Here is a 72,089-nt window from a genome sequence, read left to right as displayed (position 1 = left end):
AAAGTTTTTTAAATGAGTCAAAAAAAATTTTTTTAATGTCTAGTAAGATTGAGTTCCATATTTTTACTCCACTATACTGTACTTGATGCTTCGTTGAAGTCTTGTAGTAGCATACAGAGGAACAAAGTAATTATCATTTTTGATTGAACATCTAGTTGAGCGATTATGAACGTTTGATGTTTTTTTGAAGTAATTCGAAAAAGTACAGGGTAAAGAATTATGGTTATATTTAAACATTAATTTAGCAATCTCTAGTTAGGTTGTTCAGTGTACTCCATGCTATGCGGCTGGAGTGCGTGAAGTCGATTGATTCAACAGCTTCTGTCCAGCAATCCTTCCTCTTTGAGTCCAGCCTTGCCAGCAGAGCTGTGGCTGAGCTGTTGGTGTCATTGCCCTGAGGGGCGTGGAGGAGGTCGGAGTAGAGGCTTTCGCACTCCTTATCCCAGCACGGTATGTAGGTCTTTCGTCGGCCGCGGGGGATGGATTGTTTTGCCGCTGATGTTATTGCATCACAAAAGTCCTGGTAGGCTTCTTCCACGTTGTTGGTGTGAGGGGATGGGAGATACTGTGTGGCTTCATTGGTGAGGAGGCTATAGTACTCCCAGTTAGCCATTCTGAAGTTCCATCGATTAACAGGCTTGCTCGGGACAGGCATTATGAGCGCTGGAGCCGTGATAATCGAGGGTCGATGTTGAGACCTGGGGAACTTTTCTAGCACACGTCTGTCCGGTTGGCAATTATCGGGATCATCCCTTGCGAAAGCATCACTTAAAATTGCATGAATACAACACGATAACCGATGCCATAACATCCGCAACTTTTACAACAACCGAAAATATAAAGACATTGAAACAGTGCAACTGCAGTGGTTTCGTTCGTGAGTGGTAAAATTGAAATTAAACAGTTTGTAGCAGTGAGAAAATATGACGTCACACATAGCGCATTGTGATGAGTATATTTTTGACAGGATACGTAGTTTGGCGTTGCCTTGCGAGTCGGAGTTTCCAAGCAAAAACTTCAAAAGTTGTGCAACAAACTAAAAACATGAAAATAAAACACAAAAGTAAAAAATATATTAAAAATAATTTTTTTATCTCTACATTAGTGGGAGGTAATTTTGCATTAGTTAACCCCCATTCCGATTGGTGGGGGGTAATCATCCCCGCGGCCCTCCCTCTAACGGAGCCCATGAGCACAATCAATTACTGTCACATGAAATTATTTTTTAGGAAAACGCCGACGTGTGCGACGGTCCAAAGTGGGAGAACTTGCCAGATGAGAACTTTAATGAAGTGAGGTTGGAAAATAACGTACTCTCCCGTGAGAAAACGAAGAGGTTAGGAAAAGCAGCAATGTTTACGAACCCGCTTGATTTATTGAGCGTTTACATAAAACTTTCAAGCTGCAGGTTTGATGGCGTCGATGCTCTGGTAAACTTTTATAAAGTTTTTATGAAATCTTGTTGCTTCAAGGATTTAAGAATGATGAGAACATTTCATGTCTAGAGATGATGCCTGGAGTGACGTAACAGATTGTCATGCAGCGAGCCGTACCCCAAGCGTGAACAAGATTTGACTTTCCCCTAATTTGCGGCAGATATTGCCTCGAGCGAGTTTGTCATTCGCAATTCATCAAGCGTATCGAGCCCAAAGGACAGGTACAGAAGACACTCAGGTTACTCGACTTGTTTGGTGCATGAGCAGCATCGAAGGCTACGCTTGAGGTGTTGACGGCCATGTTTGAGGTTTGTCTTATTTCGATATCAAAGCATTGTTGTTATTTTATGCCGAACGATTTAAGCCCAAAGGCATTGAATGCCGTCAATGTTAGACCAGGTTTGGTTGAAACGGGCATGCCAAACGTTTTCAAAGGAATTTAAGATTCAATTGCAATCAGTGTGCTGGCTGGTGGAAACTGTGTTTGATGAAGTGCAAAACATAAGTCAGCGTTTTGAGTGACTCAAAAACGGACGGTATTCTGCACGTTCTTGCTTGTCAGGAAGGGCAAAAATTAATTAGCCCACTTTCGCAAGTGTTGCCATATAAGAGTGTTAGAATTATTAAGTAGCCTTGATTCCTAAAACATTGCAAATGAGCTTATCAAAGTGAGGCAGCAACAAGATCCAAAGTTCATTTATGTTGTGTAGAGTTGAGGAGAGAAACAAAATAGCGTAATGATGCTGTTTGTTCAGCCAAGGTCTTTCTCTTCGGTGTGCCATGCTCAACTGCTCATAGCATGCAATAGCAACAAAGCGAGGATAGCCTGTAATTCTTTTAATACCAAGAGTCAGTGAACTTCAATGCCTTTGATATGAGAGCTGAGAAGGGTTGACAGGCGGTACGTTCAGTAGTGTTAAGACTAGGTTGACAAATATACGTTGGTAAGCCGTGAGCTAGTAGGAGCTACTTCAGTTTGACGAAAACAAATATCGCATGCTGATTGTTTATATAATGTGTAATAATAGTCCATTCGGCTAAGCTACTTGAAGCAAAATATGTCTTTGTGTTTCGACGCGAATTTCTTTTGTTTTTTTAAAGAATTATGTTGTTTAATTCGAAAAGATTGCAAGGTTTTTCGCCAAGAGTTACGTTTCATTTTATTTAAAATTTTGTTTTCAATTTCGTTTTCACGCAAACTGTATGGAAGAAATTTCGCTTAAAGGTGCACTGCAACGAAAATACATAGCTTTTGTATTTGTAGATCTTTCTGAAATAAAACGTTTTTCAACGATTTTTTTATTTTTTGTGTTACCATTAATTAAAAAACCTAAAAAAACGTTTTTTGAATTGAATGATTCTGATTGGTCAAAATTTTTGATGACGTCATTGGCTGGCAAAGCGGCATCCAAGGTCTATTGTTTTGCGTACAAACACAAGGAACAAATCGCGTAGGCTACCGAAACAGCGAACAATTTTGTGCTAAGGGAGTTTTTACACCCTTTAAATGGTGGCTACTTGTATGGCTCCCGGTTGCACTAACCGGGAAATCGTCAAATCTTTCATCGTTTACCTCTGAATAATGACGACAAGCTGAAGAAATGGATCTCAGCGATGAAACTCAAAAACCCACCTGTAAACAAGTACTGCCGTGTGTGCACCAATCATTTTCTGGCCAACGATTACCAACGCGATCTACAGGCAGAGCTACAAGGCACCAAGTCCAAACACCTGCTCAGTGCTCATCCCTGAAACTGTTCCTTTTGTCTTTGATTTTTCAAGATATGTGAAAGCCACTGTCAATACAGTACAGTACCCACAAAACTCGATCGACCTAGGTACAGGTCTGTGAGTACGATCGGGCGTTTGGATCGAATAGCAAAGCGAGAAAACAACAAGACTTTGAAACAGGTCAGTAGGACAGTAAAACATTGGCAGGGTAGGCAAAGGCATATTAGGCAACTCTGAATACATAGGCTACTTTTAGTTGATATAAACCACTTGGTTCAAGCAAATTATTTTCCTGCATTTTTTTCAATGCAAATTTTCCATCCGACTGCTGTCTGAACTGGTGTTGTCAGAGCACGAATCAGAATGATGTTCTTCGCTGTCAAGTCGCCGTCTTTTTGGTTCAAAGAGAAATCCTTGTCTTGTTTCAGACATCTTGTTTATGCTCAATATACAATGACCTATGCGACGTTTCTAAGGCAAATGCATGAAGCTGTTTACTTGGTTGCCAGCCGATGACGTCACAAGACACATAGCGCCATCAGGTGGCCGATTTTCATTTGGTTATATCTCCCAAACAAAAAGACATATCAAAAAAAAATTTTGAAAAATATAATACTTAAACACTAAAGAATCACCAAAAAAATTTTAATTTTTCATTTCAGGTCCCCTTTAAACAATAAAATCTTGCTAACTATGCTACTACTGACGTAAAATAAACATGTATTAGAAATATCACAGTTACGGATAATTTTTGATTTCATTGACAAAATACCAAAAGAAAAATAAAACGAGAAAACATATTCTGACTCAATTGATGTTGGTTGGAATTGATTGAATTATCCAGACCTATCGCAGCTTAGCATCTTTTCAAATTTCAATGTTCACATTTGCTTTCAAATATATTGGGATTGAAGACAGAATCAAAGAAAATAATTTACGTTTTAACCTGGACTCATACTTAATTCTAAGGAATCTTTATCATTGCTCATTGTCTTAGAATACAGTTACGTAATGCCTTGTGGGATGAAAACTATGAAATTGGAAACTAAAGCAAAAGCCGCTTTTCTGGTTACCTCGCTCTTGGTTATGCTTGCTATCAGTGGCGGCTCGTGCCATGGGCCGCAGTGCTGCAGCCCCACCTGAAAGAAAGAGAAGAGGGAAAATATGTTTTCCTCTGTGTTTGTCCGGCCCGGTAATTTTTTTCACTTAAAAATTGCGGATTGAAAATTAAAAAATTAAAAGTTTCATTTGGCAACACCGATTTTGGGCAGCCCGACATTCTGGATTTCAAGCTCTCTGATTCGCTAAAAATTATCCTTGAAGCTCCACCTCTTTTGGTATTTTACAGCAATTTTTTAATCTGTTGGGGGCTGCATGGAAAACAGCCCCGAATAACATTACAGACTTTTTAAAGTTAATTTTTATTTCGCAGAGTAGCAATGCGCCATGAATGTAGAAGTGTTCGCTGTAGAGTTAGGGTATTCAACAGGTTATGGAAAGTGCTAGTCCAGCCTAGAGCTTCTCAAAATCACTCGAACCTTGTATGCAACGGCTAGGCTAGTCAAGACTAAGCTCAATACTAGTAAATTTGTCTCCAAAGCTTAGTTTTTTTAAATACAACTTAGGAATACATCAACTTTTCAACAAAGTTTGAATGCATGTTTTCAAAATTTGTGGTAAAAACATGTTCAGAACGCACCAAATTCATTGTAATTTTTCTGGGGGGAGACCCCCAGCGAAATCGTTCGCCTTCGGCGAGCTCAATGACGGGCTTCGCCCCCCCCCCCCCGGACTATATTTATTGCAGCCCCACTGCTCAGAAACTCCACCAGTCGCCACTGCTTGCTATGCATCACAGTTTCGTTTAGGCTACTCCAAAATCTTTTTTTTGGTGAAATTGAGAAGAAGCGATTCCAATCAAGTTGCATCATTTCAAGTAGTGTCTTCCCTGAATTGTTACATAAACTGCACAGAACCAGGTTAATTTTGTATCTTAAAGCGGTTGAGTGCCCATTATTGTATTTTGGTTCAATCGGATCGTTTGTAAATGGCGGGTCTTCACAATAGCCGGCCACTTGTACATTGGCGCAACGTCGTCAGATGTTGAATCAGTGATGAAGAAAGCTGATTTGTTGTTTATCTTTTGTGATGCCTAGGCCTAGCATTATTATTTTTATTTTGCGCCCATTCCAACATACAATTCACGGCAAGTGCAGGACATAACAACCAGTAGGATAGATAAAGCAGCGAATGGACATGTAGTCATCAAGTCAGCTGCTCCGTGTAAGTGGAACCTATCTCATTTTATTGTTTCTCTTTGCGAAACCGCCATTTCTCCAGTTTCTTTCAAAAGCATTTCTGGTGATACATTTCCTCAATTGCAAGTTTTGTTAAAACACGAATGAGAAGATTTCTACAGGGTGTTTATTTCGAAACTAGGTTCTTCATGTCTTTACCCAAGAGAAAATTTCTCATTGCAACGTTTTTTATTCATCAATGGATATTTGCTTTTTAAATCAACTGTTTTGCATAGTTTGTACTATTTTGATCATGGATTGCTGTTTCTCGTAGAGCTGATAACCCAAAAAACATTTGCTATCATTGCTTCTAAGAACCTTGTGCACACTGGCTTTTATATTGTAGCAAGAGAAATAACGCGGTTTGTCATATTGAGGTCAAACCAAACAATGGGAAACTAGACGATGCTCCTCTCTGCTCGCGCATATCGATGCACGAAGCGATTATGAGCTTATGGCTTGTTATCGCAATGTAATCCATTTCACGCTTTGCTGGAAGTTAGCTAGAAACAACAAAAATTCACCAAAATCTTGAATTTCCAAGAAAACTACACAACTTAATGCATGGCGTTACTGTGCTTTTAGTAATTAACGGAAATATGAGGGAGAGCCAGATCTGGCCCCTCTTTGAGGAACAAACTGTTAATTGATTTGGTTGTTTTATTGTGCGAGTTTTTGTCCTCGGACTGTGAAAGCTTATTTTAGTGTTAATCTTGGCGGTGCCTAGTATCCCACTTGTAGAGGCTTTGAACCACTGACGCAGGAAGGTTACCGAGTTAGACAGAGTGAAGTTTTCGATTGTTGAAGTGATGTTGTCTGTAAAATATTCCATCCACCACTAGTAGCCAGTAAATGGAGAACTGTCCTTCAAATGCGTCACACCTCGAGAGTCGAACCAGCGTCGCTTGATCTTGCAGTTTTTTTGTTTCTAAGGTCTGGCGCCAACTGAGCTATCCCGACGGTATGAATCTTTATCTTGGGATTAAGAAAACCTCTGGAAGGTTGCCCTTAGCAGTGTCGTATACTTGTAGAGACCTTGAACCACTGACGCAGGTCGAACGACTGGCTTATTCAGTTGTTGAGTTAAAAAGTCATTTTGGATTCATATTGTGTAGTTTTCAATGTTTTTGACCAGTTTTGACAAAGAAACACCACTTTTCAACTACCGTAACTATAAGCTATTGTAAATTGTGGAGTGAATCGATTTCTGGTATCTCCAACTCATCTTTCCCTGAACAGGTGGTTTCCCACAGTCTTTTCAGGAGATGTTATGCCTGTATCAGGCCTGAGTTTTCATTCATATGTAGTTTTATTGAATTCAGAATTTAACTATATATTTACAAATAATTGGTTGTAAAATTAAATACGTTTTGCTGGCAGTAAAGCCCAACAAAAGTTAACTTCTTCATTCGTATATTCTATAAAAATTGTTCATTTCTTTTGTTTTGGTGATAAATTGATTGCATTCTGTAAAAAAGCACATTTTTGTTCTACTTGGGTTGTTTTTTGTTTGTTTGAATGTTTTGCTTCAACATACAATGGTCCGAACGATGCGCCGTTGAATCAATCGATCGCAGAATAAATAAGTTTGTGGAACCGTGTCCAGCTCGCATAGTTTTTAAAAGTAGGCCTATATCTAGGAAAAAATCTGCCGCTAAATCCAAACAAAAAGAAGACAAAAGATTTCACTTAATATTTATTCTTAGATGGCTTGACCGTGAGAAAATCAACGGAACAGGATCAAAAACGGAAAAAGAAAAGCAACAGCGTGCAAAGCCTTTCTCGGGACTGCTTAGTTATTTCGACCCGGAGCCCTACCGACTTGCATCCATGGCGAAACGTTCGGTGATTGTGAGTTCTTTTGTTACCACTTCCAAGGAAAGCTTCATCGACAAAGAAATTCGAGAAACAGCGGAACGAGAAGAAATGTGGAAAAATGAAAAGCTAAAAAAAGGTGATAATATTTCTAAAGGCAATTAAAAAAAGGAGCTTTGTTTTTTCTTATTCTCTATCAATGTCAAATTAGCAAAAAGTGCTTACCACATTTTCAAAGATGCAATGAGGAGAAGAAACCCACACAAATTTGTAACCTAACTTTAGACTGGTTGCTTACTTCACAATGTAGATATTAACGACTTGATTTACAGTAGCCTGATGCTGCTGGTTCGATGTGGTAATAGCAAATTAGTCATGTGCTAGGACGGATGGTGTTGTAGTCAGTGAGTCGGTGTTTAATGCGGCTCTTTTGTTTGGCTTGAGGCTGCTGGCTGTTGAGTGAGTCTCTGTGCTGCTAGGCGTTATTGCTGTGAGGTTTTGTTGAATCAGTTGATTAATAGATTAGGTGACGCAATTCTTCCCTTTTGGCACGGTTGTTGATTTTTTGATTTTTCTCTGAAAGAAAACGATGCGGTACAATTGCGCTTCACAGAAGCCATTTTCATAAGCAGACAGAGTTCAAAAATCAACAACCGTTAGACACCATTTTTGATGAAAATAAATAAGTTAGTCTGGAGAAATAAAATAGCCTACAACTTACAAAATACAACAAAAAGATAACCAGGTATTCCTTTTCCTCTTCTACTAGCAAGAAAGACATTTGATAAAACCATCACTGGATAAAACACCTTTCCATGAAATTTTATTTGACAACACTTGAGTTTGAGTTTTTGGTTGTTGTAGTTGTACTACCTGTCGTGCTCATAATGTGGCATTAAAATATTGCAGAGGAAAACAATAAAGCAGGGATTGGAAAAACTCCTTTCCTTGCACAAGATACCAAGAAAAATGGAAAGCAAGAACCAAGGTAAGGTCATTTCTCGTATAGGTTTGATCGCATGGACGCGTCCGACTGGGTTGGTAAGTAGATGGGTGTTGATGTCAAAGTAGTTAGATGGATGTAAATGCTAAAATGGAGTAAAGGCTTTGTGAGAGGCGGTGTTAGAATATACTTTGTCGAGTTGGGCAAGTTCTCAACTGCTTGGGAAGATTCCAATTGGATTTTAGGGAAATTGCATTCCTTTGAAAACAATGAAATTGAGAACAAAAAGTTAAAACATTTTCTTATCGACTTTATTTTTTATTCAGAGTTTTGTCCAGACAAGAAACTCATGACTTCGAACAACCTCCCTTGCTTGGTCAAACAACTGCTGCTCATGCAACTTTAGGCAGTGAGGAGGCAGAAGGAAGCCACGACGATATAGATGAAGAAGTACAAAGAAGTGAACATGATACTGTAAAACTAAAAGATGGGTCGATTGAAACCATTCAAAACGGATTGGTTACAGAACACGACAAAAAGAATTTGTTAACCCAGGACGAAGATGATGAAACTTTACCTGAAAGTCATCTGGATGAAAAAATGGAGTGCAGAGAAAACCTTTCAAGTAAAATAACTACTTCCACATCCAATCATGAAGTTCTTTCCCCCAACAACATACAGCAAGAGCAGTGTGATCTTTCGCCAATCCTAGTAGAAGAGGAAGATATTATCCCCGTGAAACTCCCACGGAAATTGATTACCGATAACATTCAAATGTTGGAAGATATTTCTGATAACAACTTCCCAAATTCCACAACTGGTCAAAGGTCCTCCAACGACAAGAACAATCAAGCTAATGCTTCCATGAGCGTTAGTGGTATCAAATTGGATGACTGCTCTCCTGGGGAACCCAACGATGAAGGAAATAGTTTTGAGAAAACAAGCGTCAGCGAAGTTCATTCAAAACAAAAACCTGATGAAAACACAAATAAAATAAGTTCGAATAAAGAATGCTTGCTGGGAGAAGATTGTGAGGAAGGAACTACAGTTGGCAACGATGCTGCTTCGACTGCAACAATTTTGCTGGAAGAAGATGGTACTGAAAAATTTATGAAGGTGAATTTTCTTGAGGGGTCAACGATTGTTGGAGAAATTGATAAGACGGAAAACATTGTCGAAACAATTTCGACGGATGAAACTAAAAAGATTATCACAGAAGAATCTTCAACAGTGCACAACTCTTCAACTTCGGACAAGATTGGTGACGGCGTTTTCGAGGTCCCGGGTGATGGGGGAGTTTCTCAGCATTGTGCTGCGGGAATATCAGAGCCACTTCAGTGCGAGGACTGCAAAAGTTCAATAGAACAAGAAGTCAAGGTAGCTCTTAATCTCGGCTTCTTGTTTGACTGTGTGTGGAAATAGAAGTGTTGTGATAAGAAGCCATGACATATTCACATTTGATTGTTGACATTGCAGAGCACCCCTTCAATGATGTCACAAACCTCCAACAATCTGTTTCTTACACTCTCCCCTAGAGGTTGGGGAAGCAAATCAGCATCGATAAGTCCTGCCACGCCTAAGCTCAAGTTTAAACAGGTTAGTAGCCTATATGCTTGGTGGACACAGGAATGATTTGCATTCTGAGAGTTTCGCCTTCGAGTATTGTGCTTCAGTGGGGCTTCCAAGCAATAAAATGTAAGAAACAAAAGAAAATACGGTATACTGAATCTTTTTGGTTGTATATCACTGTTGTGTTTTTGCGGATAAAATAAAAACATAACTAACATCAAGCGACATAACAGACGGACTGTTGATCAATCCAGCATAGACCCAAACATGGGGAGTCGTGAGTTATAGTTGAGCCATCGTTGAGCAAATAAACGCAGAAAAACAAACGTAAGATAACATTGTTGAGACAATTAAAAGTACCAAAGAATACATCACTGCACTATGCTTCGCTACCAAACATTGAAGTACGTTATTTAATTATTTTTCTCTAATCACTGCAAAACCTGTTGAATCTAATGCAAAAATTTGCATTTTTTGTAGTTTGATTGAGCTAAAACTAAGTTTTTCAGCAACTGTGAATAACAAACAAATAAGCAGGTAACAATTAGATTACCGGTATAGCGCAACTATACTACATTTGGTGTTTCAAGACAAATGCAATTTGTGTTATTAAAAAGTGAGAACTGCATTGAAAATGTATAGAAACCCCTTAAAAGTGTAGTGGTTAAGTTTTTACCGTACGTATTTTGATGTGATAAACTCAAATAAACATTAACTTCTTTTTACCAGTGGAAAGGTAGGCCTATATTAAAACCTTTCATATGATATTTCACTCGAAAAGTTCCAGGAATAGTCATTTTTATGTCGATTAAAGTTGCGTCACGGATGAGTGATTACATGAACGCAGACTTAGAAAAGTGTCTGGTAAATCAAAAAGTTGCTTGAAATTTGAATATAACAATTAGCCTATGATACACCAGCGACAAGTTGATCAAAATCCATATTTATAAGTTGAAAACTAAGTTTGTTGTAGCCTAACAATTGAGTGATTACTAATATTCTCCATTTTCAAACGGGCTATAACTTCAAAAATACTGACCTATTTTCCTCAAATCAACACTATTTTTCCCTGAAGGCTAAGCTCTATAATTTTATGAAAATCTGTAACTATGAATGACATGACCTGATGACTTCACAAAGAATGACCTTTTGGCTCTCTTGTAACGGTTGCTATGACGGCGTAATATGCTCTGCTTATGTGACGTGCTTTGCGTTGATATAAACCAACAACCGCCTCACAAATGTCTGTCGCAGGCATCATCTTTGGATGGAAAAGCTGAGGCAGCAGAGACTTCAAGAAACATCAACGATGCTGCTGATGTTGAAAATGAGAAAACGAAAGAAACTGGAGGCTCGTCCGGCGAACTTCTTCCAATTGATCGGAACAACTTCATGCCACGCACTGGTGAGTAGGCCAATGGAATCATCACGGTACCCCGAGGAACCATTTCTTAATAGAGACAGAAACGTGGCGTTTAAGGGCCATATGCCCCTCAATCATTGTGAAGGTGCAATGATTTTATTGTAATTAGTTTTAAAAAATGTTTTCATAAAGTTTAAAAAATTCTGAATAATGAACTTTATCAAAGTATTAGAGAGCACGGAGGAGCACGTGCCCTTCCGATCATTTCAAAGCTGCAGTAAAATTTTGTATTTTTATTTTGAAAACAATGCTTTCATAAGGTTGGTTTGAAAAGTTCCTGAATTACAAAGTATCAAGGTATCAGCGGAGTGGAAGGTCACCCATCACTTAAATTGCACAATTGATGCACGATGAAAAACTTTTTCAAATTTTTCGAATCATGGCACATCAAAAAATTTTGAATCCCACACTGCACATTGACTTACTTTGTCAGCCTTTTTTGAGAAATTACATCAGTTTTCGATAATTTTTGAACGATATTTGGTGAATATGCTATGTCGTGCCGTATATGATACCTGCATTAAAAAAATAAAATTCACAATATTTTTGTAGAGATATTTCCGTTTTTTCTTAGAGAGTCCTAACTACACGGCTTTCCCCCTTACATATAGGCTATAAGGTGCTTGGTTATGACGTATGAACTATATTTACACGTAGGGATGTTTCAAACAAAATGCGTTGTATTTCAAAATTCTCCTTCTTGTTACATAATTCCTTTTCTTTAATTTTCTTTTCGAGTTAAAGTTGTCGAACGAAAAAAGTCCTTTGCCCTATATTTGCTTCACCTCTAGTTTAGAGCGATTTGATCTCGTTTCAGCAAAAACAATCAAGTTTTGTTTTTAACAAAATAGCCTATCGCACAATTGTCGATCAGTACGGCCAAACTTAATTTTGTCCGTGGCTATTTGAAGATTAGTTTGCCAGCTAATAACGACGTTGACTCAAATTAATTGATATTAAAACTATAACAGCTTCAAAAAAATTACAATTCTCGTTAATATGACAAGTGTTGGCTTTGCCTCGTCTGCGATGATGATGGTCGTCGCAGATGATGATGGTAGGCTAATAGATCTGCTCTCAAAACACCTCCATGAGTGGCAAATCTCCAAAGCAGAGTATCCTTTGCTGTTTCCTCCCAGTTTGACATGACATGTAAGCCTAGGCTATGGTTGAAACGCTGCATCAACAAGAGTGTAAGATTTTAAGATATTTTCAGAATTCAAAGAAGTTTTTTTAGAGTAGCTTTACGCAGTTTTTTATCAACATCCTCATGAAAATGTTCTGCGTGTAGGCTACTACTCATTCCGAAAAAGATATTTTTCCCAAATTTTGAAGCGTACATAGGCCTACTGGCAAGTTGAATGCCCAATACTTTCGTGCCTATACTGCAGGAACTGTTGCCTAATTTCAATAAATAGCTTTTTAAGATCCGTTTGCCGAGTTCAGGCAAATCAAGAGTCCCTGGCCGAACTGCGCATATTTCTTCCTTTCTATGTTTTGTGAGTCTTTTTCGTTTAGTGCAAATCGGATGAGTTTGCAAATGGACATAATTAGAAATGAGAAAATGGCTTAGTTATATTACCAATGCGTTTATTGGATGATGGGTAAGGTTTCAATTTTTTGAACAAAAATTGCCAAATTTTATGTTAATTTGGAGTGCCCTCTAATCAAATGTCACGTTACGCCACTGAATGTAGGTACTTGTTCTTAATAGGGGTAGGCTACCTGTTTTTAATAGAGGTACCTGATCTTAATAGAGGTACCTGTTCTTAATAGAGGTACCTGATCTTAATAGAAGTACCTGATCTTAATAGAGGTACCTGATCTTAATAGAGGTACCTGTTCTTAATAGAGGTACCTGATCTTAATAGAGGTACCTGTTCTTAATAGAGGTACCTGATCTTAATAGAGGTACCTGTTCTTAATAGAGGTACCTGATCTTAATAGAGGTACTTGTTCTTAATAGAGGTACCTGTTCTTAATAGAAGTACCTGTTCTTAATAGAGGTACCTGATCTTAATAGAGGTACCTGTTTTTAATAGAAGTACCTGATCTTAATAGAGGTACCTAATCTTAATAGAAGTACCAGTTCTTAATAGAGGTACTGTACCTGTTAATAGAGATACCTGTTCTTAATAGAAGTACTTGTTCTTAATAGAGGTACCTGTTCTTAATAGAGGTGCCTGATCTTAACAGAAGTACCAGTTCTTAATTGAGGTACTGTACCTGTTAATAGAGGTACCTGTTCTTAATAGAAGTACTTGTTCAATAGAGGTACCTGTTCTTAATAGAGGTACCTGTTTTAATAGAGGTACCTGTTTTAATGGAGGTACCTGTTTTAATGGAGGTACCTGTTTTAATAAAGGTACCTGTTCTTAATAGAAGTACTTGTTCAATAGAGGTACCTGTTCTTAATAGAGGTACCTGTTTTAATAGAGGTACCTGTTTTAATGGAGGTACCTGTTTTAATAAAGGTACCTGTTTTAATAAAGGTACCTGTTGTTAACAGAGGTTTCTATTCTTAATAGAGGTACTTGTTGTTAACAGAGGTTCTTAATAGAGGTACCTGTTGATAGAGGTACCTGACCTTAATAGAGGTACCTGATCTTAATAGAGGGGCTTGTTCTTAATAGAGGTACCTGTAAAGAGAGGTACCTGTTCTTAGTAGAGGTACCTGTTTTAATAGAGGTACCTTTTCTCATGGGTCTTGTTCATATTTTTCATTTAGTTTTGTGAACCATCTTTTAGGCATTTCACTAATACATTATAAAGGCAAAACAAGACCACACCTCCACTCTGCTGTTAAGAAGGGAAGCCACTTGAGAATGAGAAAGCATCAATCGAATTAACTTAATGAGATTGCTGGGTCATGTGATTCCAATGTTTAAACATTAATCTTTTTTTGACGCCAGCAATTCAAATTTAGGCAACGTAACCCAAGTCATTGTGACGCCACAAAGATCAGGACATTCATTCGAGGTTGTGTCGAGCAAGAGTCGACAACACACGATTATGCAGCTTGAAATAGCAGAAGCGCAAGTACAACAACGTTATATTCTTTATCTGTGTTTTTATAATCAAAGTTTCTCGGTTCCTTTTCAGGGCATTGGCGGCTCAAACCCGATCGATTCAATTCAAATTTTGTATTAAGCGAAGCGTAAGGTCTGAAAAACAAAACAATATACTTTGTAAACAAAACGACTTTCGCGACATAAAATTCCAGTGTTCAGCAAACTTGATGATCCGATCCTACAGAACCTTCAGCTCGAAGAAGGTCAATCATTAATCTTCTTCGAGCTGAAGGTTCTGTTGGATCGCATTGGAGTTTTCCCATTCTTGGTTTAAACTGAAAAAACTTAAAAAACTCCCACTTGCTCCCTGGAAAGGAACCGAGATAGTTGTGAACAGAATACAATGATACTTCAATTCTAGTGTTAACTTTACTCGTGTAAAGTAAAATCAACGCAGCGATGTTTGAACTTCTTTGCTTTTAATGCAACGATTTCCCGTAATACAGTTTTCGTGAAAAGGTGATTTTCTTGATTGCAAATAAATTTAAAAAAGGCAGCGGGGACTTGTCATTGAGGTGCGGGCCTGGATTTGCCACAAACCACCATGGAATGTCTTTGTGGTTCGACTGGTACTGGCAGAATACTTCTGGGGGATTTAGGTGCATAATATCAAAATACTAAAGGTTGAAAAAGTAACAAAATTTTAAATTATCGGAATTAAAACCCCAAGTCCCAATCTCCCTCCTACATCTAGCTGCAGTATGACCAGAGATGAGCTTGATCTTCAAGATCACTTATTTGGTGGTCTTGGTTTTGATCTAGGATCACTTTTTTCCATGATACGATCAAGATCACTTTGTAATTTGGGTTGGATTACTATAGATAAAGGCATTTTTTAGAACTCGTACTGTGCAAGGTAATGAGTGGCAACTACTAACATTAAGCCACTGTTAATACGATACGTGTCTAACAAAAGTTATTTTGAAGTCTTAATTAGTTTGATCATTATTGTCAGGGCAATGTCAACCGCCCCCATACCTCTGGCCGGGGGAAAGTGGGTTTTAGAGCCCACTAATTGTAGTCTGTTTAATAAATTTAGGCTGTTTAAAAACGAAACAGTTGCTAAAAAAGCTCGATATAATCAACAGTTTAAATCATGCAAGGTCGGTAAGTGAAACAGATGAAATTTGTCCAAGCTTATACATTGGTGGTAATGCTGTTGAAAATGTAAGTAGTTTCTGCAATCTGGGCGCTGTCATAACATACACTTCGATGATAGCACAGAAATTAGGCGAATTGCAATGGCAAAAACAGCTGTGACATCACTTACAACGGTGTGGAAACAGAGGTCAATTCGTAAGAACACAAAGTTAAGATTACTGCGAACTTTCGTTTATGGAAATGCAATTACAGAAATAGAAAGCATACCAGAAGTGATAGCAAAACAAAAAACAGAACAGAATGGAGGGAGTTCGTATTGGAGGCCACAGCTGACTAAATATAATTAATCTGTTGAAGAAGAAGAAGATTTTCAGTTAATGAAACCAGTAAATCTATGCTATTTTGTTTAAGCTTATAGAAAATAAAATAAGATTATCTAATATAAGAGCAGTGTGAAACTATGGAACAATTAGAAGCTACGCACAAGTCACGAGATATGCATCAAAAAGTTAAAGAAATGACTGGTAATGTAGAAAGACAAAAGCAAGACAAAACAATTGCATCAAGAATAAAGACGAAAAATGATTTTCGATCGAGATCTGGTGACGCGAAGATGGGAAGGGTATATTAGCGACCTGTATGGAGATGAGAGAGGAAATATTCCTGCTATTAATAATGAAGAAGGTGAACCAATACTGGAATCTAATTGATAAAGCCATAAATGAATTGACAAGCCATAAAGCTCCTGGTAAAGATTAAATAACAACGGAAATGATAAGAGCTCTGGATTGTGAAGGACTGAAACATATTTATAACTTATGTAATAACATCTACATGAATGGCCACATACCACTAGAAATGAATGAATCCATTCTTGTCAAACTGCCGAAGAAGCCAAAAGCCACACAGTGTACAGAATTTAGAACCCTTTGTCTGATGAGTCATAGGCTATACTAAAAATTTTGCTGAGAGTTGTTCTCCGAAGAAATAGAAAAATCATCGAATATGAAATCAATGAAACTCAAAGTGGTTTCATGCCTGGAAAGGGAACACGGGAAGGAATTTTCAATATGAGAACTATATGTGAACGCTACAGCTAAATCAATAAAGACGTTTATACCTGCTTTATAGACTATGAAAAGGCCTTTGACCGAGTTAAACACGAAAAATCGATGCAATGTTTGGCTGATATAGGTTTAAATGGAAAAGATCTGCGACTGATAGCTAATCTATGTTGGACGCAAAAGGCGTATATTCAGATGGAAGATGGTTTATCTGGTGCAATGGACATAAAACGTGTAGTTCGCCAGGGATGTATACTATCTCCATGTCTATTCAACCTGTATACTGAAATGATCTTCAGACAGATTGATGGAATTGGGCAAACTACGGCCCACAAGCAGCTATATGCTGCCCGAAATAATATTCAAAACTGCTTTATGTATCCGGCCCGTGACTTCATTAAAAATTGGTGTTTTTCCTGGTCGGCCAGATGAAATTTGTGCTGTATATCTCGTATATGTGCTGTACCGACGTGTTTTAGGCTACAAAAAGGCTTTTTAAAGTAACCACTGATACGGATCAGCCTTCAGACGTAGTAGTTAGGTTTATGAACGTGTTGGGTTATGTAGGCTAAATTATTAGAATCCATATCGTAAAACTATTGTGAGCGTGTGTGTGCATTAAAACTGTGTCATAGAGTTGTGCTGAATGGGCGGAAGATCAGAAAAGATGAAGTTTGTAGACTCGCACAATCTTGGCAGCAACTATTCTTTACAAATATGGGCACAGAAAGTGAAAGAAATATATGTGGAAGGAGAATTTATAAAGGAATGCTTGATGGCAGTTGCAGAGATCGTTTGTCCAGAGAAAACTCCATTATTTTCAACCATCAGATTTCCAAGGGCAGTCACAAGTCGAAGAGGGAGCTTAAAAGACGCTGAAAGAACAAACTCAACGGAACTAAAAAGACAATACAAGAACAAATACGGCGTAAACTACTTGAGGTTAGGTTTGCCCAATCTTATGTTATTGAATGAGTATCATTGCGGCCTCCGCATAATCACTTCTTCATTTGACCCGGGCATGCTAAAAGGTTGCCTACCGCCAGAGATGTACGTATACGCCGCAAATTCTACGCCGTAGACTTTTTGTTTACGCTAACGCTTACGGCCACATTTTTTTGGATAGTTGTCGCTTGAGGATACCCCGTAAAGTTTTCGCGGTTTTTTAGCCCATAGCGTCAACGCATACTTTTTAATGTCTTTTTTTGGCTACAACACGCCAATACCTTCCAGCGCTGCAGTTGAAAGAATGTTTTCAATGGGCAAAGACATTGGAATCAAAACACAGCAAAATGTCAGATGAACACTTTCAGATGCTTGGGTTTCTTCGTGGAAATTCAAAATAAAACTTGTTTGTTTCCAGTGGTTTATACCGTGTGAATGTTTGGCACCTAGCAAACACAATGAGTTTACGCTAGTGTATGCGCTGACGCCGCCAACTTTTTTTACAAGTTACGCTGACGCATACGGCGTATGATTTTTCGAACGTTTGCGTTTACGCTGACGGCGTCAATATTTTTTGTATGCGCGTACATCACTGCCTACCGCCGCATTAAGACTATCCAATCAACTATATGTCTCTCGGCAGCCCAATGAAGCTAGAATTAACAACGATATTACCATCAATTTTTGCTACAATCGACATGAACTGAATCAAATGATTCGCTTCATCTTTACCGTGATTTCAGGTCTCATCACAGTTTCAGAGGTTAGTTAGCACAAACAATAGTCAGACAACTCAGCAAGTACATTTCAGCTAGGCTACTGCCAAGTCAGCAAATGAGATTTTTAGCTAACATCTGACTTGCTTGGTCATCGCTTGCTAAAATGGTTTTGTTGACTTGTTACATGCCGAGTATCGGTTTGCTTAGTTTTTCCTTGCTTAGGTTCATGATTATTTACATATTTCAGACACTTGCTGAAATGTTGCTAGCTCAGTTGTCACTTGCTCAACTGCAATGTGCTGAGTTGTAGGAGACTCGCACAAACAGGTTATCGTGGTTCCCACCTAACCAAGTTTTAAGAATGATTGTTTACATACCATACATGCTCCATCCGAGCTGGATGGTCTGAAAACCCCTGATGTAAATATAACGGCATGGCAGTTCAATTTATGTTCAGATATCTGGTCCGATTTTATACAACATGGTCCAAAAATAACCTTCGGTCTTTGGTATGACGTTGCGTTCTTACATAAACTACCACAACGACTGATAGCAACAACAGTCATCTCTCTACTGTAAATCTTAGACCAGCACTTGGGTAGTTAAAGGCAAAAGCTAGCAATATCAATTTCCTTTTAACTACATTGCTTAAAATAATATTTGTTTTTTTGCAACTTTATTGATCAAGAACTGCAGATTTTAAAGTGCACAAAAAGTGATCTTGATCCAAGATCACCGAAACTGGCGACCCAGACCATCAGCACCATGCAAGACAAGGCAAATCCTAAAAAGATAGCCCATAAAGGAATGCTTGTTCCATTTTGTTCGGTCAACAAGTTATTGAAAAAAATGTTTCTAGCGCCTAAGAAAATGGAAGATAATTTTTTCTCATGATCAACTTTTTTTATTAAAAGTTGAGAGAGCAAGAATGGAGGCAAAACCTGGTTGGAGTTGATGCTGACGACATTATTGACGGGAAGACTGTTTCTGTCGGTACTGATGAGGTTGAGATTGGGAAAATAAATTTCTTTTCAGAAGCGTCCGAAGCAAAGAGCACTTCGCCACCAAGCGTTAGTGAGTATCAGTATCATGTTGTACAAACGTTCCGAAGAACTTCAGAAAAACGTTAATCCTTACATAAATCCAAACGAAATAAGTTGTGAAAATAAATGAAACAAACAGGAAACAAGATATCGTCTCATGTGTGCTTGGCGACTGTGATATCTGTCCAACGTAACTCGTTTGTCTTCTTGGCTGGATGACAAGCAGCTCCCCATCCTGTGAGTACAATCTGCACACAAGCAGATGAGAAACAAAACTTGCCAACAAAGAGCCTCCACTGGGACGGCACAGCTGCAAGGAGCAATGGAAAGCAGAGGGAACCCCTCTGACAAGTTGAGACGTTGCACTGTCCTGTAGCTCAACATAGAAGTTAGTTTATTAAGTTACAGCAACGTCACTACTAAGTTATTCTGCAGCGTTGGTTTGTCATGCGATCGCTTTGTTCTTTTTTTGAAATAATTGTTTGTTTAGCTTTCGTATTTTGTTGCTGTAGAACAAAGCTCTGCAGGTGACTCGGAACGGGAGCTCAACGTTTCTAAAGAACCCATTGAAAAGATTTCACCTGGAGAGAGCTCTGAGCACCAAAAGAAAACTGTGAGTTTGCTAAATCGAAAACCGGCAGATGTGGGCACCCTCTGCTTCAAAAGTAGCTGGCCCTTCCGCTACTTGTACGCGCTATCGTTTGTCTTCAACTGACACTGGATGTTTTGTCCTTAAGTGTTTTGTCAGGTCGAGATGACGATGAAGACGAATTTGTTGATAATTCAGTTTTGAAACATAATTTAAAGAGTATTTCCAAACTTTAAAACAAACAGCTGGTTCAACCACGGCAGTGTTTTATACAGACATTGCGGAAAACGATATCTATTTTTAACATGAAAGTATTGTGTAGCGAAATTACAATTGAAGTAATTACAGCGCTTATTTCATCACTGCCACATTAATAAAAAAGCATCGCGCTAGTGCAATTGTCTGGCTACTATTGAAAAACTGTAGCGCTATTACGACACAAAAGTAGAGCGCTACAACCCGCCTCTGGAAATGGGATTTAACGAGATGACCTCATTTTCTATACCCAGGCTGATTCTAGAAAAACTATTCCAACTTTTGCATTGTTCAACTAAGCATTGCATACGTCACAGGTTGTCGAAGCAAATCGCGTCATGAAGCGGAAGTGCACGATGGCGCAGCGATGGGAGGCTGGGAAGTTTGCGAACAAAGAAGACTCATGACGTGTTGTTTGTTGCTTTATGAACCGCTGGTGGCGCGAATTACTAAAACTATTGCATTAAAATTAACTCCCGGCAGCAGTGGCGTAGCCAAGGGGGGGGGGGGGGGGGTTGGGGGTTACAACCCCCCCTTTGGCACGCGTGTGGCGTCACGATATTGAGAATGATGCTTTCAGTCAAAAAAAATTGCCTAATTTTAAACAAAATTGCATTAAAAGAGCGAGTTTTGCCAATACCAAACATTCAAACATCTCAGCCAGGAATTAAGCAACAAGAAAACATAGAGATTTAGCTTTATTTCCGAAAAATGCCGAAGAAAACATGATCTTATCCCTTTTCTATGCCACCGGACAGCATTATTTTACAAGAATATTCATACCCACATTTTTGTTGAAAATGCTCTCAGAATGCACCAAATTCAAAGTAATTTTTTAAAATTTTTTGGGGGAGGCCCCCCAGACCCCCCGCCGCTGGGTTGTCAAAACCCCCCCTTTCAAAATTCCTGGCTACGCTACTGCCCGGCAGCTATCAGCGACAACAATTGATTGTTACAACGAGATCTATAACCAAACATCAGAAGTGAGGCCCGTAAAGTAGTTCATTTGGAACGCCACAACTTCAATTTGTTTGCACACATTGCGTTATGCTTGAACCCGAACATTAACAAGTTTTTATGGGTTTATTATTAGTGACCTAGAGCAGTGTTTGCACATTTTGTTTATTGGAAAATTCCCGAGATAAATTCTATGTTGTACCAACGATTGCTTGTGGTCGCCTGATGGTGTTTGTGCAACACCATGAGGCGCCCAGACAAACCACAGCGCATGTAGAAAGAGTTTATTAACATTGTTTCTTGCAAAATCTTATTTCTATATAAATCTAACCTTGTCTCATTGTAGAGTTTGGGTATGTTCAGGGGCACCCCCACGGTGCTGTTGAGGGAGACCATTCAGTTTGTTTAGCCACATCCTCTTTGAAACAGAAGTAGAAAGTTTTAAAGAATGTGTTATCTTTACCTAAACTCCAACTCTGTTTGCTTATTGTAGTGTAATGCCGGATTAAAACTGACTTTAGTACGACAAAGTATGTTTGCGATAATTAATAGAAAACACACAAAGTTTTTCCGCAAACGTTTCATAGTTTCTTTTCATCTTTTGGTATTTTTATGTTTTTTTTTTATTGAAGTTACCTAGGCCACCTCAATGCAAAGATGTGAAATCTACTTACGCCTCCATTCGAATTAGGATCAATCCACCTGTCCGCGAATTTTTTTTCCCACAAACTTTTTGTTACTTCGCATAGAGTTTGTATTAATATCGTGTGAATGCAAACCATTTTTTTGGCGTGTTTAGTTCAGTGGTTTCATCTTGTGCCTTGTGTTCGTGAGGACAAAGGTTCGACGCCTATCGAAGTCAATTTTTTTTAATTAATTTTTGCCGTGCACAAAATCGTTTAAAAAAAGTTGGGTTAGAATTAATGGGTTAGGGTTAATTCTTAGGGTTAATGTTAATTCTTAATCAATTCGGAAAATCTTACTTTTAGAGTAACCAGAATCAATTTCTTTTTTCAACTTTTTTAAACTTGACTAGACTATGTGTGTCTCCAGCAGGTTACGTTTTTTTCAAGTTCAATGTTTAGATTTGAACCTGGAGGGCGAAAATTGGCTGCTGACATTGAAAACGCGCGAAAAAAATGAATCAGTAAAAACAGTTACGCGTCACGCGGTAACCAGTAGCCTAATGGCTGCACTTATAGAAATATGCAAATGAGACAGAAAGCTCGTGGGGAAAAAATTCTCCGCCCGGCCACTAAACTGGGCAGGGCACACTCACAAGTCACGTTCAGGCGTAAGTTCACATCCTGCAGCATTTTCGTCACAATTTGAGTTACCCTTCAGCAACATAGGTGCTATAGAAGCTCGAAGCGATTGTTTGAAACAAAACTCATCGCTGAAAATCTAATTTGAAGTGAATCAAAAGAGCAAAGTTTGTTGCGAAACGAAACAAATATTTCGAAATAACCAGAATAATAAGATTTTTATCTCGAACAGTCAAAATATTTGATAAGCATGAAGTGGTAAAAGCAAGCCTCAAAAAGTAAAGCTGGAGTTGATTTTTTGACCAAAATTAAAATCTTTGAGCTACAGGCAGAGTTTGTGGGTTTTTGATGTTGAGCTTGTCTTTAGGTGTAGGCTTTTGCCAATTATATGGTAGCCTACATATTACAAATATGAATAGCTTATAACTTCATCTCGACTTTGGTTTTAAGAAGCTAAGATACTTCCAACTGTTCCGTGTTCATGCAATTTCCAGAATTGATTATTATAGCTCATTTGCTACAGAAAGTTGCATGTTGCTTTAAGCGATAACAGCAAGCAGTTCAACTCTGAATTTTTACCGATCAAAACAACTTTTCTGTAGTCAAGTGCGGTCTATTTACAGTAAGTGAAAAAAAGATAACGAAGCAATATTGATCTTAAATCTACAAGCCTCGCTCCAATAAATCAATGGTACAAGCGCCCAAATTTGCAGAAAACTTTCAACACTTCAAAAAGAAATGCTGGTTGGTTCAGCTCTCGAGGTGTGGTCGTCAGATCACTCGGCATGCGACAACTCAACAAGTACATTTCAGCTACTGCCAAGTCAGCAAATGAGATTTACTTGCTCAATTCGGACTTGCTTGGTCATCGCCTGTTACTGATTTTGCTGACTTGTGACATGCTAAGCTTTGGCTTGCTTATATTTTCATCATTTGCCAACTTCAGCCACTTGCTGAAATGTTGCTAGCTCAGTTGTCGCTTGCTCAACTAACCATGTGTTCAGTTCACAACTACTGACTTGCAAAGGCCTCCTGCGCTTGAGCTAGTTTGCTTCAGCTTCTTTCGGCAGATGGACTCCAGGAGTCCCGGGATGTAGGTGTTGGACTTGTATCTGCACTCAGTCGTGGTGTGGTTGGGATTTCCACAACAAAAAACGCTGTTTCATTTTCGAAACAAAAAAGTAGGCTACTTGTAAGCTTCCTTCTTATAGTAGGTGTTGGAAGTTTGTTGATTTCTGAAAACTTTTGTTTTTCTGAAACCGGTGAATCCTGAACGACCAACGCAAATAGAAAAAAAGTAGACAGTGTGACACTACACTACTGACACCACTAGACACTACTAGCAGATAATCTTCAGGTAATATTTTTCCATATGCACCTTTTATCACTTTCTCTCTCGTGTTTTCTCCAGTTGATTATCATTTTCATCCGGTGTCTCCTCCTCAAGCGGTGGTTTATGAATGATTATCCCATTCCTTCCAGACTGATTGGATGGGGAAAACGACTTATCTTTACATTCCTTCGCTTCGTGTCCTTGCCTACTGCAACGATTGCACCACTTCCTTGCATGTTGATGATTCCTGTTAGACTTACTTCGACGGTTAATAGCTTCATGGCCTAAGCCATTACATTTGAAACAACCCATTTCTCATGGAACAGAACCCTCTTGAAAACCATTTGTTTGTTTCTCGTCATTTTCGCACGTAAACTGCTCCTTAACTATAAGGTTTTCCAATCCGTCCAGTGATTGTTCAGCCCCCGAGAGTTCAAACCATTTTAGCAAAAGGTTTCGTATAGGTTCAATAAACTGACCTGGGCTTTCATGTTGTTCAGGCTTTGCTTCACGGAATCTCTGTCGGTATCCGTATTCCGTACTCAGTAAAATTGTAACGTTTTAACAGAGCTAATTTCAATCTGTCGTAATCCATTGCATCTTCTTGGGAAAGTCTTGAATATACGTCAAGAGTTTGACCGGTTAATAACGTGTTAACTGACGAGCCGACGAGGGCTTTCTTGCTTTCCAAATCTAGTCCTAATTTTTCTAATTCAAGTTGTCCTCACCTTTTTTCAACTTCTGCTTCCCTTTGCGCTCTTTCCTCTTCAGCCTCTAATTGTGCTCGTTTCTCTTCTGCGTCACATTGAGCTCTTTCCTCTTCAGCCTCTAATTCAGCTTTTATCTTGTGATACTCTTCCATCACAAACTGGGACTTCTCATTGCCACTCAGCCCTATTCGTTCATTCATGTTCCATCACAAACTGGGACTTCTCATTGCCACTCAGCCCTATTCGTTCATTCATGTTCCATCACAAACTGGGACTTCTCATTGCCACTCAGCCCCATTCGTTCAGCCACGCTCTGTAAGTTTTCGATCATCTCAGTTTTGACAATATCCGTAATTTTGACAACTTGTTATTGTTTTTCGTCTCCCGGACGAGTCCCCAAAATGTCATAATTCCTTTGTACACGTAGAGAGACTTTGGAAAGATTGATGACGTAGTGTATTTGGATATCAAACGTTAAACAGTCAGATAAATGCTCGACTAGTTCTACTTGTGAGATGATAAATGAAAATTCCGAACAGTAAACGACTTCGTTGATTTCAAAATAAATATACACTACTACTGGCAACAACTACTTTACAATAATTGGCAATAACTTCCACTTTTACAATCTATTTAATATCGGTTAGAACTCTACAATCGTCTTCAACATACTTTTCATTACAACTTCTAATCCCAATATTGCACAGCTCTCAATATAACTCTCCACAACTTTAATAGTAGCCTAACTGTAATTAAATCACGTGGCTATTGATAACAGGTTTGCTTAGACCAGATGCTTCCAGCGACTATAGGGTAATATTTCATAACAAAAACTCATTCTTCTGGTCAACAAGTTAAAGAGGTTTCAGAATGTCACGTACACAAAATTTTCGAGAAGGAGATTTTACAATAAAAGTGAGTAACTAAAGGTTAATATCGGTCAGTAATAACCGAAACACCACAACAAAATCACACAAATATATAGTTCACCCATTCTAGAATAATAATGTTGCCTGTCGCAGGACTACGCATGTTGGTTGTGACAGTACGAAGATTTATTTAAACTTGAATCAGGTTGTCTTCGGGATTACGAATTAGAGATCGAATTCAACTCTGATTGTAAACCAGTGAGACCAGACCAATGCTTTTCGCCATTCAGGAAGACTTTACTCTTGCTTATGACGCCGGCATAGAAAAAGATATCTGGACACCTGTACAATTCTGCGACTGGAGAACTCCTGTAGTACCAGTTCGCAAGGCTTCTACCAAAGGTAAGAAACCCAAATTAAGAGATTGTGGTGACTATTCCTCGACGGTTAATCCACAACTTAAAACTCACAGGCAGCTTTTGTCTCTTCCAGAGGATTTAATGCGTAAACTAAGGGGTGGCCAAGGTTTCACTACAAGATTGACCTGGCAGATGCTTATAACCAGATTAGGCTAGATCCAATGAGTCGAAAAATATTGGCATGAAGTATCCATAGAGGGGTTTTACTACAAAATCTTATACCATTTGGCATCTCTTCTGCCCCTGGCCATTTCCAAAAATTAGTGGATGATGTAACTAGTGACCTCCCAGGTGTCGCAGTCTACCTGGATGACATTTTAATAAGTGAAGCTACAATAGAAGAGCATTTACAGAACCTTAAACGACTACTCGATCGGTTATCATCGAAAGGTTTTAGATGTAAGAGGGAAAAGTGTAAGTTTTCCCTTGCAAGTATCGAGTACCTATGTTCATGTTCTAAGTTATTGCCATGTTCATGTTCTTCAGGCCATGTTCTTTCTGAGCAAGCGATTTCTAAAAGTCCTAAAGTCGATGCTGTACTGAGCATGCCTGCTGCTTCCAATGTTGGTATTTTACGTTCTTTTTTGGGGTCGGTTCAATTTTATTCTTTATGCTTCCAGATTTTTCCACGGTAGCGCAACTGTTATATCATTTAACCAAGAGTGGTGAACCTTGGAGATGGAAACACAATGAACAATGCGCCTTCTCAAAATTGAAAAAGTTTCTTTCTTCCAACGCCGTTCGCGTACACTTTAACCCTTTGCTTCCTTTTTGCATGTGATGCAGCATGCATGGGTAGGCCACTGGCGCCACACTGTTTCACTGCTCTCCGGCCGGAAGCGAGAGGCCAATATAGCCAATGTGTCAAAAATCGACAAAATCTCAACGAAACTACAGCCCAATTCAAAAGGAGGCTTTATCCATCATCTTCGCTTTAAAGAAATCAGGGACAAGATAGGCTATCCCTAGAAGAAATTCTACCAATACCTTTACAATAGGGATTTGATTTTGGTAACTGCTCAGAAGCCTTTGCTTTCACTCTTTGGTCTAGATAAGCCTTCTTCTTTGCTGGCGGTTGACCGGTTAGCACGATGGGCGTTGTTTTTGAGTCCATTTAGTTATGCTATAGAGCAGAGGTCCGCAAATTTTGGGTCGCATAGGTTGCGAGACCATGCACAGTGGGTCGCAACGCGGTTTAAACTTACTATAAATATAACTTGTATAAATAAAATAAATACAATCATATACTCTTTGATGTGCTGAATTTCGTACAATTTTGTACAAGAAAATTTATACTTTCGATTGTAGTACAGTAGTCCCCGCTTATTACAGTAGGTCTAAGCCCACAGTTATAAAGCCTACAAGACACCTTGAGCCAGGACATGAAAACTCTCTCAGCTTATCTCCAGAACTGGCGACTGAAACTCAGCAAACTGTGGCAGCAGCTTTCCATCTATACAATCGGAAAGCTGATCGTGATCTTCATGTTCAGAATAATGAAAAACCTCTGCCCTGAATCAAGGTGTCTTGGGGTGACACTAGACAGATCGTTCACATACCACTACCATTTGGTGTCACTGCGCAAGAAACTTACATCCCACGCTGTGCTACTCAAGCTCATGGCAGACTCTAGCTGTGGGGCGAGAGCTGACACTTTGCGTATGGAGCTACAGAAGAAGATTTACTTCAATTTACTGGCCCAATATCGATGCAGACATTGTCGACCTCTGTCGAAAATGTTTCCTACTACATGTGCTGAGCATCGAGCTGCACCAAGCAACACTCAAGCAAGATTAGGGGAATAGTGCACGTCACTGGAGCACCATACCATCCAGCTACGAACGATGCGCCTGAGCGTTTGGTGCGCACTTTCAAGCAGGCTGTGAGAAAATCATCACCGCTTGGAAGTAAGACTACGCGATTCTTGATACAGTTTCGCCGTACGCCTAATGCCAGTGGTTACCCTCCAGTGAGCTTTTAAACCACCGCCAATTACACACTAAATTAGATGTCTCACTTCCTTCCTTAGCTGAGGTCACGAAAATATCGACGAGCCCTCCGCCTCGGGAACAAAACCGGAAAGCAATTAAGTCTGATGTCGGTGATCCTTGTTATGCTTTGTACTTTGGTTCCAGGCTTAGCCAAAGCCTTCGTTGTTTTCCTGTCGTCGTGGAAAGCGACATGGGAGTCGTAGTTTGCAAGTTCGAGTGGACCCTCGAGGTCCAATATAGACTAGAAGCCATATCAACATATCATATCAATTGTAACACTTCCTCCAAACAGAAACTACAAGTTTGAAATATTTGACTAAGCCTTTGAAGGTAAAAAATATTCTATTTTAATAAGCTTAACTGAAGATGGTCTAGCACTCTAGCTGCTAGCTGATCGAAATCGATTTCTAGTTGTTTATGATTGAACTGACTCGTGTGAAAATAAATTCGTTTGTAAACCATTTTGGTTGGTTTTTGTGGCAGTCCAGGAAATCCTCAGCATTTTTCGGAATGCCCACATTGCAAACCCATTTGTTCTTTTATTCATTCTTTTGGTAATTGTCCAGGTTTCTGAATTATATCTGAAAATTGGAAAAATGTAACACTTCACCACTCTACATCTGGTTGAGAAAAATATGTACTTGTTGCACAATATTGATTGCATTTGTTGCAAAACGGCTTTTGCTTGAGCAATACGTACATTACATTTAACTCCTTATCAACTTTGGGGTCCCAGTTTATTGTTGTCCCAAGATATCAAAAACGTTTTACTTGTTTTATAGTTATTTCATTCATTTCTCTCGTGGCATGTTTGCAAGGCTTGATCATAGTTGAATAATAGTAAACTTTCGGTTTTGTTACGTCTTTTTCCCTTGCCATGTATTTGTTGTTTAGAACTGTGCGCTGCCTCTTTGACCACCAGTGATGACGGATGAAAATCAATGTTTCGTATGAATCTTCGTATGTTGTTGCTGAGTATTAAAGGGATACTAAAGGAAAAACCTGACTTGGCGATTGTACACGTTCTTTGTGTTTAACATGCTACTATAAAACGATTTGCAATAAAATTTTGCCCCATTACGGTCTGATCAGCATTCCGCGCGTGCTTTTGTCAGAGCTTTCAATACGGGAATGGGCGTGAGCAGCGAAGCGTGCGACTGTACAGTCTACGTCACGAAAGACTAGCAATCAGCTGATCGAGCAATAGTTGTTACTGCCGGCGATTTAACTGTAGGCTATGTATGTATGTAGGCTACATCAAAACATCAGATTTCAACATCAAAACTTCAGACAGTTTGCTCAAAACATCAGATCTGATTAGTGGCTTTTGTTATTGCTGTCTTTTGTGACGTATTCTCGAGCAGTGTTTCCACTTTTTGGTCATTTTGAAAAAATTAAAAATAAATGAAACATTGGACTTTGGACCTTGCCAGTGCCATTGAAAACAAATTTATTTCGGGTAATTTTTTTTGAAATGTATTCTTGAATGTTCAGTTTATGCATTTTAATGCTTAATTCCCGTTTGAAAATTTCATTTAGTATGCCTTTAAACTCTCCTGACGTCAGTCGTGTTTAAATTTAAAATTTTTTGTTTCAAACAAAAGCAAAGCAACCTAACAACCGCAAGTGACGCTGGTTCGACTCCCGCTTGCACAACGTGTTTTAAGGGCTGCTCTCCATTCAGCAGGACCTAGTAGATGAAATATTTCTCAGACAATTACTCGGGAACCGACCTGGGTCAATGGTTCACAGCCTCTACATTCAATTTCACGATGAGGAAAGTAGGCAAAGCTCAGCTTATGACGTACATGCAACGCATGCCACAGATTTTCTGCTTTTACTTTTGCTAAAAAGATTTTTTGCCCATTTTTCGTGTTGCTTCCCGACCAGTCCTGATTTCTCTTGGTGGGCTTCACTACCCACGATCGCGTGATGACAATATCCGCCATTGCGACATCAGCTCAATCTCGTCGCCTCAGGTATCTGCGACGTCACAACACAGCGAAAGCACGCACAGCTCGGAAACTGCCTCGCGGTTATGACGTCACAGATTTGTCTGAGACGGAAACTGAATTGTTCTGTCTGAATATTTCAGACTGACTTAGCGAATAAAACATAATTAGTTGTTCTCCAATCAGGAGCCACTTACTAAGCTCTTCGTACAAACACAAATACTCGGCAATTTGAAATATACATGGTCTTCGCTGTGGACGAAATTTTATTTTTAAAATTATATCCAATTTACGATGTCACCACATTGTCATCCAACCCAGGGATGGAGGAACCATTTCAAAAGTAGGTGGGCCCAGAGGCGCAGCAGTCAAAGTCAATCCAATTTCTGGGGGGCTTCGCCCCCCAGACCCCTCCATAACATTGTTGCATTCCTGGTATTCAAAATCGTTTACACCAGGAGTCGGCAACCTACGGTCCGCCAAGAAAAATCATCCGGCCCGCCGCTCCTTTACCAATTATAATAATATGTAGCCACGCCAGTGGTTTATTACAGTATAATCGAATGGAAGAACAAGTACTTTTTATTAATCATTTTAGTAGGCCCACGTCTTTGATTTGCAGCGTTTCTGTTTGTATAAACAAAGAACTCAACATAAAGCGCCATTATGATACAAAACATATTATTTTTTCCAAGTTAATGGGTCAAACAAGGAACGGCAAAGTTAATCTACTTAAAAATAGCTTTAAAACAGCAAATTTCTCTGTTACAAAGGAAAGGAAAACCAATGAATCAGAAAATTATTTTGCTAGCTACAAGGTAGCACAATCAATAGCAAAAGACAAGAAATCGTATATAGTGATGGAGAATTTGGGAAAAGGTGCAAGATGGATGTTATTGAAAACATATGTCCAGAGAAAAAAACAAACTACTTTTCAGATATAGGCTAGGCCTAAGTCTTTCAATAAGAACCGTAACTCGACGAAAAGAAGAGATATCGGAGAACGTAACATCTAGCAAAAAGTTGTTATACATCTACAGTCAGTAGCGTAGCCAGGAATTTTGAAAGGGGGGGGGTTTGACCACCTAGCGGCGGGGGGTCTAGGGGGGCCACCCCCAGAAATTTTTGAAAAATTACTTTGAATTTGGTGCATTCTGAGAGCATTTTCAACAAAAATGTGGGTATGAATATTCCTGTAAAATGGTGCTGTCCGGTAACATAGCAAAAGGATAAGATCATGTTTTCTTCGGCATTTTTCGGAAATAAAGCTAAGTCTCTGTCTTTTCTTGTTACTAATTCCTGGCTGAGATCTTTGAATGTTTGGTATTGGCAAAACTCGCTCTTTTAATGCATTTTTGTTTAAAATTAGGCAATTTTTTTTTAGACTAAAAGCATCATTCTCTATATCGTGACGTCCCACGCGTGCCAATGGGGGGGGGGGTTGTAACCCCCAAAACCCCCCCTTGGCTACGCCACTGTCTACAGTTCTTCGCAATGGCAATAGATGAGAGCACAGACACGACAGATAAGCCTACAGCTGAGCTGGCAGTATTTGGGCGTGCAGTAAATAAAGATTTTGATGTTTAAGAATTTGTTCAGCTGATTCCCGTCAAGGATATTGCTAGCCGATAAAGTACGTTCTCACTACTCGGTCACGCAACCTTATCGTCATAATATCTTAGTAGATGACGCTTTTTGTCCGTAAGCAAACTTTTTCCCTCTAAACACACGAACAAAATTTACGAACTCAAAGATTTTTTTCTCAAAAACACTTAAATAATTTTTTTTATTCGTGCAATTATTTTAGAGAAATTTTGACTGTTAGTAAAACATTTTGTTACAATTAAAGTCTTCGTGTTTCAAATAGTCGCACAAAGCTTCCCAAACAAAATATTATACATGGACGGCTTACGAATAACAAATATTCGTGTTCGTACGAAGAGCGTGGTATGTGGCCCCTGGCCTGGTTTGGTTTTGAATCTTTATATTTGGACTGACAAAGCCTTGATAGGTTATTCCTGGTAGTTTCGCATACTTGTAGTGTTGTAGAGGCTCTTGACGCAGGACCGGTTACCGAGATTGACAGAGTGAAGTTTCCGATTGTGAATTCTTGTTACCGGGAAATTATTCCATTCACTAGGTACCACTGAATGGAGAGCAGTCCTTAGAATGCGTTGCTTAAGCGCACACCCCGAGAGTCGAACCAGCGGCGTTTGAACTTGAAGTTTCTTTGTTCACGAAGTCGCGCTTTCCACTTATCGGGGAGTTATCTGGGCGGGGTCTGGTCTCCTGCGGTCCCTTGTGCTTGATAGGGCAGACACTCGAATGATCCGTCGCCTTCGACTTGGAAGCGCGCGATCCGCTCAGTTATGACACTCCACATATAACCATTAACCAGGGTTGCCAAATAATGTATTATCTACGCTAATTTCTTTGAAAGAAGGTACAATCATAAAAGAGAGATTGACAATTACATTCATATTTTGATTCGCTAAGAGGAGATTACGTCATGTGCGTTACTTGTTTTAATGGAGCAGGAGGATGTAGCCTAACATCTGACACTGATGGCGTATACAAGAAAGGGAGTAAAGATCATTTATAAGGAAATGATCCACCAGATGCCAAACAACAGGCAAGTGTAAAGGAACTTAAAGCGAAATTAATCGAGTCAGCCGCTTCAGGATTGGCGTGTCATCAAATGTTGCCAAAATACATACACGTGATCTTGGGTTTTTTCTTTCAGCATGGTTGATAAATGGCGAAATTTAAAAATTGTTTGTGCTTTGTTTATGTAGCCTATTATAGCCTGCAGTGATTCTCAAACTGTAAGTTGCAATGCACTGGAGCGGACATTGGAGCGGACAATTGCAACGGACATTGCACAAAAGTTTGGTTTCTTAACTAAAAAATATCATATAAATGACTTAAACCTTTTCATAAGGCTATGTTGGCTATCTTCAACTTAATTCTTTTGAGATAGCGGATTCATGACATAATTTCGTCAATCTCATCAATCGTCAAGTGCGTTGCGAATTCAGCAAATTCTTCTAAGTGTGTTGCCTCGAAACTTATGTAACATATGATTACATAAGGAGACGCGATATACCAAAATTTCAAATAATTTAGAAATTTTTAGGAGTCCGCGACCGCTTCGAAAGCACCAAAAGGGGTCCACCCATAGGCGTAGCCAGGGGGAGCGAAAGGGGCCATGGCCCCCCCCCCCAAATTTTCCAAGTTTGGATTCCGAAGTTGAGCCCTTTGTTGAAAATATAATAAAGTTTGTAGAAATTTATAACGTTTTCCAAGACATCTGGCTATTAACACCCCCAAGGACTTGTTTTAGACACACAGAAAGACACCAATAAATTTTGCAAATCGTAAATCGCGCAAAATTTACGCGATTTACGTTTCTTTGAACAAATTTGTGGAAGCAATTTCAGAATGGCTTACTCTGTTGGGTTTTTGTGTAGTTATTGAGTTTTTGTGTACCGTAGCTGAGTTTTTGGTGTTCTCTAATTTTAGCCGCAGTTTTTGCCCGTTCGTGTGTAAGAGCTATCTTTAATAAGTTAATAGCTGTTTATCTGCTAATAAATTTCATACAAATAGGCCTATTACCCTAAAAGTGTTTTCAGAAAGCGCTATAATCCATTATTTGAGTGTAATTTTTCAAAAATTTTCCAGGGGAGCATGTTCCCGGACCCCCTAGAATACGCGTGCCTTCGGCACGCTCTAACCCCCCTACCAGTTTTATTGCTTCAACCCACCAGCATAGGCCACTGCACATCAAGTGGCAATGGCTTTAAATCGAACACTTTGTTGTTCTCTTCAATTCATCAAATATTTGGCCCCCCCAAAATTTTTTTCTGGCTACGCCACTGGGTCCACCAAGACAAAAAGGTTGAGAACCACTGCCCTAGTTACTGACGAAGCCACACTTGTGTGGCGAAAGCTTCGCAGTACATTTGAATTTATCTATTTAGTGCGGTAGCTTACCTAGTAAATTAAAAGAAGATTTTTAATGAAAAGTTTATTTACGAAGTTTTATTTTCAAAATTTATATTGAGCTGGCGAAATTAAAAATTAAAGAGATACATTATAACCAATATAACCATATCCACTTAAAATCCATTTCAAAAGTTTTACCGGCTTTTCGCTCTTTTGTGCACTGAAGTGGATGAATATATTATATCTGTAATTATTTTCTTGTAAATAGCCTATATGTAAAATTTACTCCAGGTAAAAGTCACTGACGGCGACATGTTTATGATAAGGAGGAGCTCTTCAGAAAACTTTGTGTTTTTGGAGAGGTCAAATTCTCTCCACATTGTGTCTATCCACTTACAATTTTCAAATTCGCCAACCATAGACCTGCTCATTGCGCTCAACCTAGTGATCTGTCTGAACAATGAAGTGAAATGCTGTCCCAGCTTTAAATCGCTGTGATAGTGACAACTTTTGCTGTGGAAAGACAAAGTTGTTGAGAAGAGCGATCTTCCTGGCGTCAGCACTACCTGACTACTCATTAGTATAGAACAGCGAGCATTGTGTTTCGTTAACTATACCTGTGTAGCCTCCACACTAGCCATCAAGACTTTTCCCAAAAACATGTGTTTTTCGGCAGTCGAGTCTAGCAAGAATTGACAATGATAGACACACGTGTTTCGCCCATGAGGTGTTTTCGCCCATGCTCGCTGTTCTACAGTTGTGCAGGGATGGGGAACTTTTTTAGTATTGCGGGCCACATAAAATGAGAAATAACACAGGCGGGCCACTAAAAATTTCGAAATTTTATTTACAGATAAAAAATGCAGCGAAGTAGACAATGATTTAGGCTATTTCACTTTCACAGCCAGTGGGATGGCTGAAAGTTTTTATTTTTGATGAGTCGTGTGATGTCTGCTGACACGGAAGATGTTGCAACTCTTAACTGCATCTCCACGTTTTTATCAGTCAGTCTGGAGCGAAGCCGATGGATTAACTAGTCACAGGCCATTCGCAATATACCGAGAATGCAGAGCCTACTCTTTTTTGAGCTGTTGTTTCAATATATTTTGGGTAAAGAAATTTTGACGCGGGCCACATGGAACAGTCACGCGGGCCGCATTCGGCCCGTGGGCCGCAGGTTCCCCACCCCTGGTATAGTGAGTAGCCTAGTCAGGTAGTGCTGACGCCAGGAAGATCGCTTCTTCTCAACAGTGCACTGCATATCCTTGGCGACAGTTAGCTTAGTTGTTTTCTTTCCACAAAGGATTCAATTGACTGACAAAAGCAGCGGTTGAGAACTATGTGGCATGAATTAGTAGTGCCATACTGATGAGCCCATACAAAAACGCGCAAGTCTCGATCTTGACTCGCCACCTCAAATCCATTTTATATGGAAAAATGTAAACCTGCAAGGTGTAGTGGTATCCATCTTGAACTCTGATCGTTGCGCGAAAAAAAAGCCCAACATGGGCGAAACACGTGTCTATCGCTTTCAATTCTTGCTACACTCGAGTGCCGAGAAACACAAAACATTTGACCTATTATAACCTAATAAGTTTTCCTGTTTATTTCACAACAAAAGAATGGAGCAAACCCACTTTCATTGTTGCGTCCTTCCAGAGACTTTCTAGAAACACAATATGTTTTGTGACGCAGCAGTGCTTGGTGTTTGTGCTACATCAAGTCGTGAAAACTTCAGAGTAAAATTACCTTTTGTGAGAACAGTTCTTGGACGTTCTGAGCTTCAGAAGATTGAACGTTATTGGGCGTGTCTGCGACATCTCAACGACAAAAAGTAACGTTAGTATTATTTTGATAAAGCTGGCAGTTCTTCAAGCTACTGTTCGACGTTCATTGTGAATCATGGAGCCACTTTTTTACAACGCGTTGGTGCGGACGTCACAGCAACCGACAAAGGTGAGTGTCTGTTGTTGACAATTTGACACTTTCTGCAGTAGAGTAAATACAAAGTGAAATTTCGTTGGAAACGAAATTACAAAGAATGTTACACGATTCTTTTCATTGCAATTTTTTCTATATATTTTTCTTTTAAACAGCTCAAGTTGTAACCTACAACCTACATTCTTTACGTAGAAAATGGGAAAACTCTTCACTTTTTTTACCAACAGTTGCGGTCTCGCGCTAAACTTGTCTGTTGTAAATTGTTTTGAATCGCACTTGTGTAAACTTTCTAGTTTACAAATTCATCGCCTTTTGTAGCCGAGATGTAGCCAGAGGGAGATGTTTTTGGAAAGCAACAAAACTATATAAACTTTTTTTTTAATATGCGGCTGCAGGCCCGTAGCCAGCCGGGGGCCAGGGGGGGGCCTCGCCCCCCTGAAAAAAATTTCGCCCCCCCCCCTGGCAAAATCCCAACATTCTCGAGCAACAGCTACAATTATAATGATTTTGCCCATCTTTCCCTTTGCAGAGCTCCAACCTAGGCCCAATTAACTACAATTGTTTTGTTTAGTTAACAGCTAAGATGATTGAACAATTTCGCCCCCCCCCCCCCTACCTCCTCCTTTGGCAACCTCAACATGTTCAATTCAACCAAGGCCAACACGTGTTAGGTTGGTAGAAAAATTGTCAGAAACTGTGCAAAATGAAAATGTTTTGGGAAAGAATGATAACCTAACAAAGAGGGAATGGTTTTCCAGCAGGCCTACAAACCGGTACAAATTAGGCTATTTGATATCAGCTGTCGCTATTCTCGGTACCATACCTAATTCTAAGGGTCAGTGATAACCAATTTGTGCAGTGATAAACCAAATTTGTGCAGTGATAAATCGCAAAATGTGCAGTGGTAAAGCAAGTGGTTTTTGAAGACAACGCATACAAAATATAAACCGTAATCTTTTTAAGCAGTGTTTATTTTTTCTCTTCAATCCAATCAGTGTAAATAATTTTTGTTTCTAGTTTTCTGATCTGTGAAGTGTTCAACCTTGCAGCAGATATTGCTACATTTGGATCTAGCACTTCCGTTTGTGAGTGTGGATTCTCAGTGTTAACAAGGGTTGACGCTCAGTGTTTCTTAACCTTTTTAGCGCTCGTACCCTTTGAGCTTTCATGAAATTTTCTCGTACCCCCTGTCTACAATGGCCGACGGGCGACGAAAGCAAATAAAATTGTAATATTATCTCTTGGATCCAAACGATTGCCCGACTTAGTTTTGATGTTTACAAGAGTTAACCCAGTTTCACATGGGTAGGTTGTCGCAAAAAGCACAAGAATTTCTAAAGCTTTTTTTCTAACTGGGGAAATGTGTTGAGTTGTGCACACCAGAAGGCATCCAACTGCATTGGATCAAACTTCATTTTGCTTTTACTACTAGCTTTCATTTCAATAAGATAGTCTTTCATTTGGTCATTATCATTCATAGAATGTAGGCTGAAAATAAATGGGTCTTGCATCCATCCCTGAGAAGTAGAAACCTCTCCAGTACCGGTATATAGACATATACAAAAGTGACTTGTTACGCATTCTTCACACATATGCCTAAATGGCGTATAATTTCACACTGCACGTCGTACCCCCTGCTTTGGTGCTTCGTACCCCCAAAGGGTACACGTACCCCTGGTTAAGAACCACTGCACTAGACGGAGCATGTTACAACCAAGACAGGCAAACTTGGTGCTTATGGCCTTTGAACTTTCTGTATCGAAATCTATCGATTTAGACTTGTTTGTGAGACGGTTTGCATCCAAACATCCGCGACTGCAATTGCAATGGACTAGCTCACGGGTGTATAGGCGGAATGTAGCCTAATCATATATATCAAAGTCCTCGGCACTAGCTTCTTTGAGCCAGTTAAAGTTTTTGCTCATAACAAGTACCGCTTTTTATACAACAAGTCAACAATTGCTGTGTTATGTTGGTCATTGTAATATGGTTGCCGTGATTTAACTAGCGGATAAAATAAGAGACCAGTGTTGGTCTTAACACTAATCTGATATATTGCAATTTTTGTGGATACCGGTATTTAAGAGGTTAAAATGCCAAAATTATTTAAATTTTTTCGCCCTCCCCTGACAAAAAGTTGGCCCCCCTTGCTCTGCGGTCTGGCTACGGCCCTGTGCGGCTGAAATAAAATTACCAAACCCAGTTGGATCAGTAGGCTACTGCAACAATATCAACTTTCATGGGTTACAACGCGCCAACACATAGTAAAATAGGTGTGTTGTTCACACAATTAGCTAACACAAACGCAGAAGAAATTAGTCGTAATATGAAGTGAAATAGCCCACAATGAAAACATAGATGAGAGAGATCGAACTTGACCATCAGTGACGAAACAACGATTCTTGTGACGAAAGCGGTGTTTACTCAAGCGTGTGACTTGTAAAACTTCACATCGTCTTGAGAATTGAGCGGTAAAGCTGTTCACCATCATTACAATACAAACGATTTCCACGCACGTGCTCGCTGGGCTGTGCGCGAAACAGGAAGGCGACTATCGATTAGCTAGTTGCCGTAGTGCTTTTGACTTCACAGTTGCTTCGGTCGCGTGACTGACCAGAGGTGAATGGCAACGTGGAAGCGTCGACACTGCTCAGATACGTGATTCGAATATAATAATAGATTGTGAGGGAGAGCGTGATTTGTTGTCAGTGAAAGATTCTGGCCTCGTTTGATGAAGTTGTCGAAGAGATCATGTTTGAACGTAAGTCGATAATTTGACTTTCAGCACCATGATTAGTGAAATGTTGATTTTCCGAGTTGTTTGTTTGATGATGATCAGATAACTGCTTTATGGCAAGATCTTGGATGTTTGAAAGGTTAGAGGGTAATTATTAACAAAGCTACTTCAGCACTTTCTGTATAGCAATCAAGAAAACAAGGTTTGCAGCTCGTCAAAAACGATGATTCAGCCATTTCTAATCTAGCCTCAGTAGCTTGTAATGCAAAGATTACGAAACAGGTTCAGTGAAAGTGAATTGCTTCTAGTTAGTGATAAGCAGGCAAGGTGATGAAATAGGAAGGCTACTTACAGGCCTTTATGAAAGCTCTAAACTTCTATTTGGTGTAGATTTTTAATTAGACACAATCTAACCTAAAATTTTCTTAATTGAAAGTGTTAAATGGAAAAATTCGCCGCGCGACGAAAAAAGTTTGAGAACCCGTGGACCTCCGAATAAGTCAAAAATAGGAGGCTCTATTTGCGATGCGAATTCACGTTGAGTTTCCACCCTTCCATTACTGCTTATATTGTAGAACAAGTAAATGATTATACTGACAAGTACATTGATTAAAATGTCGCTTAAAGTAACTTCTATCGTGTATAGTTTGTTCAACGTAGCAGCTTTGATCCAAAAGTTGGTCGTCGTCGTGTGAGCCTCTGGGGCCGAGAGTATCCTTTCACCACCCCAGATTCACGATGTTCCCGGACAAAGCTGGAAGGTTACTAGAGAGCAGCCATTCCTTTGTTTCATCATCCAGGACACCAGGCCCAGATTTAGGGGGGGGCAGAGGGTGCAGGTGCCTCGGCCCCCCCGACTTTTGAAGGGCCTCCCTACGTGAAAAACGTGATTTTGTGTTGTTGTTTTTTCAGCCTTTGAAGTTTCTGCAAAATGCTGTGCAGTGCTAGATTGATGCTACTGTAGACGTAGGGGTGATTTTCGCGCCGTAGGCGCGAAAAATTTTTTGCACGGGGGGGCCCCCCGATCTAAAAGTGCCCCGGGCCCCCCATCAACTAAATCCGGCCCTGCAGGACACACAGACCTTCCACTCCATTGGGTGGCTTGAAGATGATGCAATCGTTCATGATGTGGTTTGTGGTCTGCTCTTCAGCACCACGTTCACAAGTAGAGAAAGAGCCATCCCCATTGGCGCATGGTTGAGCGGAAAAGCCCGTACTTAGTTAATAAAATTGAGTTAAGTCACTAAAATGGAGTTGAGAGCACAGCAAGCGAGAAAAGTTTGCGAAAACGTAGACAATTTATGTGATTTGTGGGAGAGGCACGTGATCAAGTGCTCTCCTGGATCCGCTACTGACAACAGTAGGCCTATCATTTTGCTTGTTGGGACTTGGATATTGCTAAACGCCATCTCTCCATTAGCCAGAAAAGTTTTGCAGCATCGTTCTTACGTAAAGTGATGTAGGCTTCATCAGTCAATTAAGCAAAAATGGTAGGCCTACTGCAGGCTGCTGCAGCCTCCCCTAAATAGCGATCATGAGGCATCCCGCCATTGCAGTGACACGGTACTTTAAGCTAATACAGTATCCAAAAATCCCTCAACGAACAAAGCAAGCGCTGCTGAAAATATGCGTCGTAAGCTAAACTGTTTCGTCACACTTTTCTTATGCAATTGTGTGAGGTCATAATGCATTTTGCTGTGTTAGCAAATCATGTCAAGAAATCAGAACGAACGCAACATTTTTATTTCGAAGGAAACTTGATTTCTTCATCATTTTGCTGTAGAACCGACTCAGTCGTCTTACAAGTTTTATATTTCTGAGGTAGGCTACATTATTAACTAATCATGGACGGATGCGTTGGAGAATACTTAACTGCTATGACCAGGAGAAAAGTTGTGGACAAGGATACCGTCGGAGGTAGCAAGCTTGCCAGGGTGTTGACTGTGTTTGACCTGTCAGCCCTTGGCGTTGGCGCAACTCTCGGTGAGTGACAATCGATTTGAAACTAATTTTGTTTGGGCGAAACTAGAAATGCACAATTTTAGCATAGTTTAGTAAAAACAATTTCAGCAATGTCACAGTTAATTTTGTAGAACTTTTTTGCTTTTGTACCTCACAAAAGAAGCGATCGATTCTATTTGAATAAGACACTGAATAAGCCGCCTTTACGGTGGCGAAAGTTTTATCAATAAATTATACAAGTTTCCGAACTTGACTGATTTTCTTTACTCATTATGAAAAATACCGTATGTGTGTAGGCTTTTTGTTTCACAGCATGCAGTCAAAACCAACATCAGTGATGTAGGCTATTAACCGATCAGTCACACTCAGTGCGAACTATAAGCTTATACGATATGCAATGAATGAATAATTACATTCTTAGTCTTTAGCCCACAGTTTTAGCGCGGATCACAAACCATCAAAAATATCACGGACCGTTGTGCATTGGTACTTTTGGACTACCGATTCAGTATAAAGGCATTTTAATTGTACGCAATATGTAGTGACTTTAGCACCGTCTGTGATGGTTATCGTCATCATTTCCATTATGTTTCCTACCGGCTCCGGCAATTAGCTTAGGCCGCACGTTAATTGCTCGGCAGCAGTGGCCGTTAATTAGCTCAGCAGCAGTCGCCGAGTGGTTAGCGCGTTTGGCTCGCAGTCGAGAGCCTGCATGTTCGACTCCAGCCACCCGCACTTGCTGTTGTTTCTCTGGGCAAGAAACTTTACGATAATTGCCTCTACCCAGTGATCGCTTTCGAGTAATGGGTAGTACCAAATTTAAGTCATAAGTAGAGTAGACAACCGGAAACAGACATTGCCGTCGGTTGCAGCGTGGGTCAGGTGTACGTCGGAAGGCGTACACCGATGCATAGCGCTCAAGTCCGCTTTCCCGCAATGCAGGATAAATATATGAAAAACAAACAAAACAAACAATATACAAAATATATTTATACACAATTAACTTTCTTAAGTTGACATAGTTTGTCCGTTTGCAGGTGCTGGAGTATATGTCCTCACTGGATCTGTGGCGAAAGAAATCAGTGGTCCTAGCGTCATTTTGTCTTTCTTCATTGCAGCTGTCACGTCTGTGTTATCAGGTAGGCTTAAAGTGTAAGTCTAAAGCAAGTGTAGTGCAGTGTGTTGTCCACCCCGTTAGCTCGGTGGTTAAGCGCCCGACTGCAGATCACGCTGAGCTGGTTCGGCTCTCGCGGTGTGCTTTGTTCTGGTTAAGAAACCAAAGCATTGCAACTTAATGGCGCGCGGTTCTTTTTCTTTTGTGAAAAGTTTCCTTCCCCAATTCTATCGCATATAGGAGATTGTCATGTTGGCAGGAAGTAACATCGCATTGCTAATAAGCGCAATGGTTGTTCGTATGTTTGTCGTTGATTTGGTTGAACACAGTTGGGCCACTGGTAACAAGCCGCCTGCTCGTATATTAATTTACTGAACCACTTTAACTTGTTTGTTTGTATTTTCATCCTTTCTCCGTCCTATTATTATTATTATGACTACTCATCCACATCAATATTGGAACTGGCAAATTCAATCCACAACACTTTTCATTAGGCTGTCATTTATTACTACATGTGTGCTTCTTTTTGTTTTTTGGGTTTTGTGGCCGTGCTAACTACAGACATATAACTTAGCCTACTGCATGATTTTCTATTCAGGCACGTTTTAAACCATTTAAGGTTTTGCCACCTTTTTCCGCTCATTAACGTGCTGGTAGGCCTATGTCGATTTTTGTAGTTAGTAGTATCTTTTTCGTCCCGGACGCGTTAATGACGAAAAATAAAATGATTGAAAATGATTGATTGAATCATTTTAAGTAATGTTTTTTTGTAGCTACAGCGCAGCAGCAGCCTGGTACAGAGAGAGGTTAGACCTCCCCTGGATTCAGAAGCGTACACAAATCTTGATCTTGCAAACTACGAGTAGAGTGATTGTCAGAAAGTATAATTCAGCCTCAGCACAAAGTGGATACGGAATGTTGGGGGGGAAGGTCATTTCTTATTCGTTATCGGCTTCTGTTTGTTCACAGCAGTGATCATGCATTTTTGTTGGGCATGGTTTTTGTTGCCAGTTAATGAAATACGCATCATATATATTCTGCTGTCTCCAAAGTCCAGTCTTCTATTATGGTTTTAATGGCTGCGTTTGATGACGAAAAGGTCTATGTCACCGTATCGGGACTGATGCATTGTGCAACTGTTGTAGACTACTGTGAAGAATAGAGCGTCCTTCCTGGCTATCAGCACAAGGCTAAGTACTCACTAGCATAGGCGTCGATTTTTTCTTAGAATAGAGGAATTTCGGGTGGGCGAGAGTTTTCAAACAGATTTCATTGAATGTGTATGTTCACAAATTCGCAATGGTCAGTCTTTCTCACAAAGACTGCGTTTAGCGTCGCTGCAGCAATTAAGCTTTAATAGATTTGATGTTTGCTTTCTTGCGCCTTGCGATCTTATGAGCGCTGCTAAACTAAACTTCTTTTATGTTTTCCTTTGCGACCTAAAAAGCGCGTGACCTGTTATTTTTAAAGTGACGCCTTCGGATTTGCCGCAAAATGTTCGGACAGGTGACTGCTGACTGTGCGGATATTGCCGCTGTATAACTTCCGTTGGTCTGCGGCAGATAACCGATTGTTTTCCGAGGCCCACAAACAGCAGCTACAGTAACAAGTACCATCCATCAGGGTTAAGACGCATCAACTGGAATTCGGAAAAAAGCTTCCTTTGCAACACACGACCTTCCTGAGCCGGAAGCTGATCCGGCAGCATGCTAACGTCAAATGGAGCAGGTAGAGATCCATGGCTCATGCTATCTTCTGTAACTACCGGTGCATTGCCTGAGACATTGACTTCACCACTGTCCATTCTTGAAGCACTGCTTTCTTCATCCTGGTTTTTTTTTCGGTCATTTATCGGTTATTGACCGATTTTTTAGCAAAATGTCCGAAAAAAATATAGTCAATTCGGTCAAAATGTCCGAAAAAAACAACCTTTCTCAGCGAAACTTAATGTTGTAGCTAGTCAGGAAGCGCAGATTTTGGTTTGTATCAGCTACTTCAAAGGAAATATTTTCATCAGAAATAATGACCGAAATAAATAAAAAATGACCGAATTTTTTCAAGTCATTTTGGACAAATGACCGAAAAGTCTCAGCGAAAAAAAAACAATCTTCATCAATGTCATCTCTACGTTCATTCGTGCTGGACGTGGCTTCTTTAGCGTTATCATCTCGACGCCTTTTGGAATTTTAAGAATGCACGAATAGATGTTTGATTTTGCTTCATGTTTAACTTTTCAATAATGAAATGACAACATCGCGCGGTGCCCCAATTCGTACCCAGCAACAAATTTGTGAGGAAAGATTTCATTTGTAAAAAGCGATTTTTTCAGTACAGTACGTCTTTAGTTTGTATAGGTTATTTTATTGTCTTGTTCATTGTGATGTCATATTCATATTCTCTTACGCTGACCCCGAACTGAAGTTTAATTGTGACGTAACCAAAGTGAGACCATTCGGAGAAAAGATCAAACGCGGCTTTCCCTCACCAGGAATTGCCAGCGTGTGGCAGTTGCCGTAGCAACAACAATGCAGTGAGTATCGCCTTTTTTTCAACGCAGCGACGGCAGCGTTGTGGAATTGCTTTGTTCTGTCGGGTACCTGGCGAGAGACATAGCGTAAAACAAGAAGTTGCGCTGCAATTGGTTGGATAATTCAGCGTTTAACAAAAACAGAAATAATTGTAACGACCACTTCGTAAGTGTCATGAAAACAGGGTGGGCGAAACATATTTGCCCACCCTCGTTTCACGGTAGGGTGGGCACCGCCCACCCGGCCCACCCTATTTCGACGCCTATGTCACTAGTACACCGAGCAGTTGCGATTCGCTAACCATTACGGTGTAGCTTCCACGCTAGCCATTTAGACCACCCAATCAACGATATGTTTTTCGGCAGCCGATTGTAACAAGAATTCACAGCGATAGACACCGTGTTTCGCTCATGAGGCTGGGCTCATCAGTATCGCACCACTAATTCTGCTACAGACTGTCAGCCACCGCCTTCACCAGTCAGTTTAACTCTTATATTTGCGGAAAGAAAAGAGCCAACAAAACCAGCAAGCGCCCGGAGCGGACATTGTGCAGAAGAAAAGAGGCTAAACAATAAACCACCTAAAATAAGTCACTCGCCCAGTCTCTAGTCTTTCAACAAAATTAATCATCAATGAAACAAATCAGTGTTTGCAGGTTTTAAATCAGGTCATAAATCAGGTTTTAAAATCAAGGAAACCTCAAGACAGAATGTGAAATAGCGTATTGATGACAATTTCCCAGACAGCAAATCTGGCGTTTTGTTACTCTGACACGTTGAATCATATTTGACTGACTGATTTTGTTTACTTATTGGTTTGGTTTGGTTTTGAATCTTTATCCTCGGACTGACAAAGCCTTGATAGGTTATTCCTGGTACTTGTTCGCATACTTGTAGAGGCTCTTGACGCAGGGCCGGTTACCGAGATTGGCAGAGTGAAGTTTTCCGATTGTTGAAGTCTTGTTGCCGAGAAACTATTCCATTCACTAGGTGCCGCTGAATGGAGAGCAGTCCTGAAATGCGTTGCTCAAACGCACACCCCGAGAGTCGAACCAGCGCCGTGTGATCTTGAGCCCGGCGCGTAACCACTGAGCTATCGGGGCGAACGGTTATTATTTTTAACCGTTCGGTTGCATCTTAAATGAAGGATCCTTGTGTAACTTTTCATTCTCAACAACATCGAGGAACCATAACAGAGGTTGAGAGACATCAACGTCTATTTCTTTAATTTTGAAATTTTTTCCGAAATTGGAAACCCTAAAATAAATGCTGTAGCAACAAAACCAATACTTCGAAAATGTCTTTAACAACCAAAGATGATCCAACATCGTGAAATGTTAAACTTGTCTTCGTGGTATCTTCATCTTGGACATTGTACACACAGGCCTCGAAATTCGTTTTTATTGACGGCGGACAAACGTGTCCGGTCTGAGCAGCTATCTCGGCGGACAAATTAAGTCTCACCGCGGACACGCCAGTTTTAGCGTCGATCGTCATGCTTAATCACTTTAGCTTGATAATTTTTCGCCATTTGAGAACTATAGCTACGGTTTAGAAGACTTTTTAAAATTTCAGCGAAGTTACTCTGAAAGGCTTTCATCAGACCAACGACGTGCGCCTGAAGAGTCAAAGCGCCGTGTAGCTGCTCAATGCGCCGCATAACTGATTAACTTCCACCGAACGAGGTCGTGTGGCTTCTTGCGTCACAATGCTCTGGGCAGGGGTCGGAAAACTTCTACACTAACGCTACTATTTTCTGCTGTGCAAAGTTTCGCTAGGCTTTTTTTAGGTTTATTTTTGCGTGTCATGTGAGGGAAAGTAATTTTTCCCTGGGCCTTTTCTTTCTTACTGTAATACCAAAACTTCACAGATTTTGCTGCATCTTGCTGTAATCGGAATGGCCCGTTTCGGTGAATCCGATTCGGTGAGTCCGATCCCTATTCGATGATTTTTTGAATTTTTTTTGAATTATTGGGTACCGTAGTCTAATTATCATTGCCGTTTTAGGGTTAGGGATTAGGGGTTAGAGGTTAGGAACTCACCGAATCGGACTCACCGAATAGTAGCAGACCCGAACTAAGTTGCGCGTGATTAGTTTGGAAGTAGTACTCCCATCGATTCTTAGCGAAGAATTCACCTTTGTTATGCTGATTTAATGTTAGCAATCGTTGAAGCAACGTAAAAATCGAAAGTTTTCCTGCTTGAATGGAAGCTAAGAGATACAGTATTCACATTTTCTAGATGCGCGGGAAATTATATTCTTGCAACAATTGTTCGTGCTATGCGATGACGATTTGTATCGCTAGTTCCTGTGTTATTTCTCGGCGGACAAATATGACCGATCTAGATGGTACTTCCCGCGGACATCGCATGCTGTGACGGCGGACATGTCCGCCGTGAATTTCGAGGCCTGTTGGCTCGAAATTCACGGCTCATAATACAGACCTTCACACGTCTCCCAGTGCTGTGTTCGTGTTGTTATATGATCATCAGTTCTCTCAGACCAATTGCCTGTTGCCTTCAGCAAATCTTTTCATGGAAAGTCGATTTCCTGGAAACATTGGAGTTATGAGATAAGCATTCGGCATATGTGCGAGGATTTCACCAGATAAAGCCGCGAAACACGATTCCATGAGCCCAACACAAGAAATGCTTGTGCTGGTTGCAAAAATCTTAGCAGCTGCTTTATTTGAATACACAAGTTTTTCACAGGCGACTTTTGTTGGTCATCACGGTTAATTTATCTTTTGTTTACAACCAATGGTAGCCAGCATGGGGCACGCCAGATCGGCGCTAGTCAAGCTTCAAGATTAGGCCTACTATATTTTCATCACCAAAACAAAGGACATGTTTCGTAAACAAGTAAAATGCAAATAAAATTTTGCGTTTGAACAATTTGTTTTTTTACATTTTGGATTTTAGATCATTGAAGCGTTTCGGCTAAAAATCAAAACGAATTTGTCAGATTTAGCACATAAATATTTTGTTGTTTCCTTAACTTTTTTCAATAAGGAAGGATCAACTTTAACGAAATCATAAAATTGCTTCCACGGAATATGATTGAAATTGTTCACAGATAAGATGAGCGGGCTCAACTTGTCCCTTTCATTACGCTGGTGTGGCTGCATCATAGAAAAAATGTTTTCCACGTTTGGATTGTCAGCTACAGCCTATTGCAGACGAATAGGCCTATTGTGCGATTTAACAGTTCATTGAGAAATTTGATGGCTCTGCAATGTTTGAAGCATTCTGTCTATTTTTCATGTGCCGTCGTTTTAGAAAAAGCGAATGTATCAGTTTTAAGGTGCCTTGTCACAAATTTGCACAAGCACTGGTATAGATCGAACAGTTTAGCATCATCAATGCCAACAATTTTCTCTGCCAGATACTTCACACACGGCGAACATCATCCCATTTTTTGGTTTGGGACAGAAGCATCCAATCAAAACATTTAAACTCGTCAAATGAAGCGGTCTATCTATTAATCCATTCTAGTAAGTATCACGGTAGTTATGCAATGAAAACCGTCTGATATGGTCATCGAGAGTAGTACAGTACTACCTTTGTTTTCACAGAAATAAACGTGCCATATCAACAAACAATGCGTTCAACTTTGAGGTTCAGTAAGTCTTTTTATTAACAAGAATAATTCTATCACAGCCACAGAAAACAGACTTTTCCATTTTGGTATTGCTTAGCCTTATTTAGCTTTCGCCGAAATGTCACATAAAAATAAAATCCTGTTGAAAACACAAGCAAAAAAATTAAAAGTGCAAAAAAGAGGACATTAGAGCATTTTCAAGTGTTCGGAGGACAGTGAAAATGAAAAAAGAACACAAATCTTCCTAATAAAAGACATAGGTTATGGTAGCCTAATGTAAGATGGCATTTCTAATAAAGATCTTCTAAGGCGTTACGATAACTAAATTCTTCTTAAAATGCAGCACGATTGCATTGGTACTATGTATTCGGCAAGCTTTTATAGCAATGTTGGCTGAATCACCTGGCATCACTGCCTTCACAAAGGTCTGAAGGCAGTGATGCCAGGTGCTGTACGAACATTTTACCGACATGAAATTGGCGTCATGACTTGAGATGTGTTAAGAATCTTGTTAGATGCATCAACATGAAACTGATAAGACCTTGAAATGGAATGTATTGCTGTATGATCGAGGTTTTGATGCCAAGAAAGCCAGAAATTACATGATCAGAAGCGTGGTTGTGAAAAAGAACAGACTTAGTAACCGGAATAAATATTTTGAAAATCAGGTGTCAAACATGGGAAACGAAGGGAAATATTTCTATTGAAACAACATTGCAATGAAAGAAATTATGTAAAATTTAACAAAGCAGACAATAAGAGATGTCTGGTGGAACAGCTGTGGAGAGACAGAGAAGAGATCGCTTCCACATCGAGCCATGGAAGGGATTGTGGTTTCTAAATTGCAGAAAATCGCACAGCTACCATCGTTCAAGGGCGCGTCATGATGTCATCGCCGAAATTTATCAGTGTTGATTGACATAAACTCCTCTTTGTTTAGGATTGTGCTATGCGGAGTTTGGTGCCAGGGTGCCCAAAGCAGGTTCTGGATACGTTTATTCTTATGTCACTGTGGGGGAGTGTTGCGCTTTTGTCATAGGATGGAATTTGATCCTTTCTTACGTCATAGGTGAGTTGTCGTCAAGTCGGTATTAATTTTCATAACATGTGTAATTGTGTATCACTTTTAGTGTCCTATATTACGTCCTTCATAACCAGGATTATACTTTTAAACATCTTGGATAATTTACTTTTAAAAGTGAATCTTCTGCTTACCAGTTTTGTGCTGAAACATTTCTGCTTTATTTTTGAATGAATCGAACAAAGTTTTCTAACAAAGTATTCAGGCTCCAAGTATCTAATTGTCAACATCACGGCACTGGATTCAGACGCAGTTTTATTATTTAAAAAGTATCACCTTTTGCATTAAAACTTTTAGAGGCAGATAGAAGATTCACTCAAACGTAGAACCATGCAGGTTCTAGTGAGCGTACAAATGAGCTGGAATATATCCTTGAAAAGTATAAAATTTTCTTGGTAATTTGGGCTAGTACCTTTTTCCTTAAATTTTGTTTGATTCGTTACCTTTTGAGAATGAGCAGAAGAACCCGCCATCCCGATTATGACAAGAGCTGCAGCCAAGGTGGTGGTGATGTAAAGATGAGGTGTGATGCTTATTTTTCTTCTCATACGCGACCGCACAATACGGCGTTGAGCGCCTCTGGAACAGAACAATCGTTTGCAGAGGATCGGTCAACGGATGTCTTTGACCAACTTCATTTTTGTTTCCTCCATCGACCTTGCCACAGACTCTTCGAGACATGCGTTGCTCTCGCTCAAGTTTTCCTGCCTCCCCTAATAACTGCTGCCACTCAGATAGATCTCAACAATGCTATAATGCTCAGTAACAACATTGCCATTGATAAAATTAATATGTCACTTGACACTTGATTTAATATGTCTGCTTGTCGAATCTCTGCAGCGGATTAGCGAAACACGCCCATAACACTCCCATTTATTTTTAAATAGTTTTCTTCTGTGTTGCCCCAGGCATCACATTCGATTCAATGACTATTATTTTTTGCATTTTATTATTGATCATAAATATTTCGGTTGTAACTAGCTGTGCTCGAGTGACTTGTAAGCCTGGCATCGTTGCCATCCATTATATTCCAGGCGCAGCAAGTGTGGCTCGAGCCTGGACAGCAAATCTTGACGCATTGATCGAAAATCATATCGAAAAATTTATGACGAACTGCTGCAGTTTCAATGCTTCTGGGTTAGCACCCTACCCGGACCTCTTTTCATTCCTGGTCATCATCATACTCACAGGTGATTTACGTGTTTGCACCTTAATACTAAATTTACGGCTGTGGCTTGAATGCAGTGGCGTATCCATGCACTGCATGCCTACTGTTTAGCTTGAAGTTGTCACTATTTTTTTTTCAACATTATTTTAAAAAAATTGTCCACCTTTTATCAGGAATGGGAATGCTTGGAGGAGCAATCCTCCCAAAATTTTATTTCCCCCTCCCACAAAAAATATGATTTTAATACCATTACAACATTCCAATGATCCTTCCCGGCGGCTATAGACGAAAAGACACCTCTTTGTGCCAGCTTCCACTGAATTATTACAAGCATTCAGCGATCATACTATCAGCGCACCACATTATATGGAAGAAACTTGGAATGTAGCATGGTGTGCCGCCACCAAACTCCATGGTTTTATTTTTTATACCTCACCCGGTGGCACGCTCCCCTCGTATGGACCTTCCCCGGCCGTCTTGGGTTCCGCTCAACAGAATTCGAACCGGAGTCGGTCGCTTCCATTCCAACATGCACAAGTGGGGTTTGGCTCTCTCGTCGACCTGTGAATGTGGTGCAGAGGAACAAACTGCTGACCATGTCGTTCTTGAATGTCCCATTTACAAGGCGCCAGTTGGAATGCATTTCCGTAGGGTGGCAATTGACTAGTAGACCGTATGGTCGTCTCGTTGTCTCCCTGTCGGCATGGGAACTTGTGTAACCATAGGCGCCGACTTTTCAAAAAACCTTGGGGGGCGAGAAAGGTGATGACGTCATAACCATAACGCTATTTTACTCAATTAAAATGGTCTTTGATTAAGCTTAGTGTCCTGTTTATATTGACACCTAGGTCGTAAACTGAATTGATTAAAACCGCTGCTTGAAACGATTAGTTTTACGCATGCAGTACGCCTGGTCGTAAAAATTTTGATATTGTTAGGTCATAATTGGAAGAACAGTTGGAAAACAAGCCGATTCATTTCATTTTCGTGCGAGTGAATAACAACGATCAAAACAGTGAAGTTATCGAAATTAAACGCAAAAAATCATGATCTCAAGCAGAGTGGAAACCCGGTATCAGTTTTATTAACCTCGTTTTGCTAATTACTTACCTTCAAAGCGTTAACAACGGCGAAGTGTTTTCTCTTGTTTTTTATCGAAAGTCTTTATAGTCTTTTATCGAATTCCGTACTATATACTCGAGTATACTGTAGGTCGAGATGTTCGCAAGTGATGTTCACCTCAAAAAGACAGGTTGAACTTATACACGGGACAAGCTGTTTTTTCCAGGCAGTTTACAAAAAGAACGCATTTTTGCTGCGGCAAAATTGCCGACGTAGATTACAGAAGTTGAAATGGCGTCGGCCGAAGCAAACGTTTTGAGTACGTTTATTCACAGTGATTCAACCTTAATTTTCAAATTTAATGATTTCTTGTGAATTCTAAACTTTATGCACTTATTGAGCAATATGCAAAGCTCACGAGACAAAACAGCACAAAGAGCTGTTTTAAGAAATCGATTTTTTTATTTTTGCGTGTAAGATATAATTGTTCTTATTACGTAACATTCCATGATCGTTGAAGTCGATGTTAAACTTTAGCGGCCGCATGAAACAATGATGTCAGATTGGCTAGGTGATAATAGCCTAAGTGACGTCATTAATGCTGGCAATATCTGCGACCAAGACCATTAAACACCTTTTCTTTTATCGGTTTTCGATTTAATTCTCACACATTGCGAAAAAAACAATGGGTTCTGTTGAATCATGATTGATCTCACAGCGGGAAGACCTCGTTGAAAATAGCGCGTCTAATTTAGCTGGTTTACTTAATATTGCCATGAATAGTTACGTGACTATTCCAGCAGCGTAAGTTACTCTACGATCTACTTTGAAATTTCCATACCATATGTCAATCCCAATACTTAGTCTTAGAATTAGATGAACCATCGATTGGTAGTGTCGGTAATAAGCTATTTGACTTATGCATATACGGGAGAAGGAAATATTACCAATTTTCGGCTCAAAAGTATAGGGGTTCGACTTATACACGAGATTGACCTATACTCGAGTATAGGCTACACGATAGTGCAGGAGTGTCACTGTGCCATATAGATGAGTGTATGAGATGTATATATTTTCACAATATATACATCAATACAGTGCTTATTGAACCAAAATACGGATGACAGTTTTGAAAAATGCATTTTTTCTTTAAGCTGTATTCACGTAATTGTTCGTTGTGTCGTAGTTTCAACTCGATAAAGTTTGCTAAAATCGATTTCGTGTTTGAAGTCACAAAAAATCTAACGGACGTTTGGATAACTCGTGAAATGAGAATAAACATTCAACCTCGCATTCGCTTTATCCCTACCACGCGTTTGGACGTTGACGTTGCTCCTCACGCGCGGGAAGATAAGCAGTGTGTGACTGTGAGCGTGCACATCTCAGTAGTAATTCACGTTCCAGAGAAAGCCATGTGATCAGCTGCTGTTTTGCGGGCAAGAGCAACGCAGGCTGTTTTTCGCTTTCGGCATTCTCTAAGTCCGTTTAAATGATCTAAATGTCTTTCGCGAAGTATTTTATCTTTGAAACACCACTTGTAATATACATTTTTGTTGCCCCTCAACCATAAATTTACGGGGGCGCCGGCCCCCCCGGAAGTCGGCGCGTATGTGTGTAACTTTTGCATTGTGTATATTACTTGTACATTTCAAACATGTATACCTATGTTCCTGTTTCTGACAAATAAACCATTAATTGATTAATTTATTGAAAATATGCTAAAGTCAAAGAAAGGATCAGGCACTAAGGCACTTCCTCTATGAGCGATTACAAATCTAAAAACTTCAACGAATCATTAAATGACACAAAACTCTAAAATTTTTGCTCGAAGCCAGTCTTTATACCATCGACGACTATAGCTATCTCCCACACAGCATTACAATTTCATTTTACAATTTATTTTTTATTTTGTGGGAGATAGCTAGTCGTCGATGGTATAAAGACTGACTTCGAGCAAAAACTTTAAAGTTTTGTGTCATTTAATGATTGATTGATTGATTACACCATGTAACAAAAAATTAGTTACGTCAAGTTTTTAGTATTTTTTGAAAGATATTGCTGATTAAAACATGCTTCTAGCGATTTTTTTCTACAAGTGTCGTTTAAAAAATATTTATTTAAGGTTATTGAACTTTTAGTACCGTACCCTGTTTCTCAAGCTCTTATTTTAAATTCCTTATCAGGTCGATAAAGTGTTACGTCATAGTGGCTATCATTTTAGCTTCATAATTGTAGCTTGTATCATAACAATGATCTTTGTTTTGTCATAATCGCGGAATAGAGCAAGTACAGAAATTTCAAATTGTTGTTATTTACTATCAATGTAATCAGAAAATATAGAACTTAAAATGTTTCAATCATTCATTGTTTCTTACTGTGTTCTGTAAAAAGCTCTAGCCTAAATTGCAGATAAGTTGGGAATTGGATCATCACGTGAATGCAAACTTTCTACTAATTTTTTTGAAACTTTTTGCTATGTCTGGTCTATCTATATCAGTAACCATATCAGACTAACAAGCGAAATGTGCAGTGAAACAAAGCTAGAAGCAAAGTTTTTATACTAATGAAATGTATTTTGGTATGGAAATTAGTGACCAAGTTAAAAGCTGTGCACCTTATGTGATCTGCAGAACACATCGGTCCAATTTAGATGGCTGACTAAGGGAAAATGACATTTGATACTACAGTATTTGCTATTTCAAGAGTTTGGAGAGAACCCCGAAACCTTACAGAAGACAGTTGTTTCTATATGGTTGACAGTTCACAGTTTAGAAAAACAAAAAAACCGACATGACATTGCATATTCTAATTATTCTTCCATATTATGTTCTATTGCACCTGTTTCGCATAGCACTCAGAAGCTGAGTTGCCACTTCTCAAACCCTTGAGCAAAAAAGCTGCATAAGACACGGCAGTGTCTTAAGATATAGAAAAAGTCTCTCATGACGAATTCAACATACCTAATACAGACATAAATTCAGAATTTTTGTAATTGGCTAAGCAATAATTATCAACTTTTAGAAACAATGTGATAAAAGAATATGAAAAATGGTGTGTTTCTTGTTCATAAAAATGCATTTCCTGCACTCCCATCTTGATTGTTTTGATCCTTGTATGGGTGGTTGGTGGAAGCGAAAAACGTGGTGAAAGGTTTCATCTTATATGGAAAGAAAATATCAAGGGCTGTGAATTTGCAACATGAAGGAGGGGGAGTGCACGTATGGTTCGTAATACGAGAAGATTTCTCAGTTTTTAGACACAAGTCACACAAAATGCTTAATTATATGGCTTATAAAGCTTTGGTAGAGAGTTTGCTTCGTTGAATCATAGAGAAATAAAACAAAGTAACTTCAGCGGGTTTAACATGATGTATTACATACACAAATATAACATAATTAAAAATGAACTCTAACGTTTTCGACACATACGTGCGTCCTCATCAGGAATTACATATCTGCAATATACATAAAATGAAAATTGTAAGGTAAATTTGACTTTGCACTATAACTGCAACTGTATACTAACGACACTCCAGACCGAAAAGCACAAACTGAACAAGTGACACAGGAATGATTACAAGTAAATTATACGGTGGAAAACAGATCACATGAGGTGTAAACTAGGCATTTGACAAACAATTAGAGCACACACAAGAGGAACGATGAGCCACAGGCGAATAACTGCCGGTTAAGAGACGGATTATTACGTTTGATTCTTGACGCTTCCATGATCTTAGTCTGAAATTCAGATCTGCCTCGAGAGATGATTTTAAATTGGTCGATCGAGACATTGTCAGAGCACGTTTCACAAGAGGCGATGTGCTCTTTAATTATATATGGCTTATATTTGCAAAATATTTTTTGTGTTTGCATGCTTACACGTTTAATAGAAAACTATGCTGGTTAATACAGAAAATCTTTAAGTAAAACTAACAATCAGAAAAAGTGACATTTTATCAAAAGTAAGGACACTTCAGATTTTTTTTGCTATTTTGGTGATTAGTTTGAAGTAACAGAACACAATAGGCTACATAAAAAAAAATTTTGCGAAATTTTGTTACATGGTGTTATCAGTCCCTAGTACAGGGGTGCACGACTATTCAAGTTAATTTTATTGCATCACAATGCACGCATAACATTTTCCACATTGTTACGTCTACATCCTTTTCGCACAATCGTACTGTGCTTCAAGAGTCAGTCACTAATATTTCTTGCTTCATTGAGGTAGCCTATATCTGATACCAAAAACTCGCGCAAAACGCAGAGCAAGTAACAACTGAGCAAGCCGAATCTTGACATGTCACAAGTCAGCAAAATCAATTTATCAAGCGATGATCAACCAAGTCCGAACTGAGCAAGTAAATCTCATTTGTTTTGACAGTAGCTGAAATGTACTTGCTGAGTTGAAGCACATGCTGAGTTGTCGCTTGCTGAGTGGTCTGACGATCCGAATCGAACGAAAATTGCAGACGCCATGCTCGAGTTTGACCCTTGTTTGGGATTAAACTTAATTGTTTTGCCATACTGGACACCATTTCAGCATACTAGACAGAAGTTCGATTCTCACTCCATGTCATGTACGTCCAAAAGAATGGAAGTTTTCAATTCCGGCTCAAGACAACATGGATATGCACCGCTGATGATCTCAAACAAGGGTGAAACTCGAGTATGGTGTCTTCCATTTTCGTTCGAACGGGGCTTCAATGAGTTTTCGATTATCATAACAAAGAACTGCAAAAGAAACTGTAGAATTATTGCTGCTGAATAACTTATTATAAATTAGTTTACTACAGTTTCAATCAATCATTTTATTTTTCGTCATTAACGCGTCCGGGAAGAAAAAGATACTAACTACAAAAATCGATATAGACCTACCAGCACGTTAATGAACGGGAAAAGGTGGCAAAACCTTGAAAGGTTTAAAACGTGCCTGAATGGAAAATCATGTGGTAGGCTATATGTCAGTAATTAGCACGGTCACAAAACCCAAAAAACAAATTACAAAAAATAAAACAAAAACAGAGAGAAGCACACATGTAATGAATGACAGCCTAATGAAAAGTATTGTGGATTAAATTTACCAGTTCCAGTATTGATGTGGATGAGCACTGAGCAGTCATAATAATAGGATGGAGAAAGAAAACCGGACATAAAAGAAACCCATCCTCAGGCAAAAGCCCGTTTCCATGTGGCCAGGAGAGCAGGTGTTGAGCTCTTTCTATGGTCAGACTGCGCATCACACAGTAGCCTAAGACGATTGAGGTTTGATATCCAGTTTAAGTTATTGTTTCTTGTCCTGGTGAGTGATGGAATGGATGAGCTGGTAGATGATGATGTCCTGATAGTGTTGATGAAGCTCTCATCCCCTTTTGCGACGTGTCGTGTTGATTATGGAGTGTTGCGTTTGCTGTTAATATCTACAAACATAAAAGTAGCCTACAGCACAAGCAGTCCACATTATAATGAGGTAGGCCTAATCTTTTGTAAATTATTTCGGATTTCCACTAAAATCTTCACAAGAATGCAAGAAAGCCTTTCTACGTTGTCTTTATTGCGTGTCCGTTTTGCTTAAATGTTGTTTTAGTTTGTGAACAAAAAGTGAGTTTGACTTGGTTCTGTAAGTCAGAAGTGTGGCCGCATGCTCAGGAAGTGGTACCAATGAACCACCAAACTTCAAATGCTACCAATGATGTGGATGAGGACTGTTCGGTCCAGGTTCGGTCCCAGTGGTGACCATGTTAACAATCAACCTCCGTTGCTGCTTGTCTTAATTTTTTATGTTGAGAAGGAGCGATCTTCCTGGCGTCAGCACTATCTGACCACTCACTATAGAACTTTTCTTTCTTTTATTGGTTTGTTTCATTCATATCATATTCTTTTCCTTCAATTGCCTTGCAGCCTGGACCAGGCATCGACGACCTCGGATGAATTTAGACCAAACATTCCTAATCCTATTGTATTTTGTATAAATTATATTCGAATAAATAAATGTTCTTCAAAATCTATTTCGTGAATCTGCAGTGTAGTCGACTGATATGTTAAACTACAGGTTAACCTTTCGATATCTTGATTATTTCAGAGAAGCGAAAATTTAAATTTTGTTCCAGCATTTAATGTTTAGACAGATTGTTTGCGCTAAAAAAAGCGCAAAAAACTACTCGCATCCCTAAACACCATATACACTACAGCACACATTATATTCATCACTGTGTTAATGTAACGAAGTATCAAGCCTGTCAGTGCAAATTCTCTTGTAGAATACTTGCTGATCTGATTCACGTCAAGCAGAACCTTTGTCATCGTACTTGGTTGATTTGCATCTTGGGAGCGAATATCGTTATTTCTATGCCAGTTGTAGTTCTTCCAAGTCAATGGCTCCCAAACTTTTTGTAGCCATGGACTAACCAAACTTGCGGACCTTTGTGCTTCCAAGGATGACTCTTAATTTTACATCATTATGTTCACTTAAATATATGAATTTTTGCGCCTACAGTTTAATACTTTTTGCTAAAGTCAATGTACACATCAAACTTTTCTGCAGACATCTATTTGCTCCGTGGATCCTGTGTTGGGAACCTCTGCTCTAAAGCGTTCAATTGATTTTAAATAGTATTTTTTGTTTGATTTTGAAATAAATAATGATACAATAATAGAGCTTCGGTTGAGAGTTTGTCTTGTAAATACAACCTTGTATTCATTATCTACATTTGCAAATTTCGCAAATAAATCGTGATTGAAACACGCTGGTTTGGAAACTGATTGACACCACGAAAGTGTATAAATTTAAAAGTGCTGGGTACAAATTACGTCATCCGAACATAAAGTTGGAAGGTTCCACCAAGTTTTAAGTGCAACAATGCAAAATGTAAACAAATTTCACTGCAGATAATTTCAAAGTTTTGTTTATTGAGACCATCCATTAGTTGTTTGATGATTTCGAAGCTGAAGATGATGGTTTGTTTTGCCAGCATTGATTGCATTTGGAGTGAAGGAGTTTGCGACGGTTAACAAGGTCTTCACCGTCCTAAATATCGGCGTCATCATCTTTGTCATCATTGCTGGTCTGACCACAGCAGACCTGCACAATTGGAACTGGACCCCCGAAGAGATTGCAGATTATTTCAAGTAAGCTGTCATCTGCTCGAGAAAGCAATTTCTTGCAAAGCTCAAGTTTGGACCTGTAGTCACACACTTCGTTCGTTTCGTGTATTACAAAGTACAAACTAATGTCGGTGTACATGCTTATACACAGTTCACTACAATACGTGGGTATTCACCAAGCAGCCCCTGGTGAAATCCCGGTATTCCCACTTTAAGAGCTTCAACTTCATCCTTGAGTATGTTCTCGGGATTAAACTTTATTTTTTCATGAAATTAAATTGGCAAGTCCCAGTTTGTCGTTTGTAGTGATTCGTGTTTTATGACGTGCTTTTCCAGGAATCTAAATACTTCAACAAGTGTATCAAATACATCGACGATGGTGACTTATGCGGTGGAAAGTGCAACGATGTCAACGAAAGTCGCCAATGCAACGATGGCTGCAGCGATATCGAATAACGGAGACTTCGGATCAGGCGGCTTCCTGCCCTATGGTTTTTCAGGCCTTATATCGGGCACAGCGACTTGCTTTTACGCGTTTGTCGGCTTTGACTGTATCGCCACTACCGGTGAGATTGATTTCTAAATGCAGAAAATTCTTTGTGTTAATTTTAAGAACACATGTCTCCTCTTGTCGCATGACAATTCCTTGGAGCTCATGTCTAACCTTCTCATAACATAAAGACTAACCCACATGCGCTTTGATCATGTGGCAACCAACACTCATAGGGCATTTCTCCTCTTTACCAGATCCCTCAAAACGAAGAAACAACTTAAGTCAGCGTGTTATACTAATGCTGGGTACACGGCATTCTGGCGTGGCTCACCTGGTGCTAGATAATTGACCGCGGCTGACTTGTCGCAGAAACATTTTACCGCGAGACTATTTGACGCGAATTCTATTTCATCTATTGAACAGATCTTGCTTCATGCAGATATTTTTGCTAACCGATGTTAAATTCCCATCATAATTTTATTCACTTGTCGTGACACTGGTTGTGACGCAAGAATGGACCAATGTGTATTGGTGGTTGGTTTTGAAGGGAAACCAAGAAAATACAAGCTATGAACAAACAAAAGCTAACCTACTAGTTAGATGATGTCAATACCATTATAATTTTTTATCAAATTCAAATTTTGTTTTGAAATACAGTGGAAGTGCCGAAGATTTAATTTCAATACAAATTTTGATTTTTTACGACATCCAAACAATTTGTTCAACTATCATGTATCATAGTTGTATTGTGACGTCATCTTACTAGTTACTAGTAGATTAGCTTTTGTTTGTTCGTAGCTTGCATTTTTTTTAAATACACATTGGTTCAAGTGTCTAGTGAAAATAATTGTGATGTAAACTTAACACCAGTTAACAAAAATATCTGCATGAAGCAAGATTTGTTCAATGGATGAAATAGAATTCGCGTAAGATAGTCTCGCGGTGCGTTGTACCTGCCGACCCTGCAACAGGTCGGCGCTCCAGAATGACCTGATCCCAATAGTTGCTGATTGGAGATTGCACGAGAAAATTGAAAACCTTTCGTATTTGCTATTTGAGAAAGGTATGTGAAAATTTTGAATTTCGAAATCTCTAATCGATTGTTCATGCCTGAAGTTAATAGTATGCCCTCCCCCTTTAAGATGTCTTGGTACCGCTAAGATCTACGTCAACAAACGTTGAATGAGCGTTGTTTCAGGCGAAGAAGCGATCAACCCCCAACGTTCCATTCCCCTCGGAATAGTGTTCTCTCTGATTGTCTGCTGCGTCGCCTACCTCGGCATATCTGCCACTTTGACGCTGATGCAGCCTTACTTCCTGTTGAACAAAGAAGCCCCCCTGCCATACGCATTCGAGTACGTCGGCCTGTGGTGGGCGCGATACCCTGTCTCTATCGGCGCCATCTGCGCCCTGTCGACCAGGTGGGTCGCTTTATTGCTATTTACTCGCACAGCTCAACTTGAATAAGGTATGACAAAGTATTTGTTAGCTCTTAGTTGTTTTGTTGCATCCAGTCCGACATCTGGTTACTGAGTATTGCATTGGATTAGAGCTTGACAAGAATAGTATTTTGGCTAAAAAAAACAACAAGCAACACTTTTTCATTTTGGCGGAAGCGACCGCACCCCCAGCTCCTACACCTTCAAGAACTTCCTGGCTGAAATCACATAAAACGAGTGAAGTAGTAGATATGCTGATTGCTGGAATGTAAGTGTAAAACGATGTAGCCATTATCTTCAGTGATTGAGGTCGTATTCGTTTCTGTGAGTAAGAAAAATTACCAGGAAAAAGTTCCTTTCAACGCTTTGTAAAGTCTAGACGTAATCCGGAAGTTTACCTCTGCAATAACTTATTTTTTCTAATGTATTTCATGTTTTAGTCACGCAGTGTAATCACTTTCATTGTTTCATCATAGTTTATTGGGGGCAATGTTCCCGATGCCCCGCATCATATACGCGATGGCCATTGATGGACTTTTGTTTAAGTTTTTGGCCAAGGTCCACGACTACACAAAGACCCCTCTCATCGCCACCATCGTGTCTGGCTTGTTTGCAGGTTGGGATTACTGTTGGAGTTAAGTTTACAGAAAGTGGAGGGAACTCTATTTTGAAATATTTCTGAAATTCAGAGTTCAATTTTTGTAACTTTAAGCTTGATTACCTTTAACCTGATTGAAGAAACCATCACGCTGCCAAATCAACGAAGATAATTTTATTCCAGCATTCGCCGCACAAGTGTGGCAAAAGCTCTCATAATAACGTATTCACTAACTCAGTGCAGTATTTTCTTCCATTATATTTTTTGTATTATATTACACTCTGCATCGCTCGATGGACCATAACTAGATTCAATGTAAATTGCTTGTACCTATCAATCGTTAGCTGTGGTTTTGCAGGGGTGATGGCCGTGCTATTTGATCTCAAAGAATTGGTTGATCTTATGTCGATCGGCACGCTCGCCGCCTACACTCTCGTTGCTGCATCCGTGCTCTTGCTAAGGTGAACACAACCATCAATGCGTCTAGCACAAGCACAAAGGCTAAGTTGTTCGTTTTAGGTCTATATAACTATACTGGATATTTTTGCAATAAATATTATCAACAGTACAAAGATAGTACTCAATGTGAAGCACAAAGACGAGCTGACAAAATTCAAGATAATGAAGTTGGTATTATACTAAAAACCTTAATAGTTTCTTTCGCTTTTGGGAAGACCTTCAAAAATTTCTGAAAAGCTTACAAAAAGAAAGATTGTTATCACTGGAAACAATTAAATAATAGGGCAATATTACCTTAACCCTCTCCCCAACAATAGCTGTGCCAGTAAAGGGGAAAAGTTGCTGCCAGCGGATGTCGATTAAACCAGCACCTAAAATGTCTCACCAAACTAAATGTATAAAAGTCAATACCATGGAGACGTTAAGTGCACTGCTCCCTCGATGATAAATCCCATGCAGATGTCAAAGCAATCATGAACTGACTAAGATTCGTAATCCAATCTCACCCCATGTGCTTCTTACAAACTAATTTACATTACAGGTATCAGCCTGACCCAGAAGCTGACGTGACTGTGCCGTCAGATGATGATGTCATCACCGAGAAAGAAAAGATTTCGCTGGCGACTTCTTCCTTTCGCATGTCGATGCTTTTGTGGCCTCCAAACCACCTTCCTACCGATCTGTCATCCCAGATTGTTAGCTGGGCCACCGTGGCCGTTTCGTTAGGGATCACATTGTTTAGCGTCATAGCCGTGGTGGCCTTCTGGCATCCCGTGTTGATTGCCATGGCCATCGTCCTGATCGCAGCCGTCATCATCGGAACTGTTATCATATTCCTCCAACCACAAAGCTCAAAAGAATTATCCTTCTCGGTGAGCATTGTTTCGCGTGGTTGTGCCATTGGGAATCCCCGTTTGACAATGTTAACTTTCAGGTTCCTTTTGTCCCATTCATCCCCATACTCAACATGCTTGTGAATATCTACTTGATGGTCTCTCTACCTCCTTCTACTTGGTACAAAATGCTTGTCTGGATGGTGGTCGGTGAGTTGTTTGTTGCTTCACTTTACATATCATGTGTGAATGGCAGTTGAAATTAAAGCATCGGTGAGCAACAGGGCCACCTCATCCACCATGACATTTAATTTTCCGGCCTCTATCTGATGCTTGTGAGAGACGAAAGAAGTGGAAACGGACCCTAACTCTTAAACTTTCGTAAGAGGCTAGGTTAAAGAAATCATCCACAGCCCAATTGACACAAGTGCGTCCGCAATGCGGTCTCGTCTGCCTCAGCCATAGCCTAGTGGTGAGAGTCCTGGTACGGCATTCGAAAGGGCGCCGGTTCGACACCGCTCAAGAGCATGTAGCTGTGACAGGACACTTAGGCTTTGAAGGTGGACGCGAAGAATGGCTTCCTTGCCTTCCTGTCTACTTAATAGGCTGGCTCAAAATCTCGAAAAAAAATTTTTTTTCTTTTAAATCTTTCGTCAGTTTGTAATAATGTTCCTTTTGGTAAATGTATCTCCTACACCAAATTCACAAAAAAATATTAACGTTTGACCCTGGTTCACCTAGTTTGAAATTTTTCAAAATATGGAATTTTCGCTTATTCCTGAAACTGCTCACTCGCTTTCTTCTAATGCACTCTAGCATCTTAATGGATACAATAAGAGGCAGTAACACAAACTTGTAGCAAGCAAAGTGGTTTAATTAGCAACTCCATGAACACTAACACGAGTACTACTCTCAAAATGTCGAATTCTACCACAGTTCAGACATGATTTTCTTTGTGCACCATTCTGAATTCGGTTTCGGCAAGAGGCTGTTTTGTTTTTCACGGAGGTCTTTTACCACCTGATAGAGAAATTGTTTTTGATCTTGTGATTTCGTTACCGCAGACTGATGGTAGTCTGTGACAAGCCCGAGAGCTCGTTCTGAAGAGTCATTCACAACCTTGAGATAAGAAAGTCGTCCTTTGATGCGGTTATAGTCCTCATCTTTTTCCCAGAGAGAAGCCCGTTTGGACAAAAAGATAGGCTCTTCATTAATAACGTTGAAAAGCAACCAAGACTGTGGGCCAAATAAGTCTTTCAGCTGCGTGGAAAATGTAATGGCAGGCATATGCTGCTCAGCACTTTTCAAAGAAGAATCTTTAGTGTATCTCTTCATAGCCCTAGCCATACTTTGCTTTTGTTGCACACTAGCGTCACTGAAAAGAGAAAGGACAACCAAACGCTCTGTCAGATACCAAAAGTGGTTTTTGAATTTGCTAGCCATGGCTTGGCTGAATTGTCGAAATCTTTCAGATTTATGTTCTTTTACATTGGTGAGCAACATTTTGTATAAATTCAAATCTTCGACAAGAGCTTGAAAGGGTAAAGCTGCTCTTGACTATGCCTTGACATAGAACAGGCATAGAAACTTAGCAAGGTCCACAATTTTCATCAGTTGAGACTGTGGAATATCTTCTTTCAACTGCTGCTGCAGCATGGCAATCTTAATGGTGTAGATTACCTTCGCCATCCAGCGTGCATGATGCCTTGCACCAGGTGCCCTCATTCTAAACACCTTTCCTTCTGGCAACACTCCCCTGTAATATCAATTTATCATCCGTAAGCTAATCACCACAGAAGCGTGATCTTTTGCAATAATGTAGGGGCTACAAAGCAAAAAGAGGATACTTACCAAGAAAGATGAGAGTCAGCTCCAAAATTTCTTGATAATCTTTTCTAGACGTATGATCAAGTAATGCAGCTTGACAAAAAGAAATGGTATTTTCACATGTAGTTTTTTCCTTCCTGCATTTTACTTCACACACTTGGAAGTCCTGTTTGTCAAGGGAAGGCCAGCGGTCGAGAAGAACTTTAAATGCTGCCTCATTTGGTGATTTTGTGGCGTTATACACCAAAGCAGCAGCCGCTCCACACAAAATTTCCAGCACATGATGTCGACAAGCTAGTTGCAATAGACTACTTCCAAATGCTTTTTCCAGGCACACAGTTGCTCCTTTATGAATTCCTGTGTTAACTGATGTTGTATCAAACACCAAACCGATGATTACATGTCTATCAATATTAAACGTGTCCAAAGTGTCCAGAATTATCTCAGTTACCTCTGCAGCTGTGCTATGACCATTATCTACCTTTTGAATGTTAAGCAAAATTTTGCTGTTTTCATGTGTTGCAGTCAAGAGAATGGCAATGACTTCTTGGGGTGTGCCTACATGTTGTATGCTCTGTAGCATTTTTCCATCCCAGTGTAATAAATATCTACTGCTTTCAGTTTCTTGAATCGTTTGATGATGTTTATCGATTATAGATTTAGCCCTTCGCTCTCGTACGCTATTGCGATGTCTTCGTACTGTGTCTTTTGACAATGATAAGTCATTGATGTTGCCACCGCCAGAGCTAACAACAGCAGACATTACTTCTGTTAGGCCTCTGTGGCTGATATGGTGTTTGTCTGCCACAAGGCTTACAGTTTCACTCCACTGTGTTGAATCAAGATGAAGACTAACTGCATGTCGCTTTTCTTTCAGTTGTTTCTTTCGTTTATTTGATGTGCCAGGTAGATGGAAGTCGTTATCTTTTTCACCAGTGTCACTTAGCAGACTAGATTCACTGTCTTCTTCCTGTTCAGAAACTATTGCGTGAACCATCTTCCGTTGCGTTTCTTTGTGTTTTCTTTTTTTCACCTGCAAAATCTTTTCCATTTTTCGCTTGTTTTTAGCCAATGACACTCTGTCCAGCGATGAAATTGCACCTTCTCTGTTGCTTTTCATATTTTGCAAGAACATTCTATCTTCTTGGTTTAATCCATTTTCACAATTTGCTTGAGGGGCCCAAAACGTTTTCTCCATTTCTTTTAAATAAGCTCCTCTTTTGTCCACTTGTTGCTGTGTTGTTTTCAACCGTTGCTTGAACAAAGCTGTCCAATCCTTCTGAATCTTTAGGATCATGTTAATTAGAGCATTATTTGATTTTGTGGGGATGCCAGCTTTTTGTAACCACCACTTCTTAACATTTCCAATTGCAAGTTCAGCAGAATTGCGCAGAGAAGATGTTCCTGGTTGCTGTTCTTGCAGTTCAGAATGCAAGCATCGAAAATGAAGGTACACAGTTTTGCTTGCTGGTGGTTTAGATCCTCTTATATCATCCACAACAAATTCATCAAAAAGCCATACTTTTAGGTTTCCTTTAGACCTAGTTATCATTTTATTATTCTACAAGAACTTAAACTTAAGCAGTTAACTGTTTCTTAGTGTAAGAAATATGACAGTTGCCACAATTAGGTCTGGTGTGACAGTCACAATGTATCAAACATATGACAGTCTCAGTTAACTTACCATGAGCATCAGAGTTATTTCAAGCTTTGGTGCTGAGACAGTGCAGACACACTTCAAGCTTTTCAATAGGTCTACTTATAATTATTGATTTCTTTTTCCAGTTTTGTATTTAAAGATAAAACGACTGTCTTGTGTCGTTTTCTGGACAAAAATTCCCAACAGTTAGCCTAAATATAATGTGCATTTGCCTCAAGACAGATCAACTAAGTCCACAAATTTCTTATTCACCTAACCCGCAGAACCACTGTCCACTACCTTGTGACTAGCTACTAACTCTTCATACAAAACCACAATACTTCACTGGCAGCGAAAAGGCTGGAAAATCAACTAAAATGACACTAAAACCATGCACTATTAGTGACTCTCAAACTTGGAGCAGGGTGAAGATGTTCCACGTGGAAGTTAACAGAGGAAGTGACGTCAAAATCACGTGGTCAAATTTTGGGAAATCCCCTGATCAGATACTGCTAAACCACTTCGAAATTGACTAATATTTTGGAAAAATTCAGAACTTCTCCTTGGGTGAACCAGGGTCAAAGGTCAAAACCCAACAAAAATTTTTGGTTTGCAAATATCAGTAAGCAAAATGGAACATTATTCCAAACTGACAAAAAATTTAAAGAACATCAAGGAAAATGAGCTACCCTACTACTTAATCTGTGTAAATCTTCAACCAGCGGGCGTAGGTCTGGATACGACACACACACAAGTCATTGAAAGTATGTATTCTCCATCTAAGTTCGATTGTTTTCCCATTAGTAATGTGGCCTACTCTTTCCTTGAGGCATGCCATTAATATGATGCATTGAAAGTGCGTAGGCAGCATAGATTTCCACTTTTTATTTCCACCCAAGAGACAGAAATAGACTGATGGCACCTCAGAGTTTTAGGATAGCTGAACAAACTGTCGCATGTGGCCCAATTCGAACCTTCGCGCGCTCTGAGGTCGCGCTGAAGTTTTGCAATGTAAAAGTTGCGACATTGGACAAGTTAGCAGCTGAGTTGCATCGCTGATAGTTAATACTCAATAGAGCTGCATCGACTTTGTTTGGTCATCTTTCTTGAAATTAATCACTGTGTTTCAATAATTCTTGCATCCACGATAAGGTTTAGTTAATCTTAAACTGATTTTTAAAATTTATTTAAGTGAGTTTGCACTGACAGTGATGTGTGTTTTATATGATGATGCATGCATCGCTTTACACTTCCACCTTAATATTTACATGCTAGTGAAAAAATAAAAACAAAGACTTGTTGGCGATTTGAGTTATGATTTAATGGCGTCGTATTGACACAAATTGCACAAAAGTTAAAAGCGCCGATAATAAGCATTGCAATGAAAATCAAGCAAACGTCTTTCGCAATTTTGCTAACCTCAAAGTAATTGCAGGAGGTCTCATTTACTTCGTGTACGGGGTCGGTCACAGTGTGGAGGGGAAGCCGTCGGATATGAGGATGACAGAAATGAAAGTGGTCGACAGCAACGAACAGGATAAAAAGCTTCTCGATGAGACGGATGTTCGTGTTTGACCGACCCACTCTTCAAGCTGGGTTCTTTCCAACCGAAACATTTTTCAATGACGTAACAGCAACACGGCACGAAGCAATTCGAACGAATGTTCTCCAACATGTTAGAAAACTTCATCTCTCTCTCGACGGCCATGACGAGGAACCAAGCACCGACTGTCCATCATTTCGCAATAAAAATAAATAAAAAACTTTCTAGGCAAGATTACCTTAGCACCCGTCACAAATATCGTGTTTCTCTGCTACATGAATGGCAGCCCTGCTTTTCTTCAGTCAGAGCCATCGAGGAGGTAGCCACTTTAACAAGTCGAAATACTGCCACTGCGAATGACTACAATGCAACCGCCAACCAATCAGAACATGTTATAAGAGGCTACCGTCCAATTGTGACCCTTCTAGCACTCATCCAGAGAGTTAATGCTTGTTTTGAACTTTATTTGGTAATTACAGAAGAAAAAGAGCAATAGCAGTGGTGGGAATCGAACCCGCGTCAATAAAATGACTACTTTGTAGCCCTAAGCCAACCAGCTGACAAAAAATCCATCACTTAATTTGCTTTCTATCATCTTCTTTTCGCCATTTTTTACGTCACTTAATCCGTAGCTTATGATTGGTTGGCAGTTTTATTCTAGTCAAGTTTAGTGGCGGAATTTCGACGTGTTAAAGTGGCTACCCATCGAGGAAGACATGAACATTTTAGAGATGATGCGTTTTGCAAATTTGTAACTTCTTTTAATTGTTGTTAAATTGGTGGGCATAGTGAGCGTTAATCTTAGTGCTTGCTTTTCACTTGCTCTCTGCTGCATGGGAGAAGGGGTTGTCACTTTTAATGTAATTCCACGCAAAATATGCAAAGATGCATCGAATTTATTGCATTGCTAGTTTTCACGCCCAAGCGCAAACTCATCGAAAGGGTTTGGAGGACAATGTGAGACTACGAAAATAGTCAAACTTTTGTGTAACGCATAAACCACAGAATGAATTAAATAGCCTCGTTCCGCTCCCACGTTCTGTCCACCTCGCGCGGAGATATGCAACAAACAATCGCTGTATTGGAAAACTAACTTCAGTTCTTTGTACGCGCCAGATCTGATCTTGCTGCGAATGAGCTGGGATGCCCGTCGAGATCTATTGTTGCAAGCGACTTGATGGCGCACTGGTTATCCAGAGCAGCTGTCGCGGTGTGTTGACTAAAGAAGGGAGCGCCATCCTGAAACGAACGTGATCCACTCATTGCGCACAGTCTTGCTTTTCTATGGTGATGTTGTTTCAAACTTTTGTTTGCGAAATTTCTTACTTTCACCCCTTAGATCATTTCGTCTTATAGTCTAAGTGCTGGTATTAGCTTATTAGTGACGCTGATAAATTTTGAATCATTTTCTCCTGAGATTTCTAGTGCGGGATATTCAAGTCCCTGCCAAGAGTTGGGTACGACGCACAGCGATGTCACCAAGCATATCTCAAATTTCTGGTTTAGGCAAAGTGCTATTTTTAAAAACTGGGAAGCCCAAAGCTTGTATGTTTAAAACTAAACAATATACAAAGAAACTTTATCATTGGAATTACGTTTGCAAATTTACTAAATGCATTTAAAATCAGTGTAAAGAAAAGTAACCGTTATACAGGTCAACGAAAAAAGAAAAAAAAATTGTCTGCTGTTTGGACTGAACAGATTTGGGATAATTTTGTGGTTCTGAATCCGAATCTCAGCTCAGATGTCTTCTTTCACATCAGATATGATAACAAAAACACTTTATTTTTTCCAAAAGTGGAAGATTTGACTTTGCGATTACCACCACTATATGCAGTGCCATAGCAAAAGGTTAGTGTTGGACTGCCCAAAATAGCTTAAATAAAGTTACTGGACAGTGGACAAGCATTATCATGGGCTTGCTTCAATCTTCGGGATTTGATTTGAAACAATGACAGGAGGCGCTCGATGATAATTTCGGATTGTCAGTACTTTTTTGTTCATTATTTTGCGTCAAAACAAATTGGTATCAAAGTTGTAGTTTGTGGATGTATTTCAACTATCTTGCTCCCAATGGCTCGCATTACCAGACACAGTATACACTATACAGTGTTTATGTGTGACAGATGCAACGTCAAATCTTCCATTTTTGGCAAAACTAACAATTTGTTGTTATCATATCTCAAAACCTGACGTAGTAAAAGAAATCTGACGCCAGAACGAATTCAGCGCCTCGAAATTACTCCAAATCAGTTTTCAAACTTTACGTATACCGCAAAACTCTTGTTGACCGGTGATTAAATTATCAAATATTGAACTTGTCACACAAATTCCTTTTCGTTGTATTTTAGTGTTTACCTAAGTGAGATATTTTATAAATTTTAATTAGTCTGCTACAGTAGTTATTGTTTGTTTAATTTTAATACAGTAGTTATTGTTATTAATTCAAACAATCAATTTACAAATATTGCATTGGTAAGCAAATAATTATGAAGTCTTATTGGATTAGGAATGTGCGGTTTTGCAATCTTGCACTAGTTTTAAACCGGCAAGCGTTAGTAGGCTATACCCTGCTTTAAAGTATCATTTGCTCAGGAGATGTGAGATCATTTGATAACACTTTTGTACTTCTGGAAATCCCCATTTTTCTTTGTTTAAAATTATTACTTAGTGATTTCAACGGATGCTTGAATCTAAACACGTTTGGATCAGAAACAACCCCTGTTTAATCTCTGACGCCATCTATTTGTTTTATTTGTCATGCTCGTTGGTGTTCGATTATTATTTATTGCATCTCTGTGCCTTGCTGATAAAGTGCTGAAAGATCAAATTTATGCTTCCCAATCTTGAATGTGGCTGTCAGATGTTTTCTTGTCACGCCATTGCCTGGCTTGACCTCACTTGTAATGTCTACCTTGCTTCCACCACAGCGACGTACGCACATCCATAGAAAGCTATGGTCATATGCGTGCAAGCTTCAACTTTGACAGGAGGTTGATGTGCTGCGCTTGATAGCAGTTAGAATCGCTAGCTATAGCTGATAAATATAGTTTTTGCGTATAGTTTGTGCTGCTGTTGCTATGAAATGCTACTATCATGCCCCCATAGCTCGGTTGGTTTTGTACAATCAAGCGGCGCTGGATCGACTCTCCGGGTGTACGCTTTAGCAACGCATTTGGGATACAGTAAAGGACTGCCCTGCATTCAGCGGCACCGAGTGGATGGAATAATTCATAGACAACAACACTTCAACAATCGGAAACTTCATTCTGTCAAACTCGGTGACTGGCCATCGGTTAGCGGTACAAAGCCTCTACAAGTATGTGAACAATTAATGCTGAAAATCCTAATAGAACCTGGTAACAGAAAAAGGTTTTGTTTCTCGGCAACCGATTGTAGCAAGAATTGACAGCGATAGACAATGTGTTACAGGGGCATAGAGCTCTTGAAATAAAGTTTCTTCAACCTTCGCGATGGACATTCATTGATTTTTCGCTTTCTCTCTCTGATCCCTCGTTCTCGATACTGCTCACAATATGAGTGATCGCCATTTGGCGAACTTTTTCCGCATGTATTCCAGGGAGCCATTCCAACAACGCGAAAGTCGGTAATTCGGATGAGTCGCGCTGGCCAGAATATATTGTGAAACGAGATTTTCCATGAAAACAAAAAATGATGCATAGCGCTTGACGCTTAAAATCGGCAAAATAGTTGACGGCGCTATCACTTCCGTCAACTAAAAAATAAATTGACGGTGCTAGCCTCAGCGTCAACAAAAAGTTGACGCCGTCAAATTGACAGCGTCAACGTAGCCTACAACACTGGTATGATTGGATGGTCTAAATGGCCAGCGTTATTGTTAGTCGGCAGCCGTGGCCGAGTGGTTAGCGCGTTGGGCTCGCAGTCGAGAGCCTGCATGATCGACTCCAGCCACGCGCACTTGCTGTTGTTTCTCTGGGCAAGAAACTTAACGATAATTGCCTCTACCTAGTGATCGATTTCGAGTAATGGGTAGTACCAAATTTAAGTCATAAGTAAAGTAGACAACCGGAAAACAGACATTGCCATCGGCTGCAGCGTGGGTCAGGTGTATGTCGGAAGGCGTACACCGATGCATAGCGCTCAAGTCCGCTTTCCCGCAATGCAGGATAAAGATAAACAAACAAACAATTGTTAGCGAATCGCAATTGCTCTTTATACTAATGAGTAGGCTACTCAGGCTTGTGCTGATGGCCAGGAAGAACGCTCCCCAGACTGCCACTTTATCTGGTCTGATCCATACCCAATCTGGACCAGATAAAGTGACTTTTCTGGGTCCCTTCACAGAGAAAGGTTTTGTCTTTTTTGAAGCGAAACCAGGAATTTTACCGTGATAAACTATAGCAGCCTATTTATCATTTAAAAGAGATAGCCTACGAAGTACATTTTGCCTGAGTTTGTAAGTAAAATGCTATCAGCCTCCAGTGATTATTATATATCTTTGTTACGGCCAATCTCTGTACAAATCAAACGTCATATAAAACCGTTCAAGTCTACTGAATATTACGTCATGGAAGTTGCTAGAAAATGTGCCAAAATTGCACCATCGTTCATAGACTTGTGTCAAACTTGTTTGGACTTGTTTGGGCCTGTTTAAACAGGAAATATTACATCAGCTTTAAACACCTGTTGGAATGACTTCATAATTGTCTTTCATTTATTGCGTCACAGTTACTTTCTACGTGAATTTGAGATATTGATATCTATTCTGGTCATTCGTAAAATGATTGTTTGAAAGTTGGCCGCACATTTAACTGTTGGCTTAGTGCTTGCTAGCTGGACAAAAGTTCCGTCTTTTATCCAAGTAATCTGTTGTGTAGTGACAGTTTAAGTGGTGTAGGCGTTGCACCCCCTCGTTTTCGGTAGCCTCGGGCTAATTTTACAGGAATACACTGTTTGAAAAGAAGTTCAAGTGTGTGTTTTTTCGGTCATTATATACAGACGAACGGATTAGGGAACTTTATGTTAAAATTTTCCCAAGAAGAGATTATGGTTTACCGCTGTGACCATAAAAAATAAAAGACGTTTTTGTTAGCTGGTAGGCCAAGAAGCATTTGAAGCACATAAAAAAAATAAAAGACGAAGTTGGTTGGTTGATGGGCCAAGAAGCACTTAGAAGCAAAGAAATAATAAAAGAAGATCTTATTGGTTGGTAGTCTAAAGAAGCAAAGAAAATTAAAGACATTTCTTCTCGGTAGGCAACTGAAGAACTTTAAGCTAAAAAGTAAAGACATTTCTTCTCAGTTTGGTACAGAAGAAAAATAACTTTGACATTCATTGGCAAGAAAGAAGATTAAAGGCAATCCATCTGTGCTTGAAGATTCAAGTGGAAGAATCCAAGCAAGTTTTGTGGACGTTTGGACTTCACATACTCGTACAGCTACGGTATCGTGCATTTAAATTCTTTTTTGTATTTTTACGGTCTTTGCAGTTAAGTTTTTTATAACTACTGTAATTTTGTGTGTTTGTGTAACTTAATTTTTT

The 72,089-nt window shown here is 39.6% G+C and overlaps 2 protein-coding genes across 2 annotated transcripts; both read left to right on the top strand.

The window, feature by feature from the left end:
- The first annotated feature begins 1,661 nt into the window (after positions 1-1,661).
- LOC145778510 (uncharacterized) lies at positions 1,662-21,300 on the top strand. The gene is made up of 10 exons (XM_082590005.1): positions 1,662-1,744; positions 7,171-7,418; positions 8,189-8,267; positions 8,549-9,599; positions 9,699-9,818; positions 11,046-11,196; positions 14,141-14,253; positions 19,029-19,188; positions 19,670-19,770; positions 20,319-21,300. The coding sequence occupies exons 2-10, from the start codon at positions 7,295-7,297 to the stop codon at positions 20,406-20,408; spliced, it is 1,989 nt and encodes a 662-aa protein (XP_082446131.1). The 5' UTR covers positions 1,662-1,744; positions 7,171-7,294; the 3' UTR covers positions 20,409-21,300.
- An 18,585-nt stretch (positions 21,301-39,885) lies between these two features.
- LOC145779145 (high affinity cationic amino acid transporter 1-like) lies at positions 39,886-69,410 on the top strand. The gene is made up of 12 exons (XM_082590722.1): positions 39,886-40,103; positions 41,120-41,221; positions 48,265-48,393; positions 49,440-49,595; positions 57,603-57,759; positions 58,072-58,301; positions 59,427-59,649; positions 60,144-60,283; positions 60,624-60,726; positions 61,266-61,596; positions 61,659-61,767; positions 66,459-69,410. The coding sequence occupies exons 1-12, from the start codon at positions 39,965-39,967 to the stop codon at positions 66,596-66,598; spliced, it is 1,959 nt and encodes a 652-aa protein (XP_082446848.1). The 5' UTR covers positions 39,886-39,964; the 3' UTR covers positions 66,599-69,410.
- The last annotated feature ends 2,679 nt before the right edge of the window (positions 69,411-72,089 follow it).

This window comes from Aplidium turbinatum, chromosome 10, assembly GCF_918807975.1.
Source record: "Aplidium turbinatum chromosome 10, kaAplTurb1.1, whole genome shotgun sequence".
Taxonomy (NCBI): domain Eukaryota; kingdom Metazoa; phylum Chordata; class Ascidiacea; order Aplousobranchia; family Polyclinidae; genus Aplidium; species Aplidium turbinatum.
This window is presented reverse-complemented; position numbering and strand designations above follow the sequence as displayed.

What these genes read in the sequence shown, in the direction of transcription:
- LOC145778510 (XM_082590005.1), top strand. Translation starts at nt 7,295, where the DNA reads ATGGCGAAACGTTCGGTGATTGTGAGTTCTTTTGTTACCACTTCCAAG. An exon ending in AATGGAAAGCAAGAACCAAG is followed by an intron (nt 8,268 to 8,548) that starts GTAAGGTCATTT and finishes TTTTTTATTCAG; the next exon opens with AGTTTTGTCCAGACAAGAAA. An exon ending in CAACTTCATGCCACGCACTG is followed by an intron (nt 11,197 to 14,140) that starts GTGAGTAGGCCA and finishes ATTCAAATTTAG; the next exon opens with GCAACGTAACCCAAGTCATT.
- LOC145779145 (XM_082590722.1), top strand. Translation starts at nt 39,965, where the DNA reads ATGGACGGATGCGTTGGAGAATACTTAACTGCTATGACCAGGAGAAAA. An exon ending in GCATCCGTGCTCTTGCTAAG is followed by an intron (nt 60,727 to 61,265) that starts GTGAACACAACC and finishes TTTACATTACAG; the next exon opens with GTATCAGCCTGACCCAGAAG. An exon ending in GCTTGTCTGGATGGTGGTCG is followed by an intron (nt 61,768 to 66,458) that starts GTGAGTTGTTTG and finishes AAGTAATTGCAG; the next exon opens with GAGGTCTCATTTACTTCGTG.